Source organism: Nuphar pumila, chromosome 12 (genome assembly GCF_984573655.1).
Source record: "Nuphar pumila chromosome 12, dmNupPumi1.hap1.1, whole genome shotgun sequence".
In the NCBI taxonomy this organism is placed as follows: domain Eukaryota; kingdom Viridiplantae; phylum Streptophyta; class Magnoliopsida; order Nymphaeales; family Nymphaeaceae; genus Nuphar; species Nuphar pumila.
Genome location: NC_143260.1, coordinates 102447779 through 102519867, shown reverse-complemented (window position 1 = coordinate 102519867; position 72089 = coordinate 102447779). Strand labels below are relative to the sequence as shown.

Genomic DNA, 72089 nt, shown 5'->3' with positions numbered 1-72089 from the left:
AGAGTCATCCAGGAATAAAATTCGCCAACTAAAGTACTAGAGTTGTGGTCGCCAACTATTATCCGCGATTCATCGAAGGCTACTCCCTCATTGCTGCACCCCTCAAGGATTTTTTAAAAAAGAATCAGGTATGTCTCTAGCTAGGAGCCTGCCAAGACGCCTTCGACAGCTTGAAGAAGGCTCAGTGTTGCGGTTGTCGGACCACTCCAGACCCTTTGAAGTTCACACAGATGCCTCAGACTTCGCCATCGATGGAGTTATTATGCAGGAGTGTCATCCAATTACCTATGAGAGCCGAAAGCTAAAGGATGCGGAGAGGCACTACACAGTGCACGAGCGTAAAATGATGGCCATCGTGCACTGCCTCAAGATCTGGTGATACCATCTTCTGGGTGCCCAGTTCATTATCAAGATAGACAACGTCTCCACAAGCTATTTTCAAACGCAGAAGAAGCTGACACCCAAGCAAGCTCGATAGCAAATGTGTTTAGTTGATTTCGACTTCGCTTTGGAGTATATGGTGGGGAAGACTAACATTGTCGTTGACGCCCTGAGTCACAAGGCAGAACTGACGGTTGTGCAGGTGGAGCCTTCTGAAGTTCACTTGGAGGGCGCATTGTTGGATTGCATCTGCGAAAAAATACAACATGACACAATAGAGCAACACATTGTCTCTCTGGCGCAGGCGGGAAAGACTCAGTGATTCTGGCTACGGGACGACCCCCTTATGACTAAAGGAGTACGCATCTTCATGCCGCAGTGGGAAAGCCTTCGCCACAAATTACTTAAAGAGTGTCATGATACTTTATAAGCAGGTCATCTAGGTCAGGAGTGGACCTTAGCACTCATTGAGCGTGGTTACTATTGGCCGCAAATAAGAGACGATATGGAGGGGTATGTGCGAACGTGTCTCATCTGCCAGCAAGACAAGGGGACCAACCAAAAGATTGCTGACTTTTTTGAGCCTCTACCTATCCCAGAGCGTCCTTGGAAAAGCATTTTCATGGACTTTATTGTTAGCTTATCGAAGGTAGATGACTTCAGCTCTATCCTGGTGGTGGTGGACTGTTTCTCTAAATACCATCACCTTCATCCCAGCTTTTAAAAAGTATCATGTAAATAAGACGGCAGAACTATTCGTCAAGCATGTGGTGAAGCACTGGGGTGTATCAAGAAACAATGTGAGCAATCATGATGCTCGCTTCATGGGCAAATTTTGGCGTGAAGTATTTCGGCTACTCGACTCTGATCTGCTATTTTCAATAAGTTTTCACCCACAGACCGATGGGCAAACAGAGCACATCAACGGACTATTGGTGCAATACCTCAGGTACTTTATTAGCGCCAATCAGAAGGACTGGGTAAAACTCCTAGACATGGCCCAATTCTGCTACAATCTTCAGAAGAGTAAGTCTTCAGGCTACAACTCATTCGAGATAGTCATGAGACAGCAGTCGCTGACCCCGCATACTCTAGCCATACAGGAGAAGTGAAAGCCATCATTTGCCTATCAGTTTGTTTGAGATTGGCACGAGCAGACCGAGTTGGAGAAGGCATTTCTACACAAAGTGGTCAAGAGGATGAAGAAGTGCGCAGACAAGTAACATCGTCCTACTGGGTTCTGTGTTGGGGACCAGGTAGTGGTGAAACTCTACTCGGATCGCACAGGTATCTTTCATGGACGGCACCGTTGACTAATCAGGAAGTATGAGGGATCATTCTCCATCACCAAGAAAGTTGATAACCTAGCATTCAAGCTGGACCTGCCCCCAAACTTCAAGGTGCACCATGTGTTCCACGTGTGCAACCTGAAACCGTTCCATACAAACAAGGAGGATCTGGAACGTAGTGTGCCATAACGCGCTCCTATCTTGGAAAGGGCCTTGACAGTACAACGGGCCGAGAAGCGTTTCAACAAGATCCTTTGCCACAAGGTCAATTGCTTGGACGAACAGAAGAAGTATCTGGTGCAGTGGGAGGACACAGCGAAGCTGACATGGGAGCCAGCATTCCGGATGAAGAGCCGCTATCCGGCCGAAGCCTGAGCCTACCACGAAGCTGATGGCGCTAAGGGCGATGCATGACTTAAATGGGGGAGCCTATTCCCCTGTGACCTAGTTTGTACAGTTGTGTCTAGAATTTGTTTTGCTTTGGTTGAGTCTTGATGTAAAGTGTCGAGTCACTTGTATCTTTCTTTGGGTCACCCATGTACTTTGGTTCGTGTTGAAAAATACCCTAAGGGTTCAACTCATAGATTTGAATTGTAAAGAGCCTTCGGGCAAAAATGTGAATGAATGTAAATGTGAAGCGCTTTCTTTTGTTCACCCTCGTTGTGATTGTGATTTATCTCCCTCTCTATTCTCTCGCTTTCTTGCACTTTCAGTTATCAAAGTTTTTGTTGCTACAAGCAAGCGATCAAAAGGCTTACGGCGGTAAGGAAGGATCGTCGTATCGCGCTGGCCTATTGAAGAAGTAGGCTCGTGACACTGATAGTGAGTCAAATTCATGTAGTAGTCACTATCAGGATGGGAGAACCTATAGGAACCAAGTACAACACTAGCTTTCTTCATCAGGATATTTGTTTATTTTGTTGTTCTATTCTGCTATTGATGTGGAACATTTATTCTTGAGGATGTGGATGCTTTATTCCTTCAATATATTGGTGACATTTGTGGACATGTTTCATATGGTTTCAGGGTCAGCATGGGCTGCAGTGCTGCACATGTCTAAAGTTGGCTAACTGATCACCCTCGAAGAAACCTTATGCCATTAAAAAAGGGTTTGTAGATTCCTCATCGGTTATAGTGCCATATTTATGGATGAAGATCATGTTATCATTAAGAATTTATGATGTAGACCTCTCTTTCATGCTTGCTTTGTGGACCATCTTCAAGCCTGCCCAATGGGGTTTCTTTGTTGGAGGAGCAGCTAGTTCGATCCTGCAGGAATTAGTGTTTTACTGCAACTCTGGTATATTTCATATGATAAGTACAAGTTGGTTATTTCTTTTAGTGATGTCTTTTGTAACTGTGACAAGCTTATTGAATATTGATCATTCTTGCCCGTGAAAGCATGTCCATTGATGTTCTCTGCTACATAATACAATCTTGGTATTCTTAGCACTGCTTTTGTAAAGTGGGACCCTACTGTTTGCTTACTTGTGCTGGTGAAAAGTAAAGTGTCAAGCATCTCTGTTTTGCAAAAGCGACACTATGAAAGTGAACTAATTCACTACTTAAAATGACAGTTTCTTAGTTGCAGTTTTATTGTTTCCCAGATTTTATAAGGTTATATGCATAAAAAGCATTTTATAAAAAAATTCCAGGTTTCTCACATTTTGGGAAGCGGATAATTGAAATCGATTGTCACACATATGGGCCTCCTTGTTTCTGTTTGTTCATAACCAAAACGTCACATGCTCAGACTGCAGAAAAAACGCACACCCTTCTATTTATACATCACCCAGAAGGATCACGGGCAGAAGCAGGTATAATCGCAGCCTTTGGTGTGCTTGTAGATTGCCTGATATATGGAACGAATTACTCTCTTTTTTGTTGGTTTAACTAGTAGTTATTGTACAATGATCTATACATCTCGTCAGACCAGTGAAGTGGCACAAATATAGTTACTAGTGAAGAAAGAATTGTTTAGAATACATATTTAAATATTCTTTTCTTGATTACCTTTTTTATATTCCTTTTGAAGCTTTGGTGAAGGGAATCTGATTCTGTTGGCTTAATGCTGTCACCCCTGCTATCCACATTCCACAGAAAATAAGGATCATTCTTTCTCAAGGAATGTCGAGACTTGAGATTGTCCTGTGCTCATGTTTTTGTTGAACACTGTTTCCATAGTTCAGGGTGGGTTCAGGGACCATGAAGAGCCTGTCCAACCTGATACAGAACCAGATTTGCCGAGCTCCTGTCTTGGTTTTGTCAGGCTTGGGCCTTGGATCCAGTTGAGCACAATTCTGTAGCCAAGCCAGTTATAGGCCTTCTTTTAAAGGTTTGCACTCAAAACCTGAGCCATGCTTGGTTACATACGAAGCTGTCCCAGGCCCAAATTCTAGGCCCTGCCCTTGGCCACCCTGGGCTGGTATCTATCCAAAAACCCAGCATGTGCCGAGCCTGATGCCAACCGATATCCATATGTTCTGGTTGTTCCCCAAAAAAGTTCCTAGTCTTCAATTCCTTAGGGCAGACATTCTATTTGAGTTGAGGATGTGGGTGCGGTTTTTCACTCCTTTATATATGCATCCAAAAGCATTGGCAATAACTCTGGGGAGGACCTCCCTACAAATTCCAAGAATTGGAGGCCTTTCACTGACGCCTGAACCCAAAACAGTTATTTTCCATTCTATTGTAATTTGTACCAAGTGTTCACATTATATGCAGCCGCGCTGCCAGCACCCATCTTGGCATGCAGCGTCGCTGCATAAAAATGCCCTTTTTGTACTAATTTCATTTCAAATTCAAAGAAAGAATTGAATTTTATGCTCAATCAATCATAGGATTATACCGAGTACTTCCAGCTTGACCAAGCATATGCTCAGCCCATGCTGTGAACATAAAGCACAAGGGTTAGGTGCCTGCAGACAGCATGACCACCTTAAGTGAGCACTGACCTTGTAGAGTGGACTCTTTTTGCTCTTTGCATCTAGTAGAAGACTTCCTTATGCTCACTTTGTGAATGTCACCAAGTTGGCAGAATGTCACAAGTTCGACACCCACAGGTGGCACGCCACCCTTGCCGCAAGGTTGAAACTGGGTGTACTCCCCGGTGGGCAAAAAAATCAGGTGAGCGTGGGTTTTTCAGCCTGCCATCCAAACGGAGCCTTTAGGCCCTTCGTGAAAACCTGAAGATAGATTAGACCATGCAATTCTTGCTCCTTTTCTCATCATAGATCCTTATGTTCTATTTTCATTGGATTTAAACCTGAAAAAACATGAACTTAGACCTCTTCCAGGTGAAATCCGTGTCCAAGAAGCCAGCGGCTTAACTTGAGATACAAGTGATTTTGTCCTAGCTCAGTTCGAGCCGGATTTGAACCTTAGCGGCCACATGCTAGAGCAACAAACTCTCTCTTAATCTGGGCTTCAATATCCTTCATTCCTGAAACAATGAGCGTGACAGTAGTAGTTATACTCCTATTGGAACTGGAAGTTTCGGAACAGGCGGTTCCTATACCACCATAACAAAACTGCCTTTTAGTTTTAAATTCAGATAGGATTCTTGTTAGCTTCATCCCTCAGTGTAGTTTGTTACGCCAGCTCCAAAAGGAAAAGTTGCATTTGAATTGAAGTTCCAATTGGGGAGTAGTATTACATGGAGTCACAAGAACATGAGAACTACCGTGTGAACTGTGATTTTCATGTTTTTTTTTGTTCTTTTCTCTTAAACTAACCGTATAGTGATCTACATGCTTGGTTTTATAAGGACTAGCTCTTAAATCATCCAATTATGATGCATAAAAAATATCTTTTAAGGCTTTAAAATCAACTGATTGTAATCTTCATAAATATTTAAACATCCAAAATTCATATTTTTTTCATTGAAAATACATGATCCAACAATAGATTCCTAGCAAATTCACCATGCCGACCACATCTACATGGCTGAATTTGCAAAAGTATTGGAAATGCCCAGTTCACACAGTAGTTCTCATGTTCTAGTGACTCGTATTACATGATAGCTAAATACCTAAATTTTTACATATTCGCTAAGCAGACTGGTTCAAGCTGTTGGCATCACCTTCTATCGCAGGGTGGAATCTGGGATTAGATAGAAACCTTGTTCGATAACAGAATTAAGACAAATTCTCCTAAGCCCACCACCTTTACGAGAAGAAGTCATTGACGCGGGCAGCATGGAAGTTGTTTGGCCTCCTTCGAGTCTCCTACAGCCACGTCCACAGATCAAAACAAGGAGGAAGAAGGATGGGAAGAAAATAAAAAAAATAATTTCTGTCAATGAAAAAAATAAAACAAACACGACAATAGAAAGGTTTGATTCTACATCATTGTTCTACAAATGACCAAGTTGGCTACATTATACACAGGATTAAGAATATGCTTTCATCAGAGGTATCATATGCACTGATCCGTTATGACAGATTTTTTAGATAAAACACGACTAATACTCTGTTATGGGACTATTCAGCATGAAATCTGCGATAATCCAAAGGTCTAGTAACAGATTCTACAAAATAAACAGCATCCTTTTTCTTCCCCTGATAACAGTACACGTTTGCAGTTGCAAGTAACAGAATATCTCAGACCCATCCCAAGATTAACACCACCTGTTAGAGGTTTGGCAAGTTCTTGTTGTAACTCAAAAGTCTGGGAACAGAACCTACAAAATAAATAACCACCTCTTTCTAAACCTGATACCAGCGTGGTACAGCAGTTGCAAATTACATAGTATATCAGAAGCATCCGAGCACATCTACATTGTTGGATTTGCATAAAAAGCGTTGGAAATGCCCATATTTCTTGTTCTCATATTCTAGTAACTCCGTAGTACAGATAAAATATCTTATGCCATGTCTACATATTGCATATAAAAACATTACTCATTTTTATACCATTGAAAAGAAAACCTGCTTATGTTTCCAATTGTTCCATTCGAAGGGTCATAATTGAAACACTGCATATGTCAAGGAAGTCAACCACCAACTATCCCAATAATCATACTTTGATACTGCTAAATTGCAACATACCTCCACATCAGCCTCCTCCAAGTTCATTATCTGGACACACATCTCCATGCATGGCATAGTCCAGCAAGATCATCTGAAAGACAGAGTAAAGGAATATGATATCCAATACTCAACTACAAAAGTTCAAATGGATATCTGAACAATTGTTAGTGATATGTGGCATACAACAGCATATGATGTATCTTATCACCCAAGGCCAACGACCTACTTTGCATTATACATACTTTGCATTATACATGCGAAAATGTATTCCTTTTGGTGATTATTGATTACAAGGATAGATGAATCTATCAGTAGAATCATGTCTTAACATAAAAAATTACATATGACCATTTTCCCTATTTATGAAAATCTTTGAAACTGGAAATCCATTAACAGTTCTTAACTCAATAGAGCCATCAAGGATGTAATCATATATCAGACGAAGTTCTCATACAGAAAAAGGGTGCATGAGGTTCGGCACATCAGCAGCTAAACAAGTAAAATTAATAAATTGATTTAGATACAGTTCATGGTTTCCTAAGTTTGAGAACAGGCAGTGCTTAAAGATCCAGACTGTAAGCTAACAGGTTATGATGAGTACAGGAATAAAATGAGATCTTCAACAAAGTAATGGCCTAGAGCTTGAGTTAATTAGGAAACTAAGTTGTTTATGGGAAAACAACATACCAGTTGGTCAAGTATACTCTTTCTGAACTTATTGTTGAAATCAAAGTTGCAGCTCTAGCAAATCTATTTCTAATTACATGACTCAGCACGTACCACTCTTGTAACATCTTCAAGCATGTATCTACAAGGAAATAGGGTAAAATATTAACCCTTTCGAGCTCCTCCTCAACATAGAACATTTAATCTTAAAATATTAACCCATGCCATGTATCCAATATTTTAAGATTAAATGTTCTATGTTGAGGAGGAGCTCGAAAGCTTCTTTCCGTGCTTCTATGTGAACACACTTTTGTTGCTGGAATTACTATAATGCTGGCTCCTCTTGAGTTTATATAAACATGTGTACATACCTCTAACCTTCATAAACAATTTTCTCCAACATATTCTTCTGAATATTTTTGTCTGATTTTACAATGGGATATTTCTGTTTTCATCTGGATTGCCACTAGCTTCAGTTGATAGACTAATATAGAGTTACCAGTCTATTCCATTACACTGTGCAGCTAAGCAAACATCAATAAGCTTAATTGACTGCTTCAGTTGCAAAGAACCAAGTCCCTTATTTGATGCATTCGAGTAGATGTATAACCAGATTGAATGCATTTCTGCCATTTCTATCTTGATAAGACTCAATTGAGGTAGATGTAACCAGATTGAACGCATTTCTGCCACTTGATAAGGCCTTTTCAGTTTTCCCATTTCAAGCAAGGAAAAAAAAGGTAAAACTTATAAATAATTCAAGAGCATTGTCATGGACAGCCTTTATATTCAGCCCATTGTGGTCGAGACTTCAATAGTGTGAATTAGCCAATCCTAGAAATAGCATCTTTCAGGTGAAAATTTTTGGAAATTGAAAGCTTGGAAGTTGTTGTTTTTTTCCAATTTTTATTTTGTTTTTTCCCAGGCTTCAATTGGAAAAATCATAAAACTAAAAGATGGGAAATATGAAATGAAATAAGACGAATTTAAAAAAGTTTGAGAGTGAAAACAGAGGGAAAAGATATTCAATAAGATCCCTATAATCCTTAATATTTTTAAGTAAAATTACTTACAAAAAAACAAATTCATTCTTGTTACCTTTTCTTCTTTTTCTTCCCTAACAGATAACTCCAAGAATTATAAATCATATCCATATATCTCATTAACTTTTCTTCTTCTCCAACAGATAACTCCAAGAATTATGATTAGTATCCATATAGAAATTCATGAGTCACAACTCAGCATTGAGTCTTTGGCTTCCTCATCACAAATATCTACCGTCTGAATGATTTCATGTAGGACAAGATAAGATTCACAAGAAAAAAACATTTTCTCCTAAGATTGCAACGGTTCTAAGCACAACTAAAACTAACCAAAACACACTCAAAGAACTCAGCTTGCCATTGATGTCTAAAGTTAGAGGGGGGGGGGGGGGGGGGGGGGGGTCGGGGGTGGAGCGAGAAAAACAGCAGATCATGGTGAAGAAATACCAAATGAAATTGTGCAATAGTGAAAGTGATTCCAACCGGGCTTGAAATGGTGAACTCATAGATATTCAAATTCAGCTTAGTAATACCAGTACCTTGTCCACCCAAACATGTTTTAACTAATTATTCATCATAAAAAACAAGACATTACTAGAAATTGGGAACACAAAAAAATGTTCTTAAGGCTCATACTACTACATAAACAGGAGTCTTCCGAAAAGAAGAAGGTCAATTTTTTCCTGAGCCAGGATGGACTACAATTATACCTTGAGAAAGATCTTAGGTTTCTGCCAGCTTTGCAACACAAACGGGGAACTCGCTAAGCTAGCAGACAAGTTAAAGGTATTACTTGAGCACGAGCAGTACTAGAATAAATGGCCCCATGGATAGGTCCTGCACCATAAGCCCATACAAAACCATTTTGAATAACGGGAATATGAGATAAAGATGCATGGCAAAAACCACTGAAAAATAGTCAACATCTACAAATTTCTGATATTCATAAAGGATAAAGAGATAAGGCTACAACAGACTGCAATAGACAGCATTAACTTGGAATGTGGGGGTCATTTAACATGAACTTTATTCGATGCAATAAGAATCATTACAAAGGATCCATATTGAAAATTTGCTGTTACACCTTCAAATATCAATGGAGGTCACACCAAGAACATCCACCAAGAAATGAAACAAGTATTGGATAATGAAATGAAAAAAGGTGGGCCAAATATTTTTTTTCATTTATTGTTAGGAGTAACATGAGGATATCGCATAACGGATTCGAACTTGTTACATGACCAATCTCTATGCAGATCCCCAGATGACATCCTCTGTGGAACAAGATTTCTAGTATATCCGTTATAGGGGGGTGCTTCAAACATATTAAACGCACCGGGGGCACCTACAGGCATTGGCAGAGGGCCATGGCCATGTGTTACCCCAACAACAGGCATTGAGACGAAAGGTGCAACATAAGGCACCGGTATTGGAATATGTCCTGACGATTCTTCGTGATGACCAGCCATGAAAGATGGACCTGCAAGATTGGTTGGCACAGGGGTTGAAGCAAAGATCTGATCAGAAGAGGATGGCCCTTCGTTGGAGAAGCCCTGCATCCTCTTGAGATACAACCGATACTTTTGAAGGTGGCTCGCCACGTTCTCTCTTGACAATCCCTCCACATTCATCAGTTGCATAATCGTCTTCGGCACCGCATTCTTCATACCCAAATAACTGACGACATCAACAAATCTCTTGTGCAGCTGGGGAGTCCACACCAACCGTGGCCTCTTCAACGTTCGGGCCGACTGATCGCCGTTCCAATTCTCAGGCCTCAACCCTGAATCTGCCTCCCTGGTATCCATGTCTGAAAAGCTCCGGCGTTTCCTGCTTTCACCATCCTCTCTAAGGGAATAGGGGTCACCACCACTCCCACCATCCTCGACTTCGGGAACAAATGAACCATTACCATTACACATCGACAACGAAGGAAGCGATTTCAAATTGTTCGCGGACGCCCCCATCCCGGCCTGGCGCCGGAGTTTCGCAACAGTATCCTGCAAAGCACGGTTCACATCCACCGCATTCCGACAAGGCTCCGGCGTGATGCTGAACGCCGAGGCGAGCTCCGGCGGGATCAGCATCTGCGAAAGAGGCGTCAAATCCTCCAAGCACGGCAACCCATCCTCCCACTCCGCCACCCTCTCCTCCGCCGCATCAAAATCCGCCATCTCGTCGTCTTCCCCCATTCAGGAACCAGAATCACCACCACCAACCACGCCTCTATCCGACACCAACCAAAATTCAATAACTAGGGCTCTTCCCTCCTCATTCAAAAGTTACTAACATGGTGGAAACAACCCAATTTCGCCTAACATAATCAACGACATAACTCCTTCCTTATATTGCTCAAAACCCATCTACCAAATTCCCAAAACAAAGTTAATCCTTCTTCCTGGAATCACATCATAAAAATCAAAGAAAACCATGACAAACGTCTCTACATACCTCAAATCTGCCACAAAAACTAGGCAAAAGCAAGATGGTCTTCTTCAGACTCAAGAACAAGGAAAACCATATAATCAGAACCGATTTTCATCTGATGAGCAGATGCAAAGAGAGAGAGAGAGAGAGAGAGAGAGAGAGAGAGAGAGAGAGAGAATTGTTGGGGGCGTGGAAATATCTTGAGGGGCAGATTCTATCTTAGATTTAACGCTTCTAGTTACTAGATTTAACGCTTCTAGTTACTGCTGAAAAAGTGCATCACAATGCCACGCAACCCGGTCCAAGTGTCCACGTGGAAGCCTGACACTTATATATTTGATTCCCTTTTTCACTGTTTTTGCTATTTTTTACGTTCTTTGGATTTTTAGCAATTCAACCCCTCATTTATTTAACAGTTTCACCCAGATCAACCCATGAAAACTAACTAGCAGGATACCCTTTTCTGCAATTGCATTGTGACCCCTTCTTCTACAGAGTTTCTGATTTTTTTTTGTAGAGTATTGCAGAGTTTCTGGTTCAAAATATTATCCATTTGTAGAATCTTTCAGTTGTGACTTGTGACATAGTCACAAATCTCGTTATGAGGATTTTCTCAGAAAAAGAAAATCTTGCAATAAATTAAAAGATTTGTTTTTTTAGAAAAGAGTTTGGGAAAAATATCGGTTATATAAAATTTAAAATATATGACAAATATAAGTGAAAACATTTAAATACAAAAAATACAAATATCATGTTAAGAATGCGATATCCTCGCTATAAACTGCGATATTTTCAAAATAGGCAATATTTTGAAAATATCACTTTTTTTTTATAGTATAGGTTTTTTAAAATCTGGCGCTGCGATATTTGTGACTATGAGTTTGCAACTTTGTGAACCACCGTTTTCCTTCTTTCACAAACAGTTTGCCAAGGTGGATGTTCAGAATCTAATATGTTTGGACCTGGGCATTTCAAAACATCAGAGCATCACCATGTACAAAGTTCAAGATCTGCAGAATTGGAGATATTTTATGTCAATCTGATCCTCTGATGTTTTGACCTTCATCCAGTTTTAAGGACACCCTTCCTCAAGAAACGCCATAGAACTACTCCTAAAGAGACCAAAATGTTCTATCCCATATGTAGAGTTAAAAAGTTTAGTCTGTCCGAGCTTTCAGCCAGACAGGGTCCACACTCAGGTCTTTCAAAGAGCTGAAAGTAGACAATTCAAGCCAAACCCAAAAGTTCATTTCTGCTGTTCAATTCTGGTATCGCTCAGCTCAACTCATTTGAGGCGTGCCGGCTGCAATATGATGAGAAACTATTCCCCCCCAAACAAAATGATCAAAACCCTCCACACGCCTAGAAAGATTTACAGATTGTTTGAATGATTGGGTTAGATTTGTTTGGTTTGAAGGTTTAGTGTAAGTGAATGCACCCAACTAAGTCTGGCACAGTCCTAGTGTACCTAGGACTAGTCCAAGCCATACGTGATCTTTTTTAACTTGCCCCTAAAGGGTTAGCATAGTTGGAGCCAGCCTTGGCTGTTTTGGCTCCTATAGGCGTTCGATCCGCTCTGGCATAAAGCCAAACCGGTCGACTTTCTAGGGGCAAGGGGTGTGCCACAGGTTTACGGCAACGGCAACGACAACGGCAACGACAACGACAACGACAACGACAACGACAACGTCCTTGATCTTGAGGGTGGTTTTCCGGTTTGGCATGAAAAAATAAAAAAGTTGACCATCTCCTAAAGTAGGTGCACAGAGTGGCCCAGCAAGTCTCATAAAAAAAAACCCATTGGGTTTGAGTGCTGCCAATATACATCGTTAAAGAGTTGAACAGACGTGAGGAGGCTTTGGAGCACTCTTTTGGCAAATACAAAATTACTGTTGGACACCCTACAAATCTGCTTCCATCAAGGGTATAAGGGAAAAAATATTGCCTTGGTGTACGAGCTCAGTCCACACAATTCAAATCTTCTTTATTTGGAAGTGCCACAACAAAAAACTATCCAATCTTATGGTGGGCAGTAAAAAGGTTATAATAAGTGAAAAAAGATTCTGAAATGATTAGAAAATTTGCACTTTAGGAAAAAAAGAAAGCAAAGAGTTCTTTAAATACATGAGCTAAAAAGGTTAGCCACTGATTTTTTTTTTTTAAGGTTGTTTATACCTGATTTTTAAATGAGTCCGGTGCAATCACATGGCACAAAATTTGTGCATTAAGCACCTGATTGCCCTCCATCAGGCCTTTGGCCTCACAACTGACAGGCCTGTCCTCAGGATGGAGGGTGATCAAGTGGTTAATGCACAAACATTTGTGCAATCACATTGCATCTGAAATTGGATTTGTTGCCATTATTTTTTTATTATTTAGATCATTAACAAATGACTATGTAACACTGTCGTACTCAGAAAAAGAGGTACAAGCAGGCCCACAGGGGATCCCAAAACCACCAGCTGGTCCGCTTGTTTTGAAAAAGAGGTATTTGATGAGCACACCTTTTTTTTTTAAAAAGGCAAGCTGGGGTTAGGCTAACCCCTATCAGATTTCATTACACAATATAAAAAGTATTACAATGGTTTATACATCTTCCTCAAAAGAACCAGTCGAGGGGTGTTTTTTTTTCATGAATTTTTAATCTCCTTTATCCAACTTGCTACAAACCTTGTGAGGATATAAAGCTTAAATTTAGCTTTTTATATACAATAACTGTGGACACTATACAAAGCTGTGGACAACTACCAAGGGAAATGGATTGTGGAGCATAGTGCCAAAAAGTTAAAAACGATAAAAATCTTGGCAGGAAAAAAAAAAAGGGAGATTTTGAATCTCTTATTTTTTTGGTAAAATCATGAAAATAAAAAATAAATTGAAAAAATTTATAAAAAAATATAAATAAAACACATTTAAAAATAAAAATCTCAAGGGTTTTCAAGATAAATACTTTTAGAAATATAAATATCATGATACTTGTCATGGTTTGAAAATCTTGCGAGAAATTACCATTTTAAAATTTTAAGCAATTTCTCGTGATATATCGACCAGATTTTTTATAAATCTCGCGATATTTGTCACAAAGGTGCCGAGTTTATCCTCTAAAAAGTGATTGACTTTAGACACCAAATTCGCCCTTTCACTTAAAAAAAATTGATCCAGTTAGTTGGGTGCCACAAATCCGAGAATGCTAGCCCATCCGCACCCATCTTTGTTTGGAATGTTGCCTTCAAAAGAAAATCATCCAGCCTCAAGGAGTCACATGTTTGTGCATTAAGCACCCGATCACCCTCCATCAGGTCTTGGGCCCCACACCTGACAGCTGGCCCTCTCCCCCAAGATCAAGATGGAGGGTGATCAGGTGCTTAATGCACAAATATTTGTACAATCATATGATTGCACCTGATCTTTTCACAGCCTCAAGAAGACACCTGTGTGTGTCAAAGGGACATGCCACGTGGAATATACGCCAAGTCATTACTTGGATCCACCCTGGATGGGCACACCTCTAATACCATACCAAACACAGTCGCAAATCTTCATCATCACGGAAAAATCTGGATGAGGAAAGATCTTAAAGACTGAGTTTATTTTTAAAACCTTTGAGAAAATGTCGATATATATATATATATTAATATTAATATTAAATAACTGGGTAAAAAGTGTTTTTTATCACACAAATATTAAATAAAACAAAAAATTCCAAAATAGGTGATATAAAAAAAACAATGCTTGCCTATCGATATAAAAAAACAAAAAAACGTATTTCTTAGTCTATGAAAAGGTTTGGTCATTGTTCAATGGAGTTTCATTGTTTTGACTTTCTTAATTAGGTAACAATGTGTGAAGTCAGAACCCACAGCAATTAGCATTCTTAAACATAGACCTAAAAGGATAACCCAGCGATGCAGACCCAGTCTCAAATAAATTAGTTTAGCTTATCCTTCTCAACAACTGTAACAAGCATATGACGTGTGAAATGTCAGGTTGCATGAATCATCCCCAAAATGCTAACACGCTCTTTTTTGCGCAAAAAAGACTTTTACTGACACTACAATAACGTCAATAAAAGTTTAAAAGTGTTCGCTTAAACTTTTACTGACGCTATTTTAACTCCAACAAAAGTGTTTTGCAGCAAAAAAGACATTGATCATCAATCACACTGAGGGATTCTCAACCTGAGTGACCTTAGTTTGAGCAGCTACCAATTTTCATATATATATATATAGTAGGTGACAGCTGTCTACCACGTTTCAGTCCAACAATCAGCCTACCAGGCTTTTGAAAAGTTTTTTTTATGCATTTGCTTAAATATGACCATGCATATGTGTTGCTTGATATTATAAAAACACACTCTTAGATTGTCTGACATGTAGGCTTTTATAAGATTTAAAAATCAACAGTTTAAAATTTTCAAAAGAAAATTTCACCTTATCAAACAAAAAAAAAACTTCTAATTGTCATTTCCTAACAAATCAACCATGTTGAACACATCCGCAAGGTCAAATTTGTGAAAAACAACCCAAAAAAAATGCCCATTCAGTCACAGAATACGAACTGAACCAATCCAAACCAAGCACCCTTCTTCAAACTCAACTGTTAAGTGCTTAACAAGTGGCTTAACTCGTAAACTCACTTTACCAGTCTGAACGAATTATGGTAGAACCAAACTTACCAGCCATCTCCCAATTCTCCAACCACAATTATGATGCATGCAAAAGTTGGTTTTATATAAATTAAAGCAGTTTCCAAAAGCCCACCTAGCTTACGATAAAACTCCGTTCATGGTTAGGGATGGGTCACCTTTGTGGTTACTCATATGGTTAGCGGGTTCTACGTCAAGCACAAGGCTCAAGATCGAATTCAGCTTGATTTATCCCGGTTGGAGCACATAAGGCTGGGTGGTCATGTCCTCAACCTAGAGTTTTACTTTTACCTGACAGGAAGTGGGCCCATTAAGTGACCCGATTCTTGAGAGGGTTTGTCATGAGAGAAAAAACTCCTTTCATTCCACATTTAGCCGCCTGCTTTTATAATTCATGTTTGAAAAGTTGAGCTCTCATTCAGTTGACCTTTGCGTGGAGAAGAAAAGTGAGTAAAATGACATCATTATTGATTTGATTAACAAAAGATAGCATAAGATGAGTTGTTTTTATGAAAAAGAAAAAAAATTGAAATTTTTTACATCAAACTGATGGGAAAATGGAAATAATAGGCGCCTCCATGAAAAAACAAATGCACGCACAAAGAATAAAGGAACGGTAACAAAAACTAAAAGGCAGAAGACAAAAGACAAAGGTGACATCTCCTTTTCAAAACATAAAAGCATGAACAGGACCCAAGAGCGACCGTCCACCATTCAGGACAGCTAACCACCAAGCCCACCACCATACGTGGAGAAGTAGAGAGCACAAATTTCATCTCTATAATTGAACCCCGAATTTAAGGGCCCATCGCCCCTTAAGGCAACTTTTCCAGGACTCTTCTTCTGCATAGACAATAACCATACTGCTTACTATCAAGTGTCAGAAGATTGTCTAATTCTTACTGTTAAGTGTCAGCTCTTCTCGTAGAAGGTAAGTCCCAGTAAAGGCACACGCCTTTATCCCTTCATAGGAATGAAGGGGAAAAGCAAGTGTTAAAAATAGGTCTCACCCCCACCCCATCTCAAAAACCTGCCCTCCAACCTGGCACGGGTTTTGATTTTAACCACCATCCCTGTTTCATGTCCTCTATCCCCTGTCCAAACGGAGCAAGACGGACCCCATTTTCCCTCAGTCCATTGTCATCCCTAAAGAAGAATTGGAGACCGATCGGGATGAGAATCCCTGCAACTATCCCCACACGGGTTTTGATTTTAACCCCCATCCCCGTTTCATGTCCTCCATCCCCGATCCAAACTTGTCAAGGCGGGGCGGGGAGAATAGATTTAAGACACCAAGAGGAAGCTAAGGGAATCGAGCTTCCCATATTCCATATTTTAAAAGCAAGTTTCTCAAAGCTTCCCCTCCTTTCAGGGAAGGGGAGAGTTTTCCGCTTCTGGCAAGAAGCTTCCAATAACTGCGGTCTAACAAATTCATTTGAATAAAAAAACTAGGTTTTGTTTTTACATCCTAAAACCGATTAACGCTTAGATGCACCCATTTTGTATCAGCAGGATCGGCAATTTCCCTGAAAGCATGCATCAAGCGATAAATAAGCCTTCTATCTACCTTCTATTGGCCCTCTGCTTGGTTTCTAACTTACATCTTTAGCAGTGTTTCTCTTCATCATTTGCATTCTCTGTATGAGATTCAGCTGAAGGTGAATAGCTTAGGAGCAAAGGACTGGGATCACTGTTCGCAGTTGCTGGCTGCTTGGCTGCCCATGCCCGAAGCGGTGGTTCAAACATCTTGCTAGCAACGTCAGGAGGTGGTTCATCCTCTCCGGCGAGCACAATTAGTCCCTTCCCTTGTAGAGATGATGGCTCGTTATAGCATGCCTGCCAAAGCAAATTCACCAGCTGCCGCTCTTCCTTGGCAGCCCCGAGATCATCGGGAGCCATTGAGCTGATTCCATCAATGGACCGCTGAAGGATCTGCTTCAACTTCTCATCATCTTCCCCAGTACCGCCATTGATTGCAGCCATGCCGCCACCTTTAATAAGCTCCAAAAGGCTACCGAGTGCACTTTCACGTACATCTGCATCTTCGCTAGATGCTAGATGCATGATGATGCGAGGAAATGCGAGCTCAGATACCACTGTGCAGTCTGCCTTGTTCTCTTGCAGCAAGTACTGGATCAAATTTAGGGCCTTCCTGCGAAATTCATTAGCATAAGCATGAATCTGAAAATCAACCTAAAGGGTGATGCACAAGGGATACACGCTAACATGTCTTAAGGACTGGCAATTTAATAGTCTAATGCATGCATGGGGCACGAATCATGTTTAGGATCTTTACTGTAAATTGACAGGCACGTGCATACTGCAGCATTCCGGATGGAACAAGGTCCAGTGATAGTGATGATGACAATATGGCATACTCAGTTTATAAAGCAATCAACCAAAACAGATCCCCAAACATTCAACCGTTCCCTCAATGCATCAAATAGATTTTCTAATCTTCAATTGAAAATAAGACATTTTAAATTGGTCATTCAGGAATTTTTTCAAGTGATTACTTTCATATCTTCAATTGAAATTAATGCATTTTATGATGTTAGCAGAAACAAATCCTTCATTCCTTCCAGTCCATATAAGCATTTCACTGATTTTTTTTCTGCCAGGGTAAATGATTCTATAGTTTGTCTGACAGCCAATTGCGAATGAGGCCCTGCAAATCCTTTGTCCTTCAATTCCAGAAAACAGAGGGTCAAATCTTTACCTTTGAAATCTCACACTGTCAGAGCCAAGAGCATCCTTGAGTGCAGTGTAACCACTGGCCAAACGAAATGCAGAAACTCCTAGTTTGTTGTGACGAATCAGAGCTGAATCAAAAGAGGAGAAATAAGATAGTTTACCACCAAAAGAATGACCAGACAAACGGTGCGTACCTGTAAAAGCAACAAAGCAGAACAGGTCTAGAAAGATGCTTACAGGATATTGCACCGAGTGCCTTGGTTCGAACAGCTATATCCGGATCTGAAGAGAAGTTTAGCATAAGAGGCTCTAATCCATTTGCTTCCATTACAAGTTGTTGGCTTCTAGGATTGTTTTGCACGATAGTGGTTACCACTTCTGCTGCTTTTGCTCGAATTCCCGCATGTGGATTCTTCAGGTAACTAAGCAAAGGCACCAATCCACCTATTGCATGTAGATCTGCATTCACCAAAACACAGAGATATGGTCACCTCTTACATGTAAGTATATGCATGGACCAAAATGAAAATCATCCAAATTACTCTCTATGGCCTTTTCTTCCTTTTTTATTTCCCTAATTCACATTAAAAAAACTCATATAATAAAAAGGACATGCATGCATACAAACACATAGACCTACTTACATACCAAACACAGATACACAGACATGCATGTAAGCATACAAACATACCAAAATTTTAATAAATCACAATTTTATCATGACATTTTCAAACACTGAAATATACCCACAAAACACCCTACTTTGACAATATTTATTCTTTATTATTTATTATTCATATTCATATACATATTCATGTTTTTATATATTTTATGTTTTCTACATTGATATTTTCCATAAATTTTTCTGAGAACGACTAAAGCTTTTCAAATATTGCAAGATTTTTTCCTCCCTGAACAATATTTGTGACAACGTACATAACTTCCACAGCCGCACAATGGACATGAACATGTTCACCACATATTTATAAACAAATTGGTCGTTCAAGCATTATTTGCTACCATCTTGTGCATTTGCATTCCTAAAATAGGGCTAGCATAAGTGTATTTACACTTTTTCGTCAGTAAAATGTGACTTCGAGCATTTACTACTACCACCTTGTGCATTTGCATTCCAAAAGACAGCTAGCATATGTGCCATTTACTCTTATAAGATTAGCAAAACACCTATAGTAGTAACACATGTGGGACAGTCCATATAAATTCATGGTAGAATTGTTAATGTCCACATATTGACTTGGAAGTTGGCAACCCCCTCTATATCGGTAAGGAAATGAGGATCTTCCACGAAAGCACAAAAGCTTGTAATAGGTGTTTATTAAAGACACTTCAATCATAACCCACAAAAGGGCAAAAATGAGAGAATAATAAACTTGATTTCATTCACATGAAATGCTTAAAAAGCATTGATACAAGAAGAGGGGAGACACCCCTATTTATGTACATTGAGAGAGGGAGAGAGGTGCTTAAAGGGGACTCATGAGAGTCGTTGGAGCTAGTCCAACGGCTATTTCAAAACAGGTCAAATGTTTGACTAGTTTTGAGTCTAGTTCAATATGAACTAGACTAGCCTAAAAATACAAAAATAAATACAAAAGAAAGAGAAAAATAAAAACAAATAAATATAAATTATTATATATAATAAAATATATTATATTATATATAATTATATACACTTTTTAACACTCTCCCTCAAACTTACAGTACAATGAGCGAAAGTTTGTTTAAGAGGAAATGGAATCTAAAAGCAACGAAAGGTTTGGTGAAGAAATCCGCTAATTGGTATTTTAATGTAACGTAAGGCAGATCAATGGTTCCATTTAGATACTCATCTCTAACATAGTGACAATCCATTTCAATATGTTTGGTGCGCTCATAAAATGTTCGGTTGTTGGCAATATAGATTGCACTCTTGTTGTCACAACACATGCGTGATACTTATGTTACTTCAACTCCCATGTCAGCCAACAGTCTTTACAGCTAGGAGGGAGTTCAATTTTGAATCATGATATCAAGCCTTATTTTTTCTCTTTGTTTTGTTCAGGTCTTTCTTTTTTCATTTTTCTTGAAAATGACATTTAATTTTCTTTGGTATATATAACATATATTTGCAATGCATATGATATTTTTCCTTTTTTTTTGCTTTTGTTAAAGATATATATGATATATCCTTGTAATAAATATTGCATAACATACTTTCTAAAATATAGGCCATAAATCTAATTGTTTTATTTGTCTTTATTTATTGTTCTGTTGAGAAATATATGTCTTGTCCTTAGAATGCAAAACATACTAATGCATGTTATACTTTTACGATCAATGTTGTGTCTATTTTCTTTTATGTTTTTTGTTCAGGAATTAATGTGTGATTTTTGTAATTTATAACATCCTAATGGATTTGTTTCTTGTTTGATAATTTGGCTAAATAGCTTTATAGATTTTATCTTTGACTAATAACATAGTTTCAACTTTCATGAGCCTTTTACATGTCCAATCCTCTCTCTCTCTCTTAAATAAAGAAATCATTTTTTATTTATTTTTTGTGAATTTATGCACATTTTCTGTTAGTATATATTAATGTGCATACACTTGTGTATAGGGATGGCAGTGGACCGGGGGAAAGCGGGGCCCCGCCTCGCCCCGTTTGGACCGGGGATGAAGGGTATGAAACGGGGATGGAGGCGGGGGTGGAGGATAAAATCCATCCCCGCCGCGGAGGCGGGGCGGGGGTGGACGTGCACTTTTCCCCGCCCCGCCCAGTCCCCGCCACGATCCCCGCCCCAACCCCGCCCCGACCACTTTTCCCCGCAATATCCCCGCCTCATCCCCGTTTGGACCGGGGATGAAGGGTATGAAACGGGGATGGAGGCGGGGGTGGAGGATAAAATCCATCCCCGCCGCGAAGGCGGGGCGGGGGTGGAGGATAAAATTTTGAGGCGGGGCGGGGGTGGAAACCTTGTCCCCCGCCCCGCCCCGCCCAACTGCCATCCCTACTTGTGTATATAAGCAATGATTTGTGTTCATCACTCTCCATCCTTTGTTGTTGATAATAGCTTTTTTAAAGTGTTCTAAAATGACTCCTATACTTTTTTAGGCAAGTATATTTGCATGTTCTTTGCTTCACTAATGACCATCACAAACTACGATCACGATAATTATGATGATTCTTTTTGCAATTTAGAGTATGAATCGTCTAATGGTGTTGGGAATGACAATGCAAGAAAGGGCAAGAGGTCTTCTAATTGTCTATATCAGTTTGAAGACAGAAAAGAAAATTATTTTGACGAGAAAGAATAAGAAGAATATGACTTGGATGACTACTATGATGAAGATGACCTAGATGACAAACCACCTAGCATGCATAAAACAACAGTGTTGTGGCACCATGTATTGAAACAAAAGAAAAATGGGCAAGGAAAGCAAGGTGGAACTCAAGTTTTTATGTGTAGGCACTACAAAAATCATATACACGAGTTTTTGCACATCTCATGGGAGCTCCAAAGGGACAAAGTGTTGAGATTGCCTTTTGTCCTGTAGTTGCAAAAAATACAGAATTGGCAAGAAAAATTAAGAGGCAAGTTCGACGAGTGAAGGTTTCATCAAGTGTATTTGAGTTGAAGAGATCAAAAATTGATAAACCGAAGCCTATTAGTATAACTACATCTTCTAGTGGAAGCCGAAACACAGTTGATATCCGCGACACCTTTAAAAAGGTAGAAAGAGACGATGTAGATCATAAAATTATTAGGGTTTTTTGTGCAAATGGCGTACCTTTCAATGTGTTTCGATCACCATATTGAGAAGAAATGATATCTGCAGTTAGTAAAGTGCCTAGATATAAACCCTCATCATATGAAAAAGCTCGAACAGCGTTGCTTGACAGTGAGAAAGAATGTATTTACAAGGAGTTAAGTGAATTTCGAGAAAAGTTTGAAGAGTTTGGAGTTTCCATTGTCTCATACGGTTGGACAAATATAAAGAACAAACACCTGATAAATATACTTGCATCAAATTGTTTTGGCTCGATGTTCTTGTATGCGAGCGTCTTTTCTAATGTGCAACAATCAGCTACAAATATTGTCGAGTTTTTTAAGACGGGATTTAATCTTGTGGGTCCTTCTAATATAGTGCAAGTGATTACAGACAATGCAACAAATTGCAAATTAGCCAATGAAGAATTGAAACAAACGTATAAATATATTTTTTGGTCACCTTGTGTTGTGCACACACTTAATTTGATCTTCAAGGATTTGGCACATGAGTTTCATTGGCTGAGAGAGACATATTTGCAAAGTAAAAAAATTGTAAAGTATATCACCAATCATTCGAAAACATTAACAATCTTTAGAAGTAATGAAAAATTAGAGCTAATAAAGATTGCAAAAACAAAGTTTGCTTCACATTATACTACTTTGAAGCGCTTGCTTGATGTGAAGGAGAGCTTGAGATTTACAGTCATATCAGATAGATGAAACGAGTGAAAGCAATCATGCACTGATGAGACTATAAAAAAAATGTTACAACAGAAACAACTGTTCTTGATGAAGAATATTGGGATTCAGTTCGTTTAGCATTCTTGATTACAAAACCCATCTACAAGATGATTAAATGTTGTGCTCAGGAAGGCCCTATAATTGGTGAAGCGTACGAAAGCATGGACAACATGTTGAGGAAAATCAAAGACAATCTAAAAGAACAACCAGATTTATATGAAAAGATTCATAAGATTGTCTCAAATAGATGGGATAGAATGAATGTGCCTCTCCATAGTCTAGGCCACATGCTTACTCCAAAATATTATGAGTCAAAGTATCTCAAGATCCCAGCACAAGGATGGGTCAAACGAATTTCTCCTGATAAAATTTTTATTTTATCTATTTAATAAAATTTAAATTTTAATGCTTTAATGATTGCATTTTCTTGTTATAGTTAAACATTTTTTTCTGCAAAAAAGGACAATGATATCTTAGATGGTGCAATGTTGGTGCTTGAAGTCATATCTACTGAAAATGAAAAGCTCTCTACACTTTATAGGTCACAACTTGTAGCTTTTGCATCAAGAAGTGAAAGATTTAGCCGGAATGTAGCAAGAATAAATGAATTGAATCCTACAATGATGATCCTTAATTGGTGGTGTTTTTATGGTGGTGATGTACCCGAGTTGAGTGCATTAGTAATTAAGGTTTTATCTTAACCTATTAGCACATCTTCTGCAGAAAGAGTGTGGAGCACCTATAGCTATATTCATAATGTTAAAAGAAATATGCTCAATGAAAATCGTGTTGATACCTTGGTCTTGTAATATTTTGTTGTTTTGATATGTACTTTTGTTTTGAAGCTTGCACGATGAAGTGAAGTAGTGGATTATGTTAATTTTAAGTTTACAGCTTAGAACTTTATAGTTTATAGTTTATAATTTAGATTCTTTAGAACTTTATAGCTTAAAAATTTAACCATATCTCTATTTATTATATAATCTTTGAGTTTATTGATTTCTCATTTTCTATGTTGCAAAGATCACAAGATTCACAAAAATCACAACATCAAATAACAAGTCATTTAATTCTTTCATTGCAAAATGTACACTTTTTAATCAAATTTATTAGTTTTCTTAATGCATTATTTAGTACTTGCATGTATTTGTTAAATGGTTTCAATCAGAATGTAAATTATGATTTTTTCTTGATGTATTATTTTTTAAATGCTTGAAAGTTGCAATACGATGGATTTGTTAGATAATTGCAATATGTATTTATTTATTGTCTTAGATACTCATGTTTTATTGTCAATGATAAGCTTCCCGCTTCCTAAAATTTTAAAAGTGCCTTGCTTCCCACTTCCGCTTCCCGTATCGCTTCCCGCTCAAATCTGGTCTTTTGTGCCATAGATCCAAATCCAATTTCTGAACATTATAACAAAAGGCATTCTTGGATAATTCCAAAAAAATCATATAGTAGAGAACTTCTCTGTGGCCCTGTACCCAACAACCATGAGAAGAGAAGGAGATATTACACCCATAATCAAATATATAAAAGGTTTGGATTTAATTTGAGAATATATCTAACTTTTGCAATAAAGAAGTTTTTAGAGTTTTGAAGATTTTCAAACTTTTCTATTCCTTTTATTTCAAGAGATGTACCATCAATTGTGAAAACATTTGACACACTTGAGTTATTGTTATGACATTCAGACAAACTATTGATATATGGGGTCATATGAAAGGAAGCAGTAGAGTCAAGTAGCCAAGGAAAATTACCTGGATCAGAGAAGGATGAAACAACTACTCCGGTCGGGGCTTCAATTGAGGAAGATGCTCATTTGAGAAGAGGTTGAAGAATTTTCGTTGTGCCATAAACACGAGTGCATCTTGATAGGTTTGATCTTTTGATTCTTGTGATGGACCAACGGATGTAACTTTCTTTTTTTCTCTTCTCTTTGATTTAGGACATTAAGGTCTATAGTGCCCCAGTTCATGACAATGGCGACAAATGACTTTCCTTTTATCATAATCATTACATTGTCTACCAAAATGAGGCGGTCTATAAGTGCGTATATAATTTTTTGGCTTAGATACGACCGATTTGGTTTCAAATTTCGGTCTCAAACCATTTACAAATTGATAAAAATATTCCATAGAGTTGTTTTTTGTGAAACTCAATATCTTTGAAACAATGTCACTTTGGCCCAAGAAAAGTCAACTCTTCTCAAAGTTTGGACAACTCATTATAATATTCTCTAATACTTTTGTCCTTTTGGGTCAAAGTTCAAACATCATCTTGCAAATTGCACACATGTACAATGTCTTTAAGGGAATACATATTTCTAAGATACTCCCAAGCCTTATTGGCATGCTTGAACTTTGCAAGACTAGAGCATTTCTTGGTGTCTACACTATTAATTAGTCAATACATAATCTCTGCATGCCCCATCCTCTATTCTTTCCACTTCTTCTCATAAGTGGCTAATGCCTTATTTTTCTCTCCTTCCGTGAAAAGTACCTATTTCTCATTTTCATTTTTTGTAAGAATTAGTTTTGGTTACAAATCGAAACCATCTACTATTCTCCACAACCCTTTTTCCCAAATGTGATGTTCCATAATTGAAGCCCCAATCACATAATTGGTATCATTTAGTTTTACGGGCATGATGATGACTTTATCATTGTCATCCATTCTTACAAGGGTGAAGAAGAAAGAGAGAGGATGAGAGAAAAAAAGAAAAAAATGAGAAAAAGAGGAGAGAGAAAGAGCACAATCACGATCTTTGTGTAGTCAACGATCGTCCAAACGACTTCTTTCTTCAACTATGATGGTAAAAAAAGCACTTGAATCATGAACAATGAGATAAAACAACTTTTTTTAGGGTGGCACGAAAAACGAGGTGGTAAATCTTCAAGACCTAGAAGCTTTAAAGCTTCGATACAACATAAGGAAATCAGGATCTTTCACGAAAGTGCAAATGCTTGTAATAGGTGTCTATTAAAGACACTTCAATCGTAACCCACAAAAGGGCATAAATGAGAGAACTCAAAAGAGAAAATAATAAACTATTTCATTCACATGAAATGATTAAAAAGCATTGATACAAAAAGAGGGGAGACACCGCTATTAATATACATTCTTTAAAGGGGACTCAAGAGAGTCGTTGGAGCTAATTGTAGCCGTTGGACTAGCTCCAACGGCTATTTCAAAACTAGTCAAAAGTTTGACTAGTTTTGAGTCTAGTTCAATATGAACTAGACTAGCCTAAAAATACAAAAGAAAGAGCAAAAGAAAATTAAATAAATACAAATTATTGTATATAATATAATATATAATAAAAATATATTATATTATATATAATTACATACACTTTTTAACAATATCAACATGGAATATGCCACAATGATAACACAGAAAATGCTATCCCAAAAGCTTCAACTGTATTTCCTTTATGATGTTGAGCTTTTTCTTTATTGTTATTTGTCTGTTTTATTTTGGTAACATGTGACTTTGTATTTGCTAATGATCTTGAGTCCAGACTTTCCAGACTCAGCCAATTAGATATAATTGCTACTGTCAACTGTACATACAATCTAGTTGAAAAAGCTTAGCTGGAAGTTGTATCTGCCCAATCATACATCACAGATGTGTTCAGGAAGTATGTTCACTAGGATTCACACCTTGGGTCATGTCTTTTCAATGTATGAGTCATGAAATTTGGGCACATTGTGGGCCACTGATTTTTGAAGCCCTCGAAAAGCCATAATCTAAGCCCTTGAAAAGCCATAAGCACACACATAATCTAAAACTTGTTTTAAACTACACAAACTATGTAGTCCACATCTATAAGGTGACATCCACAAAAAATTTAACACAGACGTGAAAAAGATAGTGTAAGATCGGATATAAAAATGAATGCAGCAAACATGCCTTATACACACACACAAAAAAAAAAAAACGTGTGCATGTGCAGTGGACCGGGGGTAAACGGGACCCTGCCCCACCTCAGCCGTTTGGACTGGGGATGGAGGACATGAAATGGGGATGGAAGCGAGGATGGAGGTTAAAATCAGAACCCATGCGGAGATGAAGGTTGGGATGGACCTACGTTTTCTCCTGCCCCGCCCCGTCCCCGATCCTCGTTAGTAAAATAACTAAAATACCTTTAATGATTTAATAAAATTTTATATCTCCCTTATATATATTCCTAATTTCTAACCCTAAAGCTAAAACAATCCTCTCCTTCTTTGGGTCGCCGCTTCTCCAGTAAGCTCTCCTTCTGGTCGGTGCGATCGACCCTTCGACGGTTCAACCTCCTTTAGGGATGGCAGTGGAACGGGGAGAAACGGGGCCCGCCTCACCTCGTTTGGACTGAGGATGGAGGACAGGAAACGGGGATGGAGCTTAAAATCAAAACCCATGCGGGGATGGAGGGTAGAATTTTGAGACGGGGCAGGGGTGGAGACCTTGTCCCCCACATCCGTCTCGGTCCACTGCCATCCCTAGTGCATGATGAGTATTTGTGTGTGTGTCAAACACATGCAGGAAAAGTTGAGGAAGAGGAGATGCTCACCAAAGCAATTAAGAAAGAATGGAACAATTAGATTTCAGACCTTACAGAAAACCCAAGCTACTATAAAGTAAGACAACAAAGAAATTACCATTGGCCATATCTATCGATTCAACATGATCTTGCAGCTCATCCAACATATCTGCATGATAAGGGCATGCACCGAGTGAAAACAATGTCAGCAAATGATAAAATGTTGGAGAAATAAAAAAAATAAAATCACATTTATACAACATTCAAAATGGAGATAGATAACCTTCAATGTCAGCAGTCGTGACCCCTTGAGCCTCTAAAACCTGCTCTGGAGTTTGCATAACAAGAGTAATTTCCTTCATTCTCTTGACAACATCAACTGTTTGAGCCTCCATTGCTTCCATGAACCACTTCCTATCCTCCTCACTACAAGTAACATTAATCAGCCAGATGAGCTCACGGACAAAACTTTGGCGCAAAGGAGTGGTTAGTAGTCATGTTTCCATAACTGAGCCAAATATCGCTTGAGAGCTTAGGCTTTCAAAATGTTTCATTCAGTCAAAATTCCCACATTCACAAGCCTAATAGCCCCATAAACCATAGAAAATACAAAACTGTCCCTCAAAAAGAATAGCATACCCAATACCACTTCAAAAGGGGCAGGCATTTTGGCCCACACTAATAATATTCAGCATTCAAACAATCCAAAGAGCTTAAAGGCACAATACAAAAAGAAGCTGTGATTAAAGGACAACCTTAAAACACTGAAGGCAAAGCGTGCTTGGGTGGTAGTGTAATGAAGCATGCGGAAATATAAAGAATGCTTAATGCATTCACAATGTCCTACAATGGACAAGTACAAGAGAGAGAGAGAGAGAGAGAAGAGAAAAGTCCACTAAGGGACAATACAAACAAGCCTTAAAGAAGGCAACAACTAAAAATAATAACGCTCTTAGTGAAATGGAGCTCAAGAGCTTAAAGAATACAAAGGGAAAGACCCATATTTATACAAGTGAGGAGGGGCCAAAATGGAGAGTCATTGGGGGCTCCCCATAGGGCTCCCAACGGTCATAAATATGACCGTTGGGGTCCCAACGTCCTTATGTGGGACCCCAATGGTTGCTAAAAAGAGAAAAAAAAGAAAAATGATAAATTAAAAAGGTATTTGACAAGAAATAGTTGTTTCTAAAACAACTATGAAAAGACAAAAAATACCCTTATCGGGTATATATGTGTGTGTGAGTACATATATTTTAACACCCCCCCTCAAACTTTACAGAGAGATGATCGAAAGTTTGCCAGGTAGGAAAACAAAACGGGAAGCAAAAAGGGCTTTAGTGAAGAGGTTCGTCAATTGATATTTAGATGTGACATATGGGAGGGTGACTATCCCTCTCAGATATTCATCACGAACATAGTGGCATTTCATCTCGATGTGCTTGGTGCGCTCATAAAAGGTGTGATTGTTGGCGATATAAATGGCACTTTTGTTGTCGCAACACAACTTCGAAGGTCTAGAGATGTCTACACCTATATCTTTAAGAAGACCGTATCCATACAAGTTTCATTGTCATAGTTGTCATAACCCCGCATTCAGCTTCAGTAGAGGATAGTGAGACTTTGTTGCTTCTTGCATCTCTAAAAATACACAAAGACCAGTAGTTGAGATTTTATCGTTAGGATTACCTCCCCAATCTGCATCAATATAAGCAAGTAAATTTAAGGAAGAGGTTGAGGATAGAAATAGCCCTTTAGTGATGGTATTTTTGATGTATCTGACAATCCGTAAAATGACACTCATATGCACAGTTGTAAGACTTCACTTTTCCGAAAATGCAATCTTTGCAATTTACATCTTTTTATTTACAAAATTTGTTTACAAAAAGAAAAAGATACAATTTAGAGTAACTTGGATGCCCAAGTCTTTTATGCCAAGTTTCAATATTTTTATCTTGGACATAAATACAAAAAGAGTTTGTAAGAAGAGTTAAATAATCCATATAGTAGAGGTCTCACTTCCTATGGCCTTGCCCCATCCGCTTCCTGCACTGGAGATCCTGCACAAAGCAACCATTAGATGAGAAAGATATTTCACATCCATGGTCTGCAATTTGGAAAACCGAAAAAAGGTTTAAGTTTAGTTTTGGAACCACTCTTACTTTTGGAACAAAAAAAGTTTGGGAGTTTCTAGAATCTAGTGTTCCTAAACCTTTTATTTTTAGAAAAGTTCCATCGACCATAGAGACACGACATTTTTGAATTGGTGTACACATCGGTTAAAACATTTTCATGAGGAGTCATATGAAAGGATGCTCCGGAATCTAAAATCCAAGAATACATACCGGGTGGTGATTTAGAGGCAATGGCCACACCCAATGTAGAGGAGGTAGCCTTGAAAATTTGTTGAAGAGTCAAGGATATTTGTCCAAGAGTTTCTTTAAGATCTCCGCTCTTGCCTTCATCTTCTTTTTTAGTGGTAGATTCTTCAACAAAGCTACCTTGGGCTTGAAGGTTCCGCTTAATTTTGGGCAAGCGGGTTTAAAACTTTAATATGACCCGGCTTATAGCAATGATGGCATACAATCATCTTTTTACTTCCATTATAGTTTTTTGGTTTTCCAAAATGAGGTGGCTTATAGGTTTTAACATTGTTGTCGAGTTTAGATACAACAAGCACTTCATCTATACTTTTACTCATGTCAAGCCTAGTTTCTTCTTGAGTAATTTCAATAATGGCATCCTCCAAAGGAGTGAAACTATGAAGGAGTGAAACCTTGTTCAAATTCGGGATGAAGCCCAAAAAAAAATTGAAATAATCTTTTTTGCTCCATTTGTTTTTGTCTAAGTTCAACATCCTCCATAGCCACCCATTTAGGCTCTAAAAGAGTAAACTCATCCCATAGTAGATTTAAGACACCATAATAATCTTGAATGTTTAAATCACCTTGTTTGGTGGTTCCAACTTTTTCTTGCAAGAAGTATGCTCTTGCAAGATCTTTTGGGGTATACATACCTTTCATAAAAAAACAAGCTTCATTAGATCGGCGAAATTTAGCTATATTCGCATATACCTTGAGTTCAACATTATTCATAAACCAAGCAAGAATTTTTGCGTGATTGCTCTCCCAATCTTCCACCTTCTTTTGATGATCTTCAATTGCTTTGAGGCGAGCATCGCCCTTAAGAGCCTTTTATTGACCTACCTTCGATCTTGGTGAGCTCTAATTTAGGTTCTGAAATAGAACCCATTACATAACCCCAAAGTTGGGAAAGACCCTTATTTATACAAGTGAGGAGGGGCCAAAAAGGAGAGCCATTGACCGTTGGTCCCAACACCCTTATGTGGGACCCCCAATGGTAGCTAAAAAGAAATAAAATAAAAAAAAAATGATAAATTAAAAAGGTATTTAAAAAGAAATAGTTGTTTCTAAAACAACTATGTGAAAAGACAAAAATACCCCTATCGGGTATTCCATATATATATATATATATATATATATATACATGTGTGTGTGAGTACATATATTTTAACAGGTAGGACATAAGAATGCGATGACATTTAGGAAAACAGGCATATCTTACACAACAAAAGCAACACACCAAACACCACAACTTTTGAGTCTTTCTGGTCTGGTGCCTAAGATATCTTAAGCCTACTGTGGTTTGATCAATCAGATAATATTTGATCTCAAATCCCCCCAAAACAGGGAGTTTTATATCTTAATATACCTACTTGAGATGCAACCCAATCTGCAATCTAATCAGATTTAAAATATGCAGACTTCTCATCTGAGAATTTAAGATCCTAACTTAACAAACAACACCTTAAATTACTCTGTTTTGAAACAACAAAAAGTTTTAGCTTGTTATTTGTGCTCATTACCTAATCCTAGAGAACCAAGCACACCCTAAACTACTACATTTTGAAACAACTCAATACTTAAATTTGTCCTTTGTATCCATTATTTAAAACTTTTTTGCAATCACATAAATACCTCCAATTTCCATTGGTTCCTTGGTTACCATACGACATTAAAATTTCCTTCTGTTGGATGCAACCTACTTGATGACATTTTTGGCAAGTTTCACATTAACATTTAACAATGCTACATATGATGATATCTTATTGAGTGTATAAAAAGTAACATAACTCTCAAGATATCATCCAAAAGATGTTACATACCCACAAAGAAAAACTTGTTACTACCATATTACAGATATCGCTTGCATATTTCTAGTTTTATCCCCGGGATGCTCCAGGACTCTAACATGAAGGCACGGAGGATCCATCACTTGTGGTCCATCTTTTCTTCAAACTATATATGGTTTTGTTATGAACACCCATGATCCATTGTATTCCTCTTGTAGCTATTTGTATTTGTCCGTAATTAAGGGCATGTTTGTCATTCAAGTTAGAAGAGTCTTGTTATGTATTATCGTACCCTTACTAAGATTATTCTTGTACATGCGAAAATATATATAAGGATCATATATGGGATGTCCACCCTAATTCTGGTGGTGTTGCCTTTGCTGCTTCCATATTGTCTTTTTCCTTCTTCCTTGACTTCCTGATACATGAATCCCAAGGCATGAATCTCATCAAATATTGTTACAGTATCAGAGATGAAGAAGGCCGGAGGAAACTGAGAAGTACTTGAGAATAAGGTACAAGCCCAGAGGAACCATGATGACATAGCCATAGAACAACCCTGATGACCAGGTTATCAGGTTTATATCATAATTCCACTCTATATTTTTGCAGTTTGTGTGCAATATACATAACAAATGTTCCTATAAAGGCAACCACAAATATCAGGGTAGCAGCCTCTACAGGGACCTATAGATAAAAATATTGTTGGGTGTAGATGGGTCTATAAAATGAAGTATAAAGCTGAAGAGAGCATAGAGAGATATAAGGTGAGCTTGGTTAAGAATACCCGTGTTAAGAATACCTGTGATCCATTGTATTCCGCTTGCAGCTATTTGTATTTGTGTCTGTAATTAAGGGCACATTTGTTATTTAAGTTAGAATTCTTGTTACATATTATTGTGCCCTTACTAAGGGTATTCTTGTACATGTGAAAATATATAAGGATCATATATGGGACATCCACCCTAATTCTAGTGGTGTCTCCTTTGTTGCTGTCATATTGTCTTTTTCCTTCTTCCTTGACTTCTTGTTGCATGAATCCCAAGGCACGCATCTAATCAAATATTGTTAGGTTCATGGCCAATTATAGTTGTATGTAATGAAATGAGGATCTTCCATGAAAGCACAAATGCTTGTAGTCAGTGTCTATTAAAGACACTACAATCATAACCCACAAAAGGGTATAAAAGGAATAACACAAAGATAAAATAATAAACTTTATTTCATTCGCATGAAAATGCTTAAGAAGCATCAATACATTGAGGAGGGGGAACACCCCTATTTATATACATTAAGAGAGGGAGAGAAGGGAACATAAGAGGACTCAAGAGAGTCGTTGGAGCTAGTCCAACGGCTCTAATTGTAGCCGTTGGACTAGTTCCAACGGCTAACTCAAAACTAGTCAATGGTTTGACTAGTTTTGACTCTAGTTCAATATGAACTAGACAAGCTAAAAAATACAGAAATAAAGCAAAAATAAAATAAAATAAAAATAAATAAATAAAATAATTATATATAATATAATATATATTATATTATATTATATATAATTATATACACTTTTTAACATTATACACATGTAGGCCCATGCATATTAAAAAACATTCCAGAATGTAGAATTAATCTTTTCAATCCTAAGGCCAAAAGTTGCTCCTTCCATGGTCATATAACATCTACAAGTCACTTAAAGTACATAAATACAAAGAGAAACATGGATAACTGGATCAATGTAATAGATAATAAATTAAAACATGAATATTGAAAATGAAAACTTGAAGTCATGAATTGAATCACAACCCTCCAGAATCATCTTTTGCATCAACATTAATGTTGCATGTGCATTTCCCTGACTACCCATATTGGTCTTGATATGTGGCAATTTGAACCCCAGAACTACGAACTAATCCACAGTGTGCAACATCTTGTAAACCGATTTTTTTTTCTAGCAACTTCAGTCACAACAATTGATTAATTAGGTCAAAACACTACTCAACTGCCATGATTATGACCAACAGAGTCGTCAGAATAGTCATTCACCCAGTCTTCATCTCTTTTCCCATCTCTCTTCGCTTTCTTTTTTTTGTTATTATGGTTATCCAGACTCTATAATTGGAATATAAATTTGACCTACACAAATTATGTGATTACCAATTCAGAGAAATAGTATTAGCCTTAAGGGCTATGTCACAGGGATTCGGCCAGACAGGTGCCGCACCCGCATCGACGCGGGTGCGGGTGCGGCACCGGGTGCGGTCAACCGACCCTGGGTGTGGTCAATGCACCCAGGGTCATTTTGGTCCATTTTTTTTTGGATTTTTAAAAAAAAAATCTGCCCAATGAAATGGGCTGCGGAATTTAAAAAAAAAATTTAGGGCCCTATGACCCCCCGCTAGGGGGGGGGACCCCCACCCGCTGACCGCGCAGCGGGACCCGCGCCGGGGGGGACCCCAGACCCCCATTCTATATATATATATATATATATATATATATATATATATATATATATATATATATATATATATATATATATATATATATATATATTCCCGCACCCATGTGACTTAGCTTAAGGGTTTTAGAACACAACCCCTGAGATCTGCCTCACTGGGGACCTAGCATAGGGAGTGCAATCTCAAAAAATCAAAACAAAGAAGACTAGAATCAACAAGGGCCCCAAGAGTTTTTCATAATACTTAAGACTTGTTTCCAATGAGTATGCAATGCGAAAGGCATCACTGATGAATAAGAAGAAATTGGAAATTCTAAAAAAATTAACAATATCAGATGCAGGTTCAAATGGTGGAGAACTAATTCAAGCATATTACATTAGATTTACTTTTGGAACATTTCATAGACAAATGAGTTCATTTGCATCAAGTTACTTCAGATTTGAAGATATGCCAAAGAAAAATGTCTTGTTTATTTCAAGGGAGAAACCATTGTCCTGAATGAGATTACTTGAATGTGTTTCACATAAAGCACTTTGTTTAGGAAGCAGATCAGGTCATGCTGAACATGAGCGTTTTTGCCTATGTCACACGGGTGCGGGTGCGGGGCGAGTGCGGCGTAATTTCAAAAATTTTGGACACGGGGACACGGCTATATATATATATATATATATATATATATATATATATATATATATATATATATATATATATATATATATATATTCAGTGTGTGCATATATGTGGATATTGGCCTCTAAAGTTTGGCACCATCATGAGTGTTTTTACAAACTTTGCAAATTGTAGTTTTGCCCTTGCAGAAAGGGGGGTCCGGGGGCTCCCCCCGACGCGGGTCGCAAGGGTCCAGGGAGGGCCGCCCTTGCCGGGGGGGGGCGTAGGGGGGCAGCGCCCTCCAGAAAAAAAAAATTCTAGGGCTTATGTTTGAGACTCATGCTTATATATATATTTAAAAATATATAAAAAGATCATTTTTTTTGTTTTTTTTGCCCCAAAAATGGACATTTTTGGACTCGGTCAACGTTGACCGAGTCCAAAACAAGGACGGACTCAGCCTCGATTCGTTGACCGAGTTCGACTTGTCGTTGATCGAGTCCGGGATGCTATATATATATATATATATAAAGATCATTTTTTTGTTTTTTTGCCCCAAAAATGGACATTTTTGGACTCGGTCAACACTGACCGAATCCAAAACGAGGACGGACTCGGCCTCAATTCGTTGACCAAGTCCGACTTGTCGTTGACCGAGTCTGAGCCGTGTCCTAAGCCGCATCCGTGTCGGGGCGTGTCGACTCGGGTGCGGCGCCTCCCTAGCCGAGTCCGTGTGACTTAGGTTTTTGCTCATGCTGACATCGTGGCCCGATTTGCATTTTAAAAAGCTCAAAAGTGAACAAAACCACGTGGCATTCATCCAAAATGCAAAAAGACTGCCATGATGTCGGCATGAGCAAAAACGCTCATGTTCAACATGACCTGATCTGCCTCCCCTTGTTTATACTTTGGCTCCACTGTACAGAAGGATAAATTAACAGTACTTCCAAAGTTTTGGCAATTCATGAAGAATGGATTACTAAACTACCAGAGATAGGCTAACCGTAAGAACCACTAGTTCGCTTAATGAAGCAAAGAGAAGATTTGATTTGAAGAACAAACATTTCAACCCACATGTTGGTCGCAATAGTTGAGTTTTATAGTTTATACACAAGTATGAGGAAACAAAGCAAGAAGATATCATCTATTACAGAAATTATTATAAGGCTCAGAAAGACAGGCATGTGCTAAAATGAAACAGCTTGGAGACAATGGCATGGCTAAATCCAGACAAAAGGGTTCAGATTGAGAGCATTGTAAAACACAAGTGACAAGAACTATAGTTCTTGATGGTGATGCAGAAGATGACCCTGGAGGAATACAATCAAGTTTGAACCTTAAGGATGAGATTCTTAAATATAATAAGACCCAAGAAATATCAAGATCTTATCAGGATTCTATTAGAGCCAGGGCTGTTTACGGGTATCATGGAACATCATATCTTTTCCTTGTCCAAGTTACAAAATTTTCCAACCCAAGTTGGTTTCAACCTATGTCACACGGACTCGGCTAGGGAGGCGCCGCACCCGAGTCAACACGCCCCAACACGGGTGCGGACACGGCCCGGACTCGATCAACACCGAGTCAGACTCGGTCAATGGGTAGAGGCCGAGTCCATCCTTGTTTTGGACTCGGTCAACGTTGACTGAGTCCAAAAATGTCCATTTTTAGGGCAAAAAAATGATCTTTTTATATACTTTTTAAATATATATATATATATAGCATGAGTCTCAAACATAAGCCCCAGAAAAAAAAAATCTGGGGGGCGCTGCCCCCCGCCAGGGGCAGCCCCCCCTGGACCCCTGCCCACTGACCGCACAGCGGGACCCGCGCCGGGGGGAGCCCCCGGACCCCCCTTTCTGCAAGGGCAAAAGCACAATTTGCAAAGTTTATAAAAACACTCATGCTGGTGCCAAACTTTAGAGGACAATATCCACATATATGCACATAGGATATATATATATAGCCGAGTCCCCGTGTCCAAAAATTTTAAAATTGCGCCGCACCCGTGTCGCACCCGCACCCGCACCCATGTGGCATAGGTTTCAACTAAGTAAAGTTTTTAACCGCCACAATGCAATGAGAAGACACTACCTAATATGGGACAGTTAGAAGCCTTAAAGGACAAATCAACACCAACTAAAAGTTCAAGGTGGAGTGTTAGGATTCACTGGGACTTGGTCTAGACTATTATCTGATAGAAATACCATTCTGCAATGTACTTCCGTCTATTTTATATTTTCATCAATGTATTTGTTGTATACATATGAGTTTTGCATGTCATGAAGTTCTATGAAGAAACAATTAGAGATTTAGAGGAAGATTTCCTCTGAGAGATAAACCTACCTCATGGGAGGTTCCTCAATTTGGCATAAAACCTAAGTCACACAGACTCGGCTAAAATGTTGACGCACCCGCGTTGACACGCCCCAACACGGGTGCAGTTTCAGACAAGGGGCGGACACGATCAACTAAGTGTCGGACTCGGTCAACACACAAGGGTCGAGTCTGTCCACATTTTGGACTCGGTCAACTTTAACCTAATCTATTTTTGTCCATTTATTAAAATTAATTTGGACTTGGGTCGGGTCCGGATCCCGACCCGGATCCAATACAGTATCGGGGTTGGATCTTATTATTTATATATATATATATATATATATATATATATATATATATATACTTTTTTAAATTGTTCCTCACCCGTACCCGCACCCATGTGACATAGCATAAAACACATATGGGCAATGATAAATGCAGGAAGATGGGGGCAAAAGAAAGGAAAAAAGGGGGGGAAGCAGCAAGATGAAGAAGATCAGAGACATTATTGTTGTCATGAAAGTGGGATATCAGAATCTGGCATTTTCAATTGGGAGGTAGAGATAAAAAAACAGACCAGGGAGAGTTGAATGGAGGATTGATTCCAACACTGTTCACCAGAATGGATTTTCTACCGTTTCGGAGAAGCAGATCTAACAAATTAGATGCATCCACGACCCAATGAAAAAGAGGACCTTCATGCAGCTTCAGCAAACTTACTGTCTGCAGGATTGCTTGACTAACTTTGAAATGTTAGTGAACTAAGTCAAAGTTAGCCAGCAATCAGAAACCCACTGCATGGGACGGTGAATCCTTCGAAACACCGAGGCCAAATATTATTTCTCGCTGTATCAATACAACATCAAGTCATATTGATAGAACTTCAATCCAAAAGGAAAGAAAAAAAACGAGATCAAAAGACAATACATAAACAAAATGCCTTCAATCCTCGACGCAGCATACATCAAGATTCAAGAGGGAAAAAAACAAACCTGACATCAGTACGTCATTAAGAAAAAAAATGCAAGAACTAGAACAATGTGATGATCAAAGGAAACGTAGAAAAAAAAAAGCCCAGAAATCGCCGAAAGAAGCAACGAGACAGAATTCTCGAAATACCCAGCGTGAACGACCCGAGAACGGAAAGAAAGAAAGCCAGCGATACGAATCGAATGATCATCAATTGATCGCAACCTCTAAACTCCGAATTCGCGAAGAAATTACTGCAATTAACACAGGAGAAGGATATGCAGGGCGGAATTACCTCAGATTCCGAGGAGGACGAGTCCCGTCGGCGTGCGAGAGGCTCCATTTCAGTAATCCGTCCCACTTGGGCCCGTCTCCCGCCATTTCCGATATCAGAAACCGATCAGCAAAGAGAAAAAACCCTAGAATAAATCTCCGAATCAATGAACGATCACAGCCTCTAAAAATAGACAAAGATTTTAGGGCGATTTGTTGAGAGAGAGAGAGAGAGATGAAGAGACTTCTATAATAAAGAAGACGAGGAAAGACTCCAGAGACTTCGAGATGACGCTTCGGATGGGAGCGCTCGAGGATCTTCGACTGCCGTTGATGTGCGGGTAAATAACTAACCCCATGATTCATCTAATTTACGACACTGTCCCCTACTACGTGTACGGAGTGACTTGCGGACGTGCGTGGCTCAACTTCGCGACCGATAAAGGGTTTAATAAAACGGGAAAATAACGGGGGTCAAATTCTCGTGAAAACGGTAGCTTCTCTCGCTTTTTTTTGTGTGAAAGGCAATCTGGGTTAGGCGGACCCCTACCAGAACCAGAACAACAGCTACCCCATGTGGCAGAGGGATTCGATCCTGGGCCTTCAGCTTGACACAGGGCCTGGCTTACCACATCGGTGGTACTTTTCTCACATTTCTATCGAAAAAAATATCCAAAAAATAAGCAATATCAAGAAAAAATGAATTAGAGGAAAATTTTCAAACACCCATCAAACTTTTAGGTTTCATAAGTATAACAAAAGTTCGAGAAATGGGACGTTTCAGGTTCAAAACCCATTGGTATAGTTGTATAACTGGTAAGGTCTGCCTAACCCCATCTTGCCTTTCAAAAATAAAATTTGAAAAATTATAATTTTCTGCCAAAATTTTTTATTTGGGTTAATCCCAATTTAGTTTTTTTTTATATATATTTAACCTGGGAAACCCCTACCCAAGCCCGGCCTAGGAGACAGCATCGCTTATCGAGGAAGGAAAGTGCAAGGGCTAGTACGCTCGACTCTAGGGCTTATACTTGCTTCAGCTTAAGCAAGGGATTACTCCTTTAATGAGTCGAATCCCAACCACTCATCTGACCGCCAAAGCCCCTGCTCCAACTGAGCTCACCTCTTTGGGTAATCTCAATTTAGTTACTTACAATCAATTCTGTTATATATTTACTGAAGTGACTATTATGCTATATTTTTCTCATGTGTAATTACTTTTGATCTTCCCCAAAGGGGTTTTGCCGAGTAGAATGAGACCTAAGTCATTAGGCAGGTGGTCTAGGTTCGAATCTCATGGGTGTCACCCCTAACAGATGCAAACAGCATCTCTTCGAACGCTGACAAATGAGTTGTCCACTAAGGTAAGACATATATTTGTGTTAAGGATGCGAACAAAATATATAGATATATAAATCTATTTTTTATATATAACTATATGAACCGAGCCTAATCGAGCTTATTGAGCTTATTCGAGCTGGACTGTCACTTCAAGCTCGGCTTGTTTATGTGTTCCAAGCCTGAAACCTTGTTCAAGCTCGGCTCATTTGTTTTTTAAATGAGTTTGAGCTGAGCTTAGACAAGGCAAGCCCAAGCTAGCTTGGCTCGTTGTGCATCCCTAATTGCATGTGTGAATACTTTTCATCTATATATATAGAGAGAGAGAAAGAGATAGATAGAGAGATGCTATGGTGCCATGAGAGTACCTACTCCTAGGTATTAGAAATCATGATTATATGTTGTATCTTGTATCAATGTACTCAACATAGTTTATAGGAATCATGCTTTAGATCATGTTTTTTTTGACATAAAAGTAGAATTTTTAAGGTCATGAATTTTTTATAAATTGTGAGCCATTGATTTTTAAAAGTCTTAAAAAACATACATATATGCTATAATGACACGATCCAAAAACTTGTTTTTTACTAAATAATGCTTATAGATCATATATAAGGTGTGATCAACTAAAATTGTTTAATAAATTTGACAACCTAAAGCTTCTATTAGGTAGAAGTAGGTACTCCCATAGTACTGTATCATTACTAATATATATATATATATATATATATATATATATATATATATATATATATGATGGTACCCAATTGCCTGGGACTGTCAATTTTTTTTGTTTTGTTGAAATTCTAATCTTATAGATGTGTGCAACATGATTGATTTACTATAAATTGACACTTTGACCATTTGATTTTGATTCATGGATATGTTTTTATAAGGTTCAAGAATCAAAAGTCAATCATTTTTATATATTTTTTAAGTTTTAAATACAGTTTCTTCCGTACAAAATGCATGATCCAAGTATCAATTTCTAGTAACACATTTGTAAGATCAAAATTTTGAAAAAATATCAAAAAAAATCTTAGTGGGTAGGGTTTGTACGTTTTCTATTTGGTAAGTTTCCATTGAGTTGGCAAGGGTTGTCAAGGGGTCAAATCAAGGTCACGTGGGGGCTGACTTTAATCCACACATAATTAATAAACAATTTCAAGATATTTGTTGGGTCAATCATTGAGGAAACCGTATCATGCTATATATGATTTCAAGTTCTCAAACTCACCCAAAAAAAGAATCAATCAGATTTGGGTATCCAACCAAAATTATGTCATGTCATGAAAATTAATCATAAACCTAACCCATGTAATTTAAAGAATGCTTGATATGTATATCCATAATAAAAAAAAAGTAAAAAGATTCACATGATATTTATATGAGTTTCTCAATCTTCGCACAAATATCTTGTGAACCTACGAAAGATTAGAATCAATCGAAAGAGTTTTTTATAATTCACATGATATTTACATGGATTATTCAGCATTCACACAAAATATTGTGACATCTTATAGTCACATCATTTCATATTTATATAAATACTTTGGTTTTTTTCAATTATGTTGCGAATCTTTTCGGTAATTTTAGCTATATTCAAAGGTTTTACAACATATTTATCCGAACATGAAGAGGTCCACGCAAATATGTTGTTAATCTCTTTTATGATTTTAATCATATTTGGAGGTTTGTAACATATTTTTGCTTCACACAAATATGTTGAGAATCTCTCTAGTTTTATTTTAATTATATTTGGAGATTCACAATATATTTGTGTCGCACAAATATGTTACAAATCTTCTTAGTTTGATTTTAAACATACAATATATTTGTGTGAACGTGAAAAAATTTGCATAAATATGTTGCGAACATCATTGTCCGCACAAATATGTTGTAAATGTTATTGATAATTTTAACCATATTCAGAGGTTCACAACATATTTATGCGAATGTTGGCTATAAAAAATCGAGAATCAATTATTTTAGACATACAAAGAATTTAGACATATTTATGGGTTTTTTGTGAGAACACACCATTTTTATAAGATGATAAGGTCATTTTTCGTATAAAATACTTGAGTTTGTCTGGTTATGGTTGATATCTAAATACAATTATATCCCAGACCCAATTTGCATATTGTTTAAGTCATAAGTTTTCATGTTCATACCCATACCAACATATTCAAGTCGAGATAGGTTGACACAAACCTAACTAGTTGACAGCCTTGCTAGAATAGCCCATGGTTCCATGATAATTTCAAATATCACTGATATTTGCTGTTTCCCAAGATCCAGTGATTCAATTCGGCTTATACTTTAATTAATATGGATGAAAATAGATTGGATCATGCTTGACCCAATATTGTTTCTTGTTTAGATTATTGGCCCCAACCTGGACTCCGATGTGACATAGATCTTACAGTGAAGTTTTGAATTGGGTTAGGATATGAGTTTATGTGGTATGGTACTCAATCAACAAATCAGGTACATACATAGGATTTGAGCAGAGAAAAAGCAAAATGGACTTTGTTTGACCAAATTTTCTAAAATCTAGACAATTTTAGTCTCACGTACTTAAGCAGATTGAATCTGCTGGATTTAGGCCTTGGGGCCTATGAGTTATGTGTTTTAAGGTTAGCACCCAGGAAGAGTTTGTAGGTTTCTTGTTGTTGCGAATAAAGAGATTCGATAAGGTTAGGTAAAACTGGTTAGCCCGGTAGGTGTGGTTTGGGATTTAGTAACGAGTTTGGATAGGATATAGGTCCAATGCTTGTAGAACCTGGTCTAGAGGGCATATCTAGGTCTAGAGACATGTGTTGGGGGTTCTCAGGTCAATCTAACGAGTAGACCGGTCTTCTATTATATATATATATATATATATATATATATATATATATATATATATATATATATATATATATATATATATATATATATATATATATATATATATATATTTGTTGTGTTTGAACCCAGAAACGGATTTGTAAGTTGTATATGTGATCCACCAAAAAGAATGGCATGCATGCTGCAAGTATGAACACCTATGTTGGAATGTTTTGCTGGAAGTTGGTTTGTGAGTGGTGATTTCAGATTAATCAAGTAATTAAGCTATCATTTTCTATTAAATGATTAAAAAAGATAAAAATGGTAAAAATACTAAAAATATTATATAAAACATCAATAAAAAGAAGTAAATGCAAAGAGCAAGACCCAATCGTGTGGTGCCTTGAATTGATATTGCCTTGCAAAAATGGATCAGAAAAATAATCATTCGAGATTCAACCATCGTGAATTAATAAAGGATTAACAATCATATTTGTGGAGAAGTTTAAACAGAAAATAACTGTATTGTATGTGCAATTTGATGTATTTTTTTTTAAACTCTATAATTTTCAATATTCTTTCTATGTTCAAAATCGCAAATATCTGAATTAAAAAAAAACTTTTTTAGCCTTTGCCCATCCAAACTTCCTCCTATATATGCCAACTTTCTCTCAAATGTGACTATTTTTTCTATAACAATCTTTGTTCTTATAACTGTATTTCTTCGATCAAATGTCAAAAACTTGTGTTTTATAGTCATTGAAAGGCTGAAACATATGCTTATAACTTTCATGTTTTGAGTCACAACAGAACTTTTCTAAGGTTTCCGTTTGAGTTTAGCGAATGCAAAAGGTAAAAAGGGCATTCCAAAGCTGGCTATTTGCAATACGGTCATTTTTCAAAGCTTAAATGGCTTTTAAAAAAGGTAAAGAACATTAAAAGTGATTTGTCTTATTATGACACCAACTTACAATTTGCTCTACTTGGGAGCCTGTGTTGGGAGCAAAGATGGGAGTGGAGTTGAATTGAAATGAGAAACAACTCCAGTCTCATCTCCACTCCCATCTCTCAAATCCTAGCTCCCAAACATAACAGGGTTAGGGAATTCAGTTAATCCCCATCTCCCTTTCAATTTAAGCTCCCAAACAGAGCTTTTATTATAAAAAAAAGGCAACATGTCTCATCTCCAACAAAAAGGCTCCAAAGGATGTACTTCGAAGCACCTTTCCTGAAGTTTCTAAATCAAAGGATTTCATGCATGGTTTTGGATTATAATTAAACACAAAACATGAATCTCTTTTTTTTTTTTGAAAGGCAAGCTGGGGTTAGGAAGACCCCTACCAGATATCTCTTAAGCCCCGTGGCAGAGGGATTCGAACCCGCGCCTAAGCTTGGCACAGGTCCCCGCTTACCACATGGGATACCACCTCAGTGGTACCACACATGAATCTCTACTCAAACCAAAATACCCTGACATTTGAATGCCACCAACAGAACTCTATATGCATTCCTACAATGGAAGCTACCATCTACAACACCTCCGAAAACTAATGTCTCAAATAACAGGAAATCCAGACCCCAAGCGATTGCCCACATGGTCTTGGGCTCGGTGATAGGGAGACGGCACCCTATCCCAAATTAGAGCCTCATATGGGCATCCCCAATTCCGGTACAGCCAAGAACGGCATCTCTCTCGGGGTCAAGGGATGCACCACAGGTTTACACTAATGGGATAGCAACCATATGCCAGAAGAGTCCAGCACGACTGGGTCTCCTGAGGGTGGTTTCCCCGTTCCGACATGGGAAAAAAATGACAGGAGCTCCAAGCCAGTCCAATATGCAATCCCTTTTTCTTCGACAAGGTGTGAAAGGAAATGCCCATCTTACCTCATAGGACTGCATCTTCCAACCCCAAACAAAAAAGACAATGTTGTGAAGCTTTTTAATAGAACCAATTCATGTGAGCTCACTCCAGATGCTTGAAAGACACGTGAAGACCCATCTAAGATTAATCTAATTAAACATTTGATTATTGATGACTAAAACGATCCTCTGCCATGATAATCACGTAATTATCTACAACAATCAAAATATAGACTAGAGAAAAGACAATCTACAAGAAGGCCAAGGAAACATGAAATGAAAGGCCATACAGCAATTTAATCATGAAATTAACCATCAAATATTCAGGCTAATCCATGCTCATAAAACAGAAGAATAAATAAAATTATCCCTATGGAAAAATTCCTACTTAACCTAAACAACCTGACGGCTCTCCACATGGTGACATTTGTACAGTTTGCTTAATTTACTCCTAATTATCACCTCGCTTCTTTTTACAACAAAGACATTTTATACTCTTTTTATCTTCGCCGCAATGGTTTTTGCAGGGGCGCAGGAATTTTCACCATCTGGGCCTCTCAGCAACTCCTAACCTCTGTTCCCTTAGTAACAAACCCTCTCAACTCAAACTACACAATGTACAAGTTTCAGTACAAACAAACACCTTTTATTTCCAGTCAAGCTTGTACACCGTTCAAGCCTCAGTTAGCTGTACAACATCCTTCACAATTCATCATGTCTAAGATGAAAGTGAAGCTTGAACCCCAATGCGCCTTTCTGCAATTGAGACAGACCATAGAGTTAGTCAACTGCCAAACTCAAAGAACATTAAAAACCTAGAGAATTGTTAGTGTATGACTCATGCAACTTGACAAACTTCCCGACTCCAAGGCATTTACAGACTTTGGACTCCAATGAAGATGTAGAGTATTAGATCGAGCCAGAGCCACAGATTCACCAGGCTTGTTAGTTTAATGGTTCAAAAGTAGTTTGAACCATAATAAGCAATAATAATGAAGATAACTTTGAGGTAGCCCATACCTAAAGCACCAAGTTGTAGGGACTTCTCAAAGTTTATGAGGACAGACATACAATCTTAAAACACAGCAAAATATGCCACCCTATTCAAAGAAACAAGTCAACCAGAGTTGGTACATTAGTTTGGTCCCAAATCTGTTACTTGGGCTCATAGAGCTCCAGATCTTAGCTTATAATTAACTCGGTTGGTCGTATCCACTGCCTCCATCTCAAAGCCCTTGGATCCAAGAAGAGTCCCCTTGATTCTGAAGAGGTTCTTCAAAACTTGATGCATTACACCAGATGGAGTTGCTTGACTCCATCCGAGAAGCAACTAAGAAAAAGGCTGTGATTGGCATGCCATTCATTCTATCCTAATTAGCTCTGGCAGGCACCAACTCAGCAGACTCGTCAGCTGCCCATGTGATTTCCCAATCCTCCCCCATAATGGATTTCCTAGTGCAAATTTTGAACCAAGTCTGATCAAGGCAATCCAGTCCACTGGTTTAAAACTATTTAATTGAAGCCAATTGGAATTGGTGCGGCCACCCAACTCATGACTTTTGACATTACGAAAAAACTACCAGTTTGTGCATAAAAAGAATGCAGGGTAAATAAGAGAACAAAGAACTTGAAAATAAATAATAAAAAGTTGCATACCTCCGGCAGTTACAAGTTTCTCTACACGGGCCACAATATGTTTTCCATATGTGTACTTCTTCAATGCATTTAAGTGAACCTTAATTCGAGAGAGGATCAGCTCACGTTGCTGGTCATCACAGGTCTCCAAAACTTTCTGCACAACATAGTTTGCAAACTGATCCTTCATCATTGCCTGAAGCCACAGACACCCAAAACAACACATTAGTATTAAAGAAATACTAGACCAGTAATAAAAAAAAAGTACATCAACAATTAGCAGTTTCAGACTAGCATTTGCAGGCTATAATCTTGAATGTGTCTCTAAGATAGTAAGCAATGGAGTCCGTCTACTGGTGCAGCCAGCTCTGCACAATAGCTGGAGCACAAGAAAGTTATATAGTGCTGGTATCAATGACATCAAAGCTCCATATGCAACCAAGAGCACATACAGATAGCTATTCATAAAATGATATTGAAAATAGTGCTTAAGAGTTTTTTTTTAATCCAAAGAAAATTGTTAAATTTAAAATCAAGCCTTCAACTTATGCCAGCAAGGGAATGTTCTCATTTCCTTGCTACATTATCACCGCAAGTTGCACTCACGAGAATTTTTATTGGTGGCTTGATTATCAGGACAAAATTAAAGTAACACTAGTACTTGGAGAACAGAGCTACAAACCTGCAAGGGCTCATTTTCATCAGTTGAACCAAGCATCTCATTGACCAAAATTTGACGCTCTTCCAGTCCACCAAATGTTAAACATTTCTCAACCACATTAGAAGCAAACTTCTGTTGACTCATTTGAACAATCTGTCCAGCTAATTTCTTGATTATAACTGATCGTTCGTGTGGTTTTCCGTGCTCCAGAACATGCTGTTTTCAGAATAATCGACACCAGTATGATAGAGTCATAAAACACAAACAGCACACCACTATCTAATACAAATATGAGAAAAATGAAACTTAAGCAATAACTACAGTGCGACATGCAGAAAAGCTCATAATGAAGACAATTCAGAGTAATTCGAGTAGTCAATATATACATATATTCCAGAATATATACACATACATACAGGTAACATCAACCTGAGATCTACGATGCAAGTTGTTTTAACTTACTCTAATATCGTAGATGTTTTCAGCATGGTCAATTTGCTAGGGATCGATCATTGGATCATATTTTTTGACAAAAAATACATTTTCTTAAATTGAGAAAATTTGATGCATTTATGACCATTGATTTTTCATCACTGGAAAAACCTGCTCCGGTGTCAGGATCCAGAGATCTAAATGTCAATCTCCATGGAGCAAGTACATCACATCCACAGGGTTAGATTTGTGGAAAAAGACAAAAAATAAAAAAACCTAAATGCCAATCTCCATGGAGAAAGTACATCACATCCACAGGGTTAGATTTGTGGAAAAAGACAAAATAAAAAAGCTTTCTAGGTGGATGGATTGCACATGCAATCAACTATATATATATATATATATATATATATATATATATATATATATATATATATGAGTTTATTAATTACAAAGGAACCATGACCATTGACCAGAATGGGGAGCACAGTATGGCAATCTTTAGAGAATGTTTTTAATGCCATGTGAAAATTAGACTTTCTCAAAATCCTGTGAATGCAAATCAGAATAACAGCACTCAGTTTTTTACAAACATGAGAAAGTGCAAATTATGACTGTGATTCTCACTTGGGAATGCTCCTCTCTTGAAACTTGAGAAAGCTGGTCACAAGACAGACCCTGTGAACAACTTTCTCAAGCTTGAACTTTTTCAAGCATGTGGCTCAGCCCACTTGTGACCAAAGCAAACGTGCCCTGGTTAACAGAAGAATCCACTTTCATGACACTAATATGAACTTTGAAAATTGTGCTTTATATGGAAAATGAACTGCCATCAAATAAAAAACAACTTCAGGTCATCCACAGCAAAGCTAGTTGATCTGCAACACCTTGATGGTATCACCACAGACTGATGTTTCTCTAAAAGATAGTCATAGTATGTTAAGACTGACTTTTTATTTTTATTTTTTTGAAGGAAAATATTAAGACTTTAGAATGAGCAAAGATGCAACATATGACGAACCTGAACAACATAATTCCCATATTGGTCCTGTGCTAGCATGCACACGGATTGCATAATCTCATCCATCATGATACTCTGTGTTTTTGGATCATTACAATGCTCTAGCACTCTCTGTTACATGGACAGAAGCATTTATACATTAAATATAGGACAAGAAACAGCATAATAATGAGGAATGTTCTCTTGCTGAAGGTCTTAAATGGTATAACATAAAAGAATGATTAGACCTGGATGACACGGCAACCATATGGATGTGTTGATAATGTCACTACTTGATCATAAAAAGAAGAGATAATAAACTGAATTGCATCTTGAGGGATGCACTCAATGCACTTTTGGATAACATGGTTTCCATTCTGATCCCGTACACAACGCATGACATGGCCATCAAGCTCTGAAACCATTTTAGTCTGCTGGTCCAAATTCACCACTTCAATGGCCTGCATATCCCGGTTAATGAGTTGAAATCAGACATGAATTACTGCACCATATACATGAATGGAGTCTTCTTTTGGAAATATAATCAGTTTATTCCAAAAGACGACATTACAACAAGAGAAAAAAGCATGTTGAACTGAAAAGACCTAGTAGATATTGTTACTCGCATAAAACACAACGATACATGTTAAGCACAAAGCTGCTCACAAAATTTGTCAAGTTAATCATGTATAAAAGTATTAATATTTTTCTAATTCTTCAAATTCTTGAAACCAAATAACACATAAACTTGTTTTATGAAGCAGGTACATGAACTTTTATAGCTACTGAAACTCCATGACATTACTGTCGGACATGCACTGATGCACACAAATTCTAGGGAACCAAAGAACAGGTAATTTTTTATGCAGCAGCTAGATAAACTTTTGTAGTCGCTGCAAACGCATGATTGTATACAGAAGGCTGGTGCGCGCGAGCACACACACACACACACACAGATTGCCGATGTATGCTTTCAAAATTAGAAAACGAAGCTTGATTTATGAAACCTTGCACTTCAAGCATGAACCTTTACGGTGAATAAGTAGGAAAATTCAATGGAGATGGCTTTAATAGGATAAACATATGGATATTTGAAGCCAAACTGTCAAACTGGTATAAACTGCAGAGAAAGAAAACAAACTCCAATATATAGTAAAACCTTACACAAAACTAGAATTTCACCAGAACATGAAACTGTCTAGTGTCTTCATATATTCATGCCTCTTACTTCCAAAATGAAAGCAACACATATAAAAATGAAACAAGGAAGTGTTTGGAAACTTTTGGAATAGACGATCTTGCATACAATCAGATCAGTAGAAGCAACAACAAGAAAGGTTTGAAAAGCTTTCATCATTTGACCGAAGCTGCCATTAAAATAATCATAACTTGCACCATGACACTCCTTAAACACGCAGTTACCACATTACAGAAATGCAGGTTCAGTTCAGAGAACTGGAAGACCTCCTGAGAGTTCCCAGCTCTTTCATGGCATCAACATATTATCACATTCTCTTATCCTATAAAATTCAAAACTAGGCCAATTTTTTTATCCATATTAGTTGTTTGTGAAGCAGTTTCATGCAATCTCCATAAAAAGAACAGATAAATGTGCAAGGTCATGCTACTAAGTATTGTTGTCACCAGAAACAAGAAAAGCCACAAGCTAATAGTATAAACTAGGATATGAGTATGAAACAAGCCATTATGTTCATAAAATAAATAGAACTACCTTCTGAATTACTCTGCAGCCATACATCTGAAGGCTTAAGGTCAATACATGACCAGTGAGTTGGTCAGCTAGTTCCCTTCTCTGGATCGCGGTCCCATGCTCAAAAAACTGAGAAATTAACTCATCAATGCCATGTACAACATGTTGAGAACATATAAAAATCCAACTGGAATGCAAGAAGATAGTGTATATACCTTCTGGATTACATAATTCCCAAACACATCAGTCATTAAAGAAAGGGCTTGAGGCATTATTTCTTGGAAGATCATGTTTTTCTCCTCAACCATGGCAGTTTCTAGTTTTTGCTGAATGAACCTGCTCCCATACTGGTCAGCACTGTTTCATACACAAAAACATCTTAATACTTTCCTACAAGCATCCCACTAACTAATTCTAAAAGTTCCTGGAATTGCATATTATACCTGAATTCAACAACATGGCCAGCAATTTCTGACAGCTCAAAACATCTAGTCTTGTTGCTTTTAAATTCCTCCAGAAGGGAGGATGCAAAACCTTCTTCCATGTTACCTCCATTATCTGGACGCCATGATCCCATCACACCTCCACCACCCATACCCCTCATAACAGAAGGAAAGCGTAAGCTCCTATCATTCTGTCTGAGAGGACTGCCTGGCCGCCCAGGAGAACTAGGAAGAACAGAACCAGCTAACATGCTTCCTGGATATGGCATACCAACCCCATAGGAAGGATTTGCATAGTATCCATGATTTAGTCCACCAGACTTGCCCAAAAACGGCATATTATACTGCGACTTTTGTGCCAGCAATGCCCCAACATAGGCTTCCTCTAGTAACTCCATGTAAGAATTACCCATATAGTTTCTATCTAAGGAAGGACAATTAAAATTGGCAGAAATCTGTGCAGCATATTCTGAATTCCTCTGCAAACTCTGTATATACAATGGATCCGCCACAGGCAACTGAAGACCAGTGGCAACATGGCTTCCAAGTCGGCTGAGATTTTGTATATCTGGTGCACCACTCAGAATTGCACCCGAAGGCATGCCAACACCAAAAGCTCTTGAATCCATCCCAGGGGCTAACATGGATGATGCACTATCATATAAGGGAGGCAAATTGCCACCAGCAAGCTGATTTGTCATCATCGATGACAACAAAGGATTAACAGCATATGCACCCAAACCATAATCTGAAAATCCATCATTTGAAGGATCCGTATTCTGATAAAGAGCAGAAGAACCCGCCGAGTTAGCAACACAGGCAGCATTTGGTACTTTCCTGTATGAATTACCAGAAGCAGCAGCTCGCTTAGGCAAGTAAACTTGCCCATCGAAAGAAAGTGAAGAGTTGTTTAGGTCTACTGCAACTCCATTGCTTTTAGCCAAATCAGGATATGAAGATTTTATGGGTTTAGGAGCAATAGGCAGATTGAAAGATTCAGTTTCTGAATTTTTCAAGTATGAGCGTTGCTTACCATTACTTTGACTTCTTTGCAAATCAAACAGGAAACTTGAGTGATCTTCAATTCCCTCATGAAGTTGTGCATGCAAGTGATGGTCCTCATCTACCATATCGTTCTTCGACAGACTCATCCCTGACAAATTGTTTGCAAGGTCTGTAGACTCAGCCATATTTGAAGGAACACGACTTAGTGAGCCTGGGCCGCCAACACTCTTCTTATCAGAAGAAACAAACCGTCCTCCCACAGGTGGAAGGCCAGTGCTGGTATAGTTTGAAACATGCTGGAGATCTGGAGTGGCACTTCTTGAAAGTGATGCACCAAGGGTGGAAGCATAACCATGAGATGCTGATGAACCCAGGCTCTGTACCCCACCAGTTCCTTGCATGGTTGTAACAGGCTGCAGACTATCCATAGATGCTATCTCATGATGAAGATTTGCCAATTTTGCTTCATTAGAAGCCAAGGGATCATCATCATCACCAAAAGCATTGCGGCTTGCTGGACGAGAAAGATGACGTGGAGCAGGACTAGGGCGGCCAAGGTCCTCCTGCAATCATAAGTCAAAATATAGTAACACAAAGGAGAAACTAGTGCACAGGCACGGAAGAAATCACACATTATATGTGCGGTGTGTTTCCAAATTTTATCAGACATGATAGAAAAAATTTCTGCTAAGCGACAATTTAAATTAAAGCTGTAAAAAACACCATGAATATTTTGGAAACCCATGGAAATGAAAAAAATATAAATATAAATAAAATAAAACAAAGTTAAATGATGAGCTTGGCGGCGATCCAGATAACTGCTTCAAAAGAATGTTTGGCTTCATACAAGCTTTGGAGCAATAAAAACAAATGTATAAAAAGCTGAAATAACTTATAGGAGAAGCTTTCTAAAGATATCACCACTGGCTTAAAAATTGGCAGTTGAGACAGGAGTCAAGTGCCTTATATATATTAAAGCAACCATAATGGGACAAACAATATCGAGGCCAGGGAGACAATACATGTATACAAAAAAGATGGCAACGGGAGACCGTTAGGTCAGCAAGGCATGATTTGATGATATAACGGTAGCAGCAAAAGCCCTGCTGTTCAAGAATCATGGACGTCAAAGCTAACAATTATATTAAGAGGCATACTTGTCTTGCAGTTTGAACACATTGAAGTCTGGTGTCTTGTTCAACTCACAAGCAAACCTATATCAACACAGTACATATGCACATGCAACTTCACCAAGCACAATGCCATTAGATGGGACATTTATTTGTTGATATTATAGAAAAGACAAATTACTTACAGGATATCACACAATGGTCAGTGATGTGCATCGGTTTAGTTTTCAGCACCATATATATAAATGTATTATCATAGGGAATGAACCTCAGTGCAATTCCTGGCACACCTTCAAGTTTTACTTAGATTGTCCAGAGATGCTCCTAAGATTGCTAATATAAACTTCCATCAAAAGTTTGAAAACTTCAACGGTTCATGTTAACACAGAAAAGTATCTCATAAAATGGTGCAATTTTTTTTACCATGAGAGCACGTTTGAAAGTGGGCAAAAGATAGGAAAAATGTGAGTGAAAAAGAAACAGGTACAGTTTTTCCAATTGTTCCAAACAAGAGGAAGGTTTTCAGATGAATTTTTTTTCCCAAAAATCTAATTTATTCATATGATAAATGTCTCCACTAAGTAGTTTAGACGATTCCACTAAGCGTCAATTTTGGGAAGATTTAAACGGAGTAGTACAAGGGATATCTCATGGAGAAAAAAATTTCATCGGCGGAGACCTTAATGGACATGTAGACATTAGTAGGGATAGATTTGAGAGTATCCATGGAGGCTATGGTATAGGAGAAAGAAACGAAAGTGGAGAAAGGATTCTAAATTTTGATTTGTCCTATGATTTGATCTTAGCCAACACGTGGTTTAGGAAGAGGGAGTCTCACCTAGTAACATTTAAAAGTGGGGTTAATAAGAGTCAGATAGATTTTTTCCTACTCAGAAACAGAAATAGGGATTGTTGCATCGATTGCAAGGTTATACCGGGAGAAAGTGTAGCTACACAGCATAGAGTCTTAATTTTAGATCTTAAAATTAGAAAATGTCACAAAAGGGATAGACATAGGATAGATCCTAGAATTAAGTGGTGGGCACTGAAAGGAGCTAAACAAGGAATGTTTATAGAACAGGTAGCTAAGGAAGCTAATTGGTGTCTCGAGGAGGATGCAGAATCAATGTGGAATAAGATAGCGGGCTGCATGCAAAAGGTAGCGAAGGAGGTTTTGAGTGAGTCTAAAGGCGGTGCTCCTCTAGGTAAGGATACATCATGATGGAACAAAGATGTCAAATTAGCTATTAAGGTTAAAAGAGAGTGTTATAGAAATTTAAGTAAGAGTTGTGATAATGAGAATTTGGAGAAGTATATGGTAGCAAAGAAGGAAGCTAAAAAAGTAGTTCGAAATGCAAGGGATAAGGTATATAAGGAGGTCTATGTCAAGTTGGATACCAAGGAGGGCGAAAAGGATATTTATAGGCTTGCAAAGATGAGAGATATGAAATCGAGGGATCTGGGTATGGTTAGATGTATCAAAGATGAAACACAAAGGGTTTTAGTTAAAGATGAGGAGATTAAGGAGAGATGGAAAGATTATTTTGATAAGCTATTTAATGGAAGGCATGCCCAGGATCTTGGAGACTTCTCCATTCCTTTTCATGAGATGAATCGTGACTTCATGCGCAAGATTCAAAAGAAAGAAATTATAGAGGCTTTGAAGAAAATGCAATCCAGAAAGACAGTTGGCCCGAATGGTATACCTATCGAGGCTTGAAAATGCTTGGGTGAGAAAGATTTAGTATGGTTGGCAAATCTTTTTAACAAGATTTGGCGGACAAATAAGATGTCTAATGAGTGGAGGAAGAGTACTTTGGTGCCTCTCTATAAGAATAAGGGTAATATACAGAATTGCACAAACTATCGTGGTATAAAACTCATGAGTCATACTATGAAACTTTGGGAGAGGGTGATTGAGTATAGGTTGAGGAAGGTTGTCATGATATCGGAGAATCAATTTGGTTTTATGCCTGGAAGATCAACTATGGAAGCTATACATCTTCTTAGACAACTTATTGAGAGATATAGAGAAGGGAACAAAGATTTGCATATGGTTTTTATTGATTTGGAGAAGGCATACGATAGAGTACCTAGGAATGTTCTCTGGTGGACAATGATGAAGAAAGGTATCTCTCTCAAGTACATTAATATAATTAAAGATATGTGCGAAGGAGTAGTAACCAATGTCCACACTTGTGGAGGGGTGACAAACAATTTTCCTATAACGGTTGGGTTACATCAAGGATCTGCATTAAGCCCTTTCCTTTTTGCTATAGTGATAGATGAACTTACGAGATCAATTCAAGAAAATGTGTCATGGTGTATGTTGTTTGCTGATGATATTGTTTTGATTGATGAGTCTAGAGCCGGGGTTAATGCTAAGTTAGAATTATGGAGTCAGACTTTGGAAGCAAGAGGTTTTACGTTGAGTAAGAGTAAGACAAAATATATAGAATGTCGGTTTAGTAAGCAACGAAGTAGTGGTGAGAGTGTAGTGAAGCTTGGTGAGCAAGAAATAGCGGTGGATGACTGTTTCAAATATTTGGGATCTATCATTCAAAAGAATGGAGAAATTGATGGAGATGTAAATCATAAGATTAAGGTTGGGTGGATGAAATGGAAAAGTGCAACTGGTGAATTGTGCGATCCTAGAATGCCATTGCGGTTGAAGAGAAAGTTTTATAGGACGACAATTAGACCTGCTTTACTATATGGTACAGAATGTTGGGCTGCCAAGAGACATCATATTCAAAAAATGAGTGTAACTGAGATGCGTATGCTTCGATGGATTTGTAGAAAGACACTAAAAGATAAGATTCAGAACAAGGAAATACGTAAGAAGGTAGGCGTTGCATCCATTGAAAATAAGATGAGTGAGAATCATTTACGATGGTTTGGGCATATTCGACGAAGGCCTAATGATGCTCCGGTTAGAAGGATGGAGAAATGGGAAAATATATTAGCTAAAAGAGGTCGGGGTAGGCCTAAGAAGACTTGGATGGAGATGATAAGAAAGGATATGAATGCTTTGAACCTCACCGAGGACATGACATTGGATAGAAATGATTGGAGGAGAAGGATTCATGTGGAGGACCCAAAATGATTTTCTTTTTGGTTTATATCGCCGACATGACAATTGTTTGGGATGAAGGTGTTGTTGTTGTTGTATAAATATCTCCATCTCTGAAGATGGAAAATTGTTTCATATGACAATCTCTCTCTTTTCTCCAATTGATGTTCACATCACACAAGGAAAAGAAAAATTGTCACATGAGAACTTCTCCTATGTAAAATTTCCTTTTCATATGAGATTTTTTCTGTGAAATGTGGCCTTACAAGGTTGGGAATCTAAGAAGAATACATGTCCGGTAACAAAAATAAAAGAAATCTGCTTCCGCAAAAACTAACAAAGTAACACTTTTCCAACCTGCAGAAATGCCCTCAATATAAACCAATAACATACTGATATAGTGTCAAAGAAAAAAACCACCCCTTGGCAATTCCCATCCATAAAACAAAACCATGTTACAGAAGAATACCAGATATATTGTTTAAAGCCAGACCATCACAAAAGCAAACTAAAAAAGAACAAGGTATAGAAATAAGCGTTTGGAGGCAAGCATTGCACAAGCCATCTATCTGTCCCTTACTATCAAGATACAATGAACACCCGTGACCCACTTGACAAACTAGCTGGATATTATCCAATCAACAGCCTTTCCACCAGCATTTATACTAAAAACAACTGACATCAACACCGATTTGAACAAGTACAGACTTACAAAAAATAACTCCCCTTCCTGAATCTAAAGGGGTTTATTCAGATGGCTACTGATGATCAATATCCAGAGCAGTGTGACATGATTATCTTAAAGATGACGCAGATAGACTATGTATGCATCCCATGATACAGATGCCTATGATCATTCTGTATTAGTAACATCAAACAGTAACTACGAGAAAGCAAGGATCACTTAAGAATGCTAGAGTAATCACTCAATCAAAAGAAAACTGTAAACTCGTTCAAAAATAATACAAGAACAATTTTTCATAAGAAATTGAACAAAAAATCCACCTGCAGGATATCAGCGAAGCTCTTCTGCCTACTTCCCAAACCCAACCCAGACAATCCGATCAGTCCATCTCCTCCACGCTCGAGCCACTCTGTTGATGGCTGCCTCGCAAGGCTGTTCTGCTTCTGTATTCCCCCCTGCGCCTGCGAATTGAACCCCAGCTGCGACGAGAACAACGAACTGCTCCCCCCCTCGCCCTCCGCTCCGCCAGAATCAGCAGCGGTCCGGCTCGCGTTCCTCCGGTCCCCGATCCCGCCAAGCAGCGAGTTCCCGCCGGCAGCCGCTTGGAACCGCTGCGCGAATCGCCAGTCCTCCTTAGATAGTGCCGGAGGCGGCAGCCTGGGGTTCAGGTTGACGTGCGAGTAGTAATAGGAGAGGTATGCCGGATCGTTCCTCATCTCCTCATCCGCCGCGGCGAGTCCCCCAGAAGTGGCTGCGGCGCTGCCCTCTCCGAAGAGCCCGCTGACGGCCGCGAGCGAGCCCTCGACAGTCGGCGGCGCGCTTCCGCTCCGGAAGATGTTGAGCTCCCTCTCCCGCTCGCTCACCTGTTGCCTCCGTTGCTCCCTCAGCAGGAACTCCAGCTCCTTTCCCAAATCCTCACCGAACGACGCTTCGCCCCGATTCTCCCCGAGGATCCCCGACCTCATCCCCATCTCAGACAGCATCTTCACAGGGCTCTCAGTAACTATCATACACACTAAAATTCCTCAATATCCTGCCGGAGAAATCTTGACAAAAAAGAGAAACAACAGAAATTTCCACGTACAAAACTACAAAGGAGAATCATTTACCGACGAGAGTGAAGATCACCGATGTCTCCGGGGAATCAACAACAGGCGACGGAATTGAGAGCTTCAGGTCGTGATCGGAACGATCGGAGAGATTTCCCGGCGATCTGGTGGCGATCGGCCGCCATTTTTTCTTCGCTATGTGTATCGAGTTACAAAAGAAGAGTGAAACGGGCTGGTGCTCACCTGGGGGGTGATAAGCACGCTCCTCTGAGAATTAAGGCCGTCCGATCGGTCAACGGACGGCTCGGATCGCCCTTCGAGGATGCTCGGGGGTTTCTTGCGAGGACCCTCTTTAGGGTTTTTATTTCCGCTTTAAATAATAAAAACGCAATCAATAACCAAAACTGATTCCTTCACTTCTTTCACGACCCTCTTGTCAATAAAATATCCCCAGTAAAAAAAAACTACTCCCTCACACATTGTTTCATATTAATATCAATGCGACGACAATCACGCTACAACGTGGTCAGTTTTAACCCTTCTTTCTCTTCTTTGAAACGTGGAATGATAAAAGTATTCCGCCTTGAAATGAAAATGCATACTGTGAGCTAGGGTTTGACGTGAGCAAAGACAGTGACGGGTTCAGAAAACGGAATTTTTAGATAGTGGATAGATACACCGTGCACCTTACTGCCACGTCATTTGGATGCTAAGTGGGGCCCGCCAAGTTTCGTTGGGCCCGCCAAGTTTCGGACCCCGTACAACGTAAAACCGGATTTTTATGTTGAATGACAGAAATACCCCTATTTGATTCTTCACTTCACGGTGGAGATGCGTTTGGGGGGGGGGGGGGGGGTTGTTTGGGTTTAGGAAGATCTGACCAAGTTCATGATCTCCTCCATCTTTGTTGCACTCGTGTTTACATGTTTTTTTTTTCTTTTTTCTTTTTGCTTTTTTTCCACAGAAAGATACCTGTTATATAACCATACCATTGGATTCAAACTTTGAGGTGTAGGTAGCAGGTTGGAATCTGAATCCTATTGAGTTTGCTATAAGAAAAACCACACCCAAACCCTATAAGGATTATATGAACCAAACCTCGTAAAAATAATATTTTTTTATCTTTTTATATATATATATATATATATAATATACAGGTCTTAATCGAAACTCAGGTCGGACCCAAGTGTGGTATGAAATTTTACAAACCATACCCAGCTCCATATACTAATCTAACCTTTTGGGTTTGACCTGGATTCTGATTTGACCTTTTTTTTTTATCACCAAACCCTAACCCTATAGGGTTTGGTAGAGGTTAGATTAGTATATGGAGTCTTAATCGGAACTTGGGTCCGGTCTGGGTCTTGTATAAAATTTCAAAAACTATACCCGGATCCATGTATTAATCGGACCTTCAGGTCTGGATTGGGTCTTTTTATTTGTCACCATACCTGGACCCTATAGGGTTTGGTCTGGGTCAAGTCCGGGTAAACACGACCCGTTGACACCCCTAGGCATAGTGAGAACTGTATATTCAGAAGCAAATAGGCACATCATAAAGGTGTCTAATTGCACTCACTTATCCAGTAAACTGAAGATAAGTCTTATCCCACTTTTCAGAATAAAGTGGAGGTAATCCAAACACCTCCTTTAATTTAACACCTTTTTTTCCCACAGATCAACTGAAGAATGTCTTTTAGTAAACAACTTACTCAGAATTCACTGTTTGATTGACAAAAAATGAATCCAAATCGATATCTTTGCACGTGATTGGATGGAATTGGAACCAGAACTTATCCAAAATAGCCAGTCAGTGAACTTGGAATTAGGGTTGCAAACGGGTTGGATGGGGATTTTACAAATTGTGGGTTCTAGATCCGAAATGATACGACTCCAGTGGATTTTGGGATCCGAAATCTGAACCGTTTGCATCCCTACTTAGAATGAGACTCGGGAGGAACCAGATACCATCAACAGGTTCCTGTCCGGATCCAGGACTTCGAATGCCTAACCAGATAGACGGGCGTTGCAACTCCCGCAATCCAAACAGACATTATAGGAAAGTAGTGTCTTCTTTAAGTTAGGGCTAGAAATATCAAGACAAACACAAGCATGTTCACCCATAGATTGTGAGGCTAAGCAAACATGGATAGTGAAGAGGACATTGCATGTGCACCAAAGACTTGCCCTAAAAATTCAACTGCAGTGGTTCAGCTGAGTAAATGAAATCCCTATATAAGGGTAGGGGTAAAAAAAAGGTCAGATATGGGCCGGACCATAATATATCCAGATCCAATCTGAACATTGTCCAACAAACCCAAATTAGTTCCGCTGAAGCAAAGTCGAATCCAGATTTGGATTCGATATAATCTGAATCCGTAAAAGTCTAATAATGCACGTCTGAATCCGAATCTAATGTACATTCAGATTTGGATCAGAGATCCAAACTAGGCCAATCCATTTGCAACCTTACTTAAGGGGAGATATGTCTTGAAAGTGAGATCGGATCGGGTACAATGTGATTGCACAAAAATTTGTGCATTAAGCGCCCCCATCACCCTCCATCAGATCTTGGGTCCCACACCTGCCAGCCCCCCATCTCCAAGATAGAGGGTGATCAGGTGCTTAATGCACAAATATTTGTGCAATCATATTGCACCTGATCTTTTCACCTTGAAAGTAAGGCTATGGATTGGTGGTTGATTACCATAACTAGAGTATCTCAAATGTACAATGCAGTTGAGTCACAAAATCCAACAGGATAAATCAACAATAAATGAGACAGTGAATGAAAATATATTTTTTAGGGTAATAAAGCATGTCATGTCAATTGGTGGATTTAGTTCTAAATATAAGGAAGTTAGGTGGATACCTTGTCAATTTAGGAAAGAAAGGATCCGGTGCAATCACATTTCACAAAATTTGTGTGATGCCCCCGCCTGACTGCACAACATGTGTCCAATACAAATTCCGGGTCCCACAATTTTGAACCGGACCCGTTTCATGGCAAGCCAGCAACGCGGGTCGTGCAGTCAGGTAAGACCCCTACCAGATATATATACTACCATACCATTTGGGGTTCGAACTTGCATCGTCCCGACACAAGGTGACGTGCACTAACAAATCCTGCCACACAATTGGAGCCTCCACTGGTTTGGTTTTTCTTTTTCTTTTTCTTTTTTTCTTAAGATGAAAAACCTTCCTAGGGACATGACATGGGCAGGGTTCAATCTTGCACCTTGTGGATCTAATTTGGATACCTCAATTAAATCCAGTCGAAAACCTGTTCATTTTTATTCTGAAAAAAGGGAAAAAAAGTTAATTCTTACTAATAACCATTTTTTTTATTTTTACTTGAAGAAACAGACTTAGCCACACTGGCTCAGCCTGCTGTACTTATGGTCGCTCTCCATGTCGGCGTAAAACTCTGAGGGCTTATCCCTCGACCCCATGGAGTTGCGCTTACGCAGGAGGGTGACGCCCGTGGGATTTGAACCTAGATTGGGCATCAGTCAAAGGAGTCTAGCTAGGCCCCATCCCACTACGCCAAACCCCTTGGGTCTCTTACTTGATTAAGGTGAATCAATTGGCTTTTGATGATTTTTGTATCCTAGACTTGAGTTTTGGGGAACCTTGCAAGGACTAGAAACTTGGTGGGACCCTGTTTCAAACACTTTCTCATGAATTTTGATAATAATATTTAGAATGCATAGAACAACTTACCAATCCAGAGGGTCATTGTCAAATTAGTGACATGAGTGTAACTTTCTTGCTTGGTTTGGGCCCCCCCTTGAAAAATGGATCTGGATACATACTTGGCTCAATGCAAACTTACTACGTATAACTACCAATCCTGTTGGCAGGTCTGGATAGGCATTAGGCAAGCTATCATGGAGCTATGACGTGTACTTCGGCTTATTGGGGTTGGTTCGCATCTAATGTATTTTTTTCTTTTTGATGAATATGGAAGAAAAATCACCTTCCTCAACTAGTTTATTGGCATAAAATCTAGGGGTGTCAATGGGTCAGGTCTGACCCGAACCAAACCCTATAGGGTCTGGGAATGGCGATAAATAATAAGACCCGATTAAGACTCGGGTCTGGACCCAAAGGTCCGATTAATACATGGACCCAAGTATAGTTTGTGAAATTTTATATCAGACCATGACCCGACCCGAGTTCCAATTAAGACCCACAAATTTTCAATGTAAAAATGATAAAAATATTATTTTACCGGGTCTGGTTTATGTAGTTTTTATCGGGTCCAGGTATGTTTTTTCTTATAGTAAACCCAATTAGACCTAGGTCCAGAACCAATACCATACCCAAAAATCGGGTCCAGGTATTGTTTTTCTTATAGTAGACCCGATTAGACCTAGGTCCAGAACCAATACCATACCCAAAAATGGGGTCCAAATCATGATCTGGTTTTCTCCAGAAAATCGGATCACATCCCCTCACCACCATTATTTTAATATATTTAAGCTAAATCATGATTGCCAAAAGGCCAAAGTGTGGATCCATTGGGTCAAGCTCAATATGGTCCTTAACATTGCGTCACTTGCCTATTTAAACAAATTATAAACATCGATCAATGACTAAAGGAGAGTACCAAGTTGGAGCTATATACTTGACTAATATTTTAAAGGTGTGCCAGATTCTTTAAGGATTTCTTTAATGCATCACATCTCAAAAAATATTATCCTTCGGTTTGTTTCAAAATGGTCATTTCCTTTGGTGTGTTCCGGTACACAAGAATTTATCACACACGACATTCAATTTTTTAAGAAAAAATAAATTAGTGATATTGTAAAGTCAAAGTACTTTTATTCAATAATTTTAGCTCATAAATTTTTAAAAATAAATTATAGGGACAGAATTATCCTTAATGAATAAGTATAGATCTTTTAAAAAACTCACTTAAGTAATCAATTTTTCAAAAAATGAGTTATATATTGAATACTTTCGATGTTAATCAAATTTATAGGTTAACTTCCGGAGAGGCTTTTTCCTTTTATTTTGATAAAAACAAACATTAAAAAAATGTTCAAAAAAATACAAAAAGAGTGCTAAAATAAAATGACACAAAATAGGCAATGCACTTAGGTTAATACCTACTTTGAGTCTATAGCATGGTGGTAGACTCTGATCATGCGATTATCTTAGAGGTAGAGATTGAAATAAAAAGATATATGTTAGGAGAAATGCAATGTTTACCTCTAGACCTATTGTGAGGTGACAGTCTCCAATCATATACTTTTGAAGGCAAAAGGTTAGATAGATGGTGAGATCCCTCATGAATCGGGTAGCCTTGAGACACATGATTACCAAATCTTAGGTCAAATAATGACAAATATGATAAATAAGCCTCTTTCGCGCTATAAACAAAGATTCTAAAAAGCTTACCTAGGAAAAAAAAGTGTTTTAAGTCTTAGTGGAGACCATTAGACTTAGCAAAAATGCTTTAAGACTTAATCTTATGTCTCTATAACTAATCGCTTAAAGCCATGACAAAATGAAAGGAGAGAAAGCCCAGTGAAGCCAAGTGTCACTATTTTATACCAACTTAAGAAGAAAAAAGTTTACGGTAATTCTAAAAAAAATTGAACAAAATTTCTTGATTCAACTCTAAATGATCATCAATCATTGTTGAAACAAGCCAATCACTCCAAAAAAGCCACTTTCCCATAAAAAACATGAATCTCATTTCATATCCTGAAAAATATACATCATACATCATACATCATGCATTAGAGACATACATAAGTCTGGTCATAAGGATCCTAAGACTAATGTGTGTGCAGAGAACTTCTCTCACTCAGATGAGATGCCTCACGTTTGAGTGGTCCTCGCAAGTAAGAGCACATGCGACTTGTGTTTCTTTGTTGTGATAGGTTTCCTTCCAATATCCCAATATTAGGATGACGAGGGGGTCATGATTCTCCAATTGTGCTAGAAGCATTGGAGGCAGCTTTTCCTTTCCATATAGCAAAGCCTTTGCTCCAAGATGAATTTTGGCTCTAATCTTTTAGTTGGCGCAACAGTTAGCCAAATATCAAGGGCGAGAAGTGAGATGGATCTGATCCCAATCCACTCAGTATGGATGATAACTTAGGTCCAAATTCATACTAAGAATGACAACTAGGGTCTAGATTTAAATAGTTTGGGCAAAAACTTAGGTAAGTCCAAACTAAGGTTGACAAGTGAGGTTTGGGCAACAACCTGGATTGGATTTGAGTCTAAATAGAGATTCAAACAAAGTAAAAACCTTGTTTTGGCTATAACTTTTAATCTTGATGCTTATTTAAAGTGATTTTTATGTGTTGGAAAATGTCTTCTTTAATTTCTTTTTTAGAAGAAAACTTTAAAAACATCAATTTTCAAGTCAAAAATGTATTTGAAGTATATCAAATAGTGTTGGGCACAAGACATTAGTATTTAAAAAAACAATCACTTGGACTAAACACATAAGGTAATGATTGGTCAAAATTGGGGTGTCTACAAATGTCTCTCTTTGTTGTCGAGTAATGAAAGCTCGATCAATGAAAAAAAGTAGACACCAATTTTAAAAAATGAAAGGCAGTTTTGAAATGCATGACACTTATATAATATTTTCAAAAAAACTTTTTTGCATTGGCTTAGGCATATGTGTGGCTTTACATGAGGGTCTCCTAGGTTTTTTACCTATTAGTAGGAGTTCTTGCTGAGCAAGGTCAGATTGTATGAGACAAAGCCAACATCTTGTTCCACATAAGGGTCTTTCCTTGCTCTTCACCATTTAAAGTGGGAGGTCTTGCTGGACAAGGTCAGATTAAACAAGATGAAATAAGCACCTATTGGGTAAAAGATTGCACAAAAAATAAAAGACAATCTAAAAATATCTTAAAGAGATGACATAAGTGACAGACTTGTTCAAACAACATTTGATTCAATTGAGCAAACATTTTGAAATGCACTAACTGAAAAAGGTATTTTGATTTATGCACTCATCTTTGGGTAGCAGACTATTCCATCAGTCTATGGAACAACCTATAGACCTGATATCCTTCTATGTATAAGATAATCTTAAGATAAGACTAGGTAGACTTTTATAATAGGACAATTGGGTTCCTAAAAGTTATGTCAATTGCAAGAAAAAATGAACAAAAAATGCATATGGCATGACATGATAATGCATGATAGGATGCTTTTGATTTGACCTTTTTTGGTCACGTTAATCACAAAGCAAGCTCTTAAGACAAACATTTTGACTTGTGAAAAATTACATTTAAATTAAAACAACACAAAAGATACATGGTCTTATCTTGTTTGAAGTCAATATTGAAAAACTTGACAAAAAGATTATGCATTGTCAATTTTCCCTCACTCTCCAACTTAATAATCAGTCGTGAAAGGTGGAAGGATTTTGCTAACGACCAACCATCAACCTCAAGATGAAGCAGAAACCTTGTTTCATATGAGAGTCTCCCCAGCTTGATGAATAGTTATTCAAGATGAAAGGTCTTGTTGAGACCAACCATCAGTCTCAAGACAAAACAAGGGGACAGTGCACTGGAATGACACATTTCAAAATATTGGCTTGAAATAACACTTCTTGCAAAAGCTATACCATGGATCCTATAAAACCTGAGGTTTTTCCTTGATAATTAAAGTGAATAAATGATGAATTATTGGTATATTTATGAGTATAATTGTGAATTCTTGATTTTCTTGATTTTGATTAATTATGAACCTTTGTCTCAAGTTATGAAGATTATTTTAAGAATAATTAAAAAAACTAAAGTATATGGACTAAACAAGAAAGTAAATTATTTGTATACTTTTAGATTATGAAATTTGGATTTGGATCTAGTCTCATTAGATTGGACCCATAGTGTCAGATGCTATAAACAACATCATTATAGTTTCAAGAGAAATTTTGGTCGATCAGTGACTCACCTATTAAATCAGATTTAACCTTAATATTTTTTATTTTAAGGGCATCAAAATTGATTATCTATATACCCAAATTGGTGTTGATTTGGGCATTTTATTATCGACTGAAGTTTATGCCTAATTATAAGTCAAAAATTAACATTTCTCAACATTGACTAATTTTTTTTGTCAATCCATATATGTATGATTAAATCTTAAGACCACTACGATGATCTACATTTTGAGGGCTATCAAATTGACTATTTAAACATCTAATTCTGACTAGTCTTTGGTTCTTTAGGCCTCCGAGAAGGTTACCATGTCACTAGAGCCCAAACTAGGGTAAAAAGTCCACTTTTTTTATAGCTTAAGTAATTTTAAAATTTAATAAATTAGGTCCTATAATTTATTTTTTTATTTTATTAATAAAAAATTTAATAAATATTAATTTCTTATATTAGAGATGTGACTCTTGTCTAAGCCCATATATAAATAGAAGCCCTTAGGAGGAGGATTAGCAAAGTTAGTTCTCTCCCTCTCCTATTCTCATTAGAGTTCTCTAATCTCTCTTTCTCTTCCATCTTCTTCTTTCTTCTTTTTTCTTTTTTGAAGCTTTTTCATCAGCCATTGAAGCGCTTCTGAGGTTTGAAGATGGGAGACGAAGGTCGATCTACGTTTGAGAACCCGATTAAGGTAGGTACATCAATCGTGTAGATACCGATTTTTCTAAATGCTTAAATATGCGTGAGACAATTTTTAGATCTGAACCAATGGTAGATCAAACCTTGAAACACCTCTCTAAGGTTGGTTTTCAATCTAAAGAATACATTTTTATGTATCTATGTTGTTAAAGAATAGAAAAATAAAAGTGATTTTTGAAACAAGACGTTTTACGGGCTTGTAAAAAAAATGAATTGGGAATAGTTTCTTTAATGTTTTTGTTAGATCGTATTATTCCAGCATGATTAATATATTAATCTTGGTTTACATTGATAAAATATAGGTTTTATATGATCTAGAAATTTGTTATGTGCTAGATTCCACGATCTTGTATGCGGAAGATCGATTTAAATAAGTTTTTGACAAAAATATTTTTATGGTTTTGATGTATGTTATTTATTTTAGCACGATTAGCATGGATCTGAGCAAATAATTATTGTATAATGATATAAACATGATTAGAGCATCAAAAGTCATGATTGTATGGATCTTTACATTTAATCTTGCTTTTTTAAGAATGAAGGTTGATTTGGCACGTCAATCAGAGTGCTTCTGTCTCCTTTTTTAGATCTGCAGTTATTATTTAATCGTACCATTGAGCTTTTAAACCTGCAACATCCCACCACAGAGAGACATGCACTGACAACTCATTTTTTATTGCAATCGACGCTACTGCTACTGCTACTCACTGCTTGAGCAAGACAAAGAAAGTAGTAGGTACAAACCATCAGATTTGGAAATCGAACCGTCTAAATGCAAAGTTGTCCCAATTTTTAATGGATTGTTTTACAGAAATGCACTACCTAAACGGGTAAACGGGTTGGCGGGTCAGGTTCGGGTAAATGGGTTGACCCACCCGCCTAACCCGTTTATTAAACGAGTCAGCCGGGTTGGCATACCCCTAACACGAACCTGACCCGTTTAATAAACGGGTTAGGCAGGGTCAACCCGTTTATTAAACAGGTTAGTTTAAGCCAAACCCAAACCCGCCTAAGAGGCGGGTTGGCGGGTCGTATCAGGTTTTGCCACTCCTAATTTAAACAAGTAAAAAAAATTTTAATGATTGATATTATATTAAAATTTGATAATAAAATATTTATATTTTTTTATCAAATCCTTCTGAAAGAATGCTTATTTCTTATTAAATAAGCAATGATAAACGCATCTAATGGCCCTGATCGAGTAAAAAGTACTTAAAAGTACAAATTTTGGATAGTCCTAATGCTACCTAATGAAAAAGGGGTAGGATGATCCCGGTGAAAACAACTTTTGCTCGAAATATATATAGCCAATAAAACATAACTGAATATAAAATAATCATATTTATAAAGAATGAAAATATCACAACATTTTTCAAAATAACTTGTTGTTTTGGATATTTTTTAACAACTGTCAAAATATCATGATATTGTACAACATTTTCTGAAAATACCACCATATTTGTCTTTTTTTTTTCTCTCTGGGAAAGCAAATGCCACCATATTTGTCACAATGCCAATGCCTGCTCATAACTCTCTTTAGCATGCAAGAGCAAAAACTGATGGATCAGACTGATCGATCACGTGAGGCCCATCTTGGAAGTATAAAGTGATTGATCACTGTGATTCTTTATGGGTCCCTTTGAGAGGCCTTAGGGTATGTTTGATGGTTTGTCCAGGGTTGGACAAAATGAACAAAAAAGACGGAACATAACATTGGTTTTGTTCATTCCATAACAACTGTTCCAAGTCTAACGTTTGTTTAGACCTTATTCAGATGCTATGTTTCAAATGTCTGTTGTTTGATGACGATGTGTGGATAACTTGGACAATCATGGATAATGGGTCAAATTACTTCATTTTGGATCGTATGTTTGATCCATTCACCATTTTACATTTTTAAGAAGTTTTTTATGTTTTTTTGCTCGAATATGGATTCAATTACAAAATTATATCTAAAATCATGAATTTTTAGAATTGGATTTTTGCCTTGAATATAGATTTTTGCTCCAAATATAGATCTCAAATTGAATTTTTGCCATAATAGGAATTTTTGCCCCGAATATAGATCTCGAATTGGATTTTTGCCCCAACTATGGATCTCGAACTAGATATTTGTCCCAAATATGGATTTTTGCCCTGGATATTAATTTTTGACCCGAATATGGATATGAAATTGTGGTGATCCGAATATGGATATCAAATTGTGCGAGACTCTCTCTCTCTCTCTCTCAACGTGATACTAACACATTAAAAACACATTTTCAACTTTTTAATATTGTTAATGTTATCCATAAGTTTATATATTTTTTATTGTTTTATATATACTGATATCCTCTCAACATGTTCTCTATATAACTAAAATTTGAAAAATATCGCAAGACTTTTAATTGGCTCTACCAGCATAAGTGGTGATCATGAATATCGACATTGTGGGCGTAAGAAGGCAAAATGGATTGCACTGTATAAGTTGAACCTTGTTTATTGCTGTGTTCATTACAAAGTATCAACAGGAGCAGTGTTGATCCCCACCAAGTTTTCTTTTTCTTTTTAATTCTGTGAAACACTTGTTTAAACACTCTAAAACTGCCTTGCTGAAACGCAAAGAAAATCACAGGGTCTCCCTCTAGAAGAAGAATTTGGCATCGAGGAAGTTGAGAATACGGTATGGTATGATGAGGCAGCAAGTTGTGCTACCACTGACACGACACCACCTGCATAAACCAAGCAAGTATCAAAATCCTAAGAACAAAACACCATTATTCACCCAAACCACTTATGTTCCACTGTTATATCCCATTAATCAGACAACATATATTGATGCCAGAAGCAAGGACAATGAATACGGCACAAGGGGAAGCTCTTCAAAAAGTTACAAATTATGCTCGGGCACATGTATCCTGATTAGTTCTACACTTTTTTTCTAATGATTTTGAGGCCAGATAAACATGAATCATTGCCACAGAGAAATATCAGTACAACCATAAGTACAGATTGAGTGAGTTAGTGTTGATTATTTTCAACTTTCTCTCTGAAAATAAAAGGCTTGTGTGTGCAGCATTTGCACATGCACATCTGTGGATGGATAGCCAGCCATAAACACTCAATATGTGAAAAATTGAACAATACTATAAAACATTTTTCACAGAATGATTTATTCAAGGTATTTTACCAAAATATTTTACAAGTCTCTACCATATATTTTTCTTATATGCTTCTCGCACACTTATGTTCATCTTCTACATGTAGTTCCCACTCACTCCTATGTTTTCTCTAAAATGATAACCATCATTTTTAGATTTTAACAAAAACTTAACTTTTACACTAAAAAAATCATGATTGACAAAATTAGCAAGGAGGAGGTAGAAATAGTGATAAAGAAGATGAAGAAAAACAAAGTGTTCATTATAGATAATATGCCGCTTGAATTTTGGATGTCATGAAGATTGGTATGAAATGGTCAACAAAACTATTTCATAATATTTATCCACAAACAAAAATGCCAAATGAGTGGAGAAAGAATACTTTGGTGCGTAAAAAAACAGAGATGATATTTAAAATTGCTCGAACTATACGATTATTAAGCTTATAAGTCGCACTATGAAGCTTTGAGAGAGAGAATCATATGTATCGGAGAATCAATTTAGAGAAGGGACGAAACTTGCATATTGTATTTATAGATTTAGAAAGAGTTATAATAGAGTTTCATGAAAACTAATTTGGTCAGTACTAAAAAAAGGAAACACATATAGCAATATTGAGATCGTGCAAGATATGTATGAGGGAACCGTATAATGATTGTCAAGACTATGTTCAGAGAGATCAGTGTGTTAACTAAAACGGCATTTCTACGAGACTGCGATTTTATTGACACTGTTGTATAGTGTTGAATGTTGGTTAACTAAGAAGCGACAAGAAAATAAAGTGCATGTCATGAAAATGTGTAAATTAAGATGGATGCTTGTATATGGATCTATTTGCCAGTAACTGTTTATACGTAAGCACAAAATAATTTAAGCAAGAATACTCCCCACACATATAAATCCAAACGCAAACCAATCACAAGTAGATACCAACATAAGCTACACCCTCAAACTCTTATTCATCACAAGTGTTTCTAGAGTTATACACTCTAAACACTGATAATTTCGTTCGTCGGATTGATATAAATCTCTAAAATCCAATTGATCCTATATAGATGAAAAAGGGGGAAATTCTAGTTAATCCTAGAGTAATTCAAAAGACCACTTCCTTCCTAAAATGCAACAAGATTCATCAACAAAATCAAATGAATCCTATAAACATTTTAGACATCAATTTACTTACTTGTGTGGTCTGAGACAGCTGAGTCGGCCATGGCTGGAGGCCGTACGGTGAAGCTGTAGGCGGTAATGGCGGAGGCACACCTTGACCAACACTCATGAATGGTGAAGGAGGCGGAGGCATGCGTTGGTTGCTACTACCCAAGAATGGTGGCGGAGGTAGCTGCATCTGCGGGGGTACGCTCTGACCAGCACCCAAGAACGGCGGTGGAAGCGAATGCATCGGAAGGGAACCTGACGCTGGTGAAGGAGTGCCCTAGAGGGCGGTGCGGCTGAGAACGGCGACGACCTAGACCCTGTGGGAGCGAAGACAGTAGGTGGGGGTGCCAACGCTCGTCCTGGCCGTAAATTTGCCATCGCAAACAGCGGAGGCGACACCACGCCCCGAAGCAGAGCGTTCGGGAGGGGGCCCATGCGAGGGATCGACATCGAGGGGGCAAAGGGCGTGGGATGGACGCCGACAGGATTAGGGCGACTCAAGTAGAGATTCTGCATATTCGTTGCTAGCGAGTCGGTAGGACCCTGCGGAGCGCCGGGGTAGCGCGGTCTAGGTGCCGAGGACGACATGGAAGGCCGATCCCGGCGAAAGTCCAGCCTAAATTCCCCTCGATTTCCAAAAAAAAAAATCAAGGATCGAAGATCCTCCGGCCTAGAAAAAGTCAGAGAATGTTGTTTGAGATCGAATTCGGAATCAAGAGAGGGATATCGATCGAGATCTGAGGGGGATCTGAGAGAGAGAGAGGCGAACCTTTTTCTCAGGGAAGGAAGAGGAACGAAGAGCGTTCTCTCTCTCTCTCACTCTCTCTCTCACGAAAGGGAAGTCGCGTTGCTCCCGACGTCCGGCTGATCCTCGACAGCGAAAGAGTGGCGGACAGAGGCAGACGTGAAAGAAAAGGAAAGTAGAGGAGGAGGAAGACGAGGAGAAAGGAGAGAAGAACAAAGGCAGATCGCAAGGGGGTTGCGGATGTCGATGGGGCTCAAAGAGGCGCCCCCGTCGAGAGAAATCAACGTTCCTTTCGTTCCTGTTACTTTTGTAACAGGGGGAGGGTGGAACAAAAATAGCATGTGTATAAGGACGCGGTGGACGTGCAGAACGTCTTCCGCCGCGTCCAACATTTGTTGAAAATCACCGTTCCCAGAGAGATTTTCGTTCGAATCACGCTGGGGACGTCGCATCAAACATGCCCTTAGGGTAGGGCTGACACATAGTCGGTCATGTGGGGTTGGGGTCAGTCACATATGACTCACATTATTGTAAATGAGACCTGAGATGGACCTAAAAGTGTTCATTTTAGGGCATATCTAGTCCCTGGGACACCCACATCCTCTTTTAGGGCATTTCAGCGTTTGGGTACATCTAATTCTAGACCAAATCTGCCTTTATGTCCTAAACGTAAATTTGGGGAATTTATATTTGTGAAGTGATATGTTGAACAAAATGGGAACCCAAACACCAAATTTCCATATGGGCTATAAGTCATTAAGACTTTCCCTGCATCTCAATTCTCACGTCCCAGCAGATCGTTTGGAAGCTTACTTTTTTAAACCTACAGCTGACTTTAAGGGTATGTTTGGCTGCTCCTTTAAAAAATGATTTGAGATCTCACGTAAATTAGAAAGTAACTCTCATTTGTTTTATTTTTACTCAGAGAAACCGCCCCAGGTGCAGAAACCAAGCTGCGGACGTGGCTCAGCTTGCCGCGCAAAACTCCGAGGGCTTGCCCCTCGACCCCAGGGAGTCGCCAAGCTTCAGCTTAAGCATGGGGGTGACACCCATGGGATTTAAACCTAGGCTGCCCTGTCAAACAGCTTAGGCCCCATCCCACTACGCCAAGCCTTGCAAATGAGATTTACTTTCCCACAGCTTACCTTTTTATGTTTGGTTGCTTATACAAATGAGATTCACTCTCATTCAAATGATATCTCATGTGATCGAACCAAACATGAGAATTCAATCTTAAATCTAATTTTGATACCAACCTTAAAAGAGGAAATTTTTTCCTACCTGTGTATTTTCAAACACTGCTAAACACCTACCTCATTAAGTCCAATGCCGCAAATATGGGTTAGGGATATTAATTAAATTCCAAACAAAAATTTAGAAAAACTTGCTCTTTAAAAAAAATATTCGAAAGGTATTGGCATATATAAAAATTATAAAAGCATAGTTTGAATTTTGAAATTAATTTTTTTAAAGGTATGTATCGGCAATTTGTAAATATTGTGATAAAACCATGGTACTCTGGATATTTGTTATGTAGAAAAACTAATTGTTGCTACCTTAGTCTAATCATGAGTTTTTTTTGGATAA

At 38.1% G+C, this 72089-nt stretch overlaps 3 protein-coding genes across 3 annotated transcripts; all 3 read right to left on the bottom strand.

Moving 5' to 3' along the window:
* Positions 1-9419: 9419 nt before the first annotated feature.
* LOC149821372 (transcription factor PCL1-like) lies at positions 9420-10993 on the bottom strand. Its single transcript, XM_089982184.1, has 2 exons — positions 10861-10993; positions 9420-10772 (listed from the first exon to the last, which is right to left on the bottom strand). The coding sequence occupies exon 2, from the start codon at positions 10599-10601 to the stop codon at positions 9591-9593; it is 1011 nt and encodes a 336-aa protein (XP_089838310.1). The 5' UTR covers positions 10602-10772; positions 10861-10993; the 3' UTR covers positions 9420-9590.
* A 5771-nt stretch (positions 10994-16764) lies between these two features.
* On the bottom strand, positions 16765-38232 carry FES1A (Fes1A). The gene is made up of 6 exons (XM_089982168.1): positions 38010-38232; positions 27501-27643; positions 27336-27386; positions 18413-18634; positions 18201-18303; positions 16765-17633 (listed from the first exon to the last, which is right to left on the bottom strand). Exons 1-6 carry the CDS (start codon positions 38093-38095, stop codon positions 17087-17089), a joined length of 1152 nt encoding a protein of 383 aa, XP_089838294.1. The 5' UTR covers positions 38096-38232; the 3' UTR covers positions 16765-17086.
* Positions 38233-44295: 6063 nt separating this feature from the next.
* Positions 44296-57177, bottom strand: LOC149821370 (pumilio homolog 1-like). Its single transcript, XM_089982286.1, has 10 exons — positions 56905-57177; positions 56116-56798; positions 49903-51470; positions 49675-49816; positions 49481-49588; positions 47997-48209; positions 47770-47880; positions 46338-46532; positions 45677-45851; positions 44296-44776 (listed from the first exon to the last, which is right to left on the bottom strand). Exons 2-10 carry the CDS (start codon positions 56776-56778, stop codon positions 44739-44741), a joined length of 3213 nt encoding a protein of 1070 aa, XP_089838412.1. The 5' UTR covers positions 56779-56798; positions 56905-57177; the 3' UTR covers positions 44296-44738.
* Positions 57178-72089: the final 14912 nt, after the last annotated feature.

Bases quoted from the DNA above. Each gene is read 5' to 3' on its own strand.
- LOC149821372 (XM_089982184.1), bottom strand. From the start codon at position 10,601: ATGGGGGAAGACGACGAGATGGCGGATTTTGATGCGGCGGAGGAGAGG.
- FES1A (XM_089982168.1), bottom strand. From the start codon at position 38,095: ATGGCGGGAGACGGGCCCAAGTGGGACGGATTACTGAAATGGAGCCTC. The intron at 27,644-38,009 runs GTAATTCCGCCC...TGTTACTTGTAG, and splicing joins CGTCCTCCTCGGAATCTGAG to TGAGGAGGATAGGAAGTGGT. The intron at 18,304-18,412 runs GTAAGCATCTTT...CTTTTGATTCAG, and splicing joins GGCACTCGGTGCAATATCCT to CTCTGATTCGTCACAACAAA.
- LOC149821370 (XM_089982286.1), bottom strand. From the start codon at position 56,778: ATGCTGTCTGAGATGGGGATGAGGTCGGGGATCCTCGGGGAGAATCGG. The intron at 48,210-49,480 runs GTAGTTCTATTT...CGGGATATGCAG, and splicing joins GCTGCAGAGTAATTCAGAAG to GCCATTGAAGTGGTGAATTT. The intron at 47,881-47,996 runs GTCTAATCATTC...TCCATGTAACAG, and splicing joins ATGGTTGCCGTGTCATCCAG to AGAGTGCTAGAGCATTGTAA.